Here is a 71,371-nt window from a genome sequence, read left to right as displayed (position 1 = left end):
AAATCGTGGAGAATTAAATGCACAAGAAGCTCATGAATTCTTTGAAAGATGTGGAATTAAACTATCATTGACTACTGCTTATAATCTTGAAGGAAATGTAAAAAGTGAGCATGATCACCCATTGATTGTAAAGGCATTAGTTAAAGCTTGTAATGGGAGGGTTAGAGAATGGCCACGACTTTTGTCATTTGTATTATGGGATGATCGAACAACTCATAGCTCAGTAATAGGATATATGCCTATTGAGCTTATGACAGGTCAAAAACCAATTATGCCAATTGAAAGAAAATTATCTACTTGAAGTGTGCTACCATGGGAAGATGGATTGACAAGAGAAGAACTTCTAGCTATTAGAATTCAACAATTAGAGCATAGATCGAAAGATTTGCAAATAGCATTAGAAAGGTTAAAAAGATCAAGGTTACAAAACAAGACACAATTTGATAAGCAGCATCGATTGAGGCCTAAAGCAATTGAAGAAGGTGATTGGGTTTTGGTCTATGATAGTAGCTTGGATAATAATCAGAGTATTTTATGGAAGTTTTCTAAGCGATGATTTGGACCGTATGTGGTAACAACTATTCATGATAATGCAACTTACTCATTACAAGAGTTAGATGGAACAAGGTTAAAAATACCAATTACAAGGAAGCGAGTAAAAATGTTTAAACAAAGATACACAGAAATAAATATAAAAGACCTTGATAAAGACATAGATATTCTTCAACAAGAAGATGAAATTGACTTGGATAGCAAAAGTGATAAAGAGAATTTGAACGAAGACTTGGAGAACATATTTTAATCAAACAACAACTAGGTTTTTTGTGCATACTAGAGTCTGTACAAGTTCAGAGAGGGAGGATGTCATATTGTAACACAACTATATGATGAAAATATAAATGGGAAAGTTTTATTAATATTTAGTCATCTTGGATGTTAGAAACAGTGGCCAATTCCAATGCCAATATTCAGAGGCTAGTTAATGTCACTCCATTGCAAGCTGTACTACCAAATGTGACAACAACGTATGCTCCATCGGGGTCATTGAACCAAGTATCCTGTGTACCAATGGGACAACGAGGATCATTTTCTAACCTTATATGGAACAAACCTAGTAAATATATATCGATGGAGACACCAATTATGCTTGATGGAGGTGCAAGAAGACCACTTCGTTGTTTCTGTTGCAGACAGATTGGTCATTATGCTAGTGAATGTCCCAATGCCAAAGCCAATGACAATTACGTACAAGTGTGTGAAATTAGCAAGCAATCAAAGCATACTTATCAGCAATGTAATGCTCCATTTAATTTCAATAATTGAGATCAGCAGACCTAAAGCCAAGAAAAAAATTGAGGGGATAAATCGAGGTCCCCAAGATTCTTTGGTAAATTAGATAGAATGAATCCGAGATATTCTTATCAAGAGTTGGTAAAAGAGGAAAGGATCAATTTAATATTGGAGTGAGTCTGATCTGAAGGACCAATTTGATTCAATTATGGGAACATCCAATCCAAGTCCTCGTATTGGCCTCTTATCCAATATGAGACCTAACTCGATTAGGTAATCTAATGAGGTCGTGAATATAGAGGCTTTGGTTCTATTTCAAGCTGCTCTGTTCTCTATGCTATTTTGGAGAAACTTTCTTTTCGTAGAAAGATCCTTTTAGAGGCGAGAATTCCATGGTGGCGGGTCGATTGTTTCAATTCGAAGTCTAGGGTAGAAGAATAAGGGACCTCACGGAGTTAAAGGAAAGGAGAGGAAAAAAAAAGGGGCATTCAAGAAATCGGGATTTTGGAGTCAGAAAGCTAGCTTCAAGCTCCTTCGAAAGGTATAGAATTATATTTCATAGGGTTTATGAGGACTTTGTAATCATTGCTCAAAGTCAATGTTTGTATTAGTGAATTGGGTTTTTGCAATAAAGTACATGCTAGTACTCTTGATTGTTTTGTAAAATTAGAAAGACATCTGTGGTTGAAATTTTAGAGGTGTCTAGATGGTTGAATATACTAAGTGCATGCAAAAATTTGTGTTAATCTTACAGTATGGATAGAAGATATTTGATCATGAGTAAATAGAGGTATCAGAAGTTGGCATATTGGAGTTGTTTAGGATTTTTATAATATCTGAGATCTATTAGCTAGAATAAGGTAAATTTTGACACGGTAAGTTGAGGACTCAAAGACGGAGTTGCATACAAAGTTTGAATGAGAATTAACGGTCAGAGAAGGAGAAATTATAAGTTAAAGTTTATCATCAACCTTCTAGGCAGCGGTTAAGAGACTTCAGCATGGATTTACGGTGTTTTCTTGCAATCTGTAAGTTAGATTGGATTGAACTTCTTGAGCATTTAGAAGACTTGTAAAGACTCTAATGCTAGAAGTCTCACAACAATTGGATGGTCAGATTGAGAATTACAGCTTGTCGAGGCTCGTTGTCTAGGATTAGGATTTTAAAAAATAAATGAAATAGAAATAAAAATAATAAATAAAAAAGAATCTATGCTTATAATATCCAAAAGCTATTAAAAATAGTATTCTAAGTACATTGTATTGGGATTAAGCTTTTATATTTAAATCCGAAATAGTTTGTGTTTAAATAGTTGAAACCTACTAGACTACTTGGATACTTACAAAACATCATTTTATCTTCCATAGCCAGACGCTCAGTGCGTTCTCAAGCTAGATAGCACATAATATGACAGCGGTTGGTTTTATTTACCTGGTATCGAATTATGAGTGGATTTCTCCAATCATGATGGTGTCGAAAAAGAACGAGAAAATCTGATTTTGTAAGGATTTCTGGAAATTTAATGTGGCCGCACAGAAAGATTACTTTCCATTACCTTTCACGGATAGTATGAGTAATATGTTGTCACCATCACGAAGTAGTAAAAGAATAGAAGTGAGGCACCAATTAAAGTCATTTTGTTGTGTTGTTTTGGGTTGGTTGGAGTGCCATTTTCTTGTGTTCTTTGCGTGTTTGAGAGTAGTAGTTCTAGTTACGCATTTGACAGAGGGAGCGTCATGGCAATTGAAAGTGCAAAGCGAGCTATAGACAAAGATGACAATGGCCAAAATGTAAAAGCTAAACATGCATCAAAACCACTTTTTGTGATAATCGTTACCAATATGGATTCGATGAAGTTAGATATCTACTGGACGCTGAGAAAAATAAGAGACTTTCGAAATGTACAGTTGGGTCAGACGAAATAGTAATTTTGTAGAGTTTGATTAAATAGTTTTTAGGAAGGTAATAATTGTGTGTTTGTGAGGATGCTGCACATATAGGAGTGAGGCTATGTAGAATAGATATTAATTTGTTTTTATAAGATATTGATAAAATAGACTAATAGTCCATAGAATAATTAATTCATGAGGATGGATGATTATTTTAGTTATTAGAAGCGGTTAATTACAAGATTATAGTTAGAATCTGGAAATCAAGAGTAATTATATAGGAGTTTTAGAAGTTTGTTGGAGTGTAAGACTATGATAGTTATGAGCTGGGATAAGCTTGGTGTTACCTCTTTGTTTGTTTGTTTTCTTTGTTGTTGAAGAGTAATGGATAGTTTTTCAATACTGAAAAGTAAATCTGTGGAATAAAACAAAGATTGATTTATGAATTATTGATTATGTAATTGAAGTACTATGTAATTGAATTATATGAGGAATTATTGGAAGTTTATGATTGTTGTTTATTGAGAGCTGTGTGTGTTTGGACAGAGAAAGTTTGTGATTACAAAAATTATGTGAATTCAGATTGTTGGATGGAAATTATTGTATTTTAAGCAATTTTTTGAAAGTACAGGATTGCACACTGTTATTATCAATTGATGAAGGAGTATTGTTATTGGAAGAAAAAATCGTAGTGTTTCTTAGTATTTTAGTGGTTTGGAATACAGTTAATTGTGTGACTCTAATAAATAAAACTCATGTACTTAGTCTTTCCCTGTATTTGAATTCTCCTATATAGATTTATTCTGAAAAGAATTGTAGAATGAGTAAAACGACAATCACATGTGTCTATAAAGCTTTTAAAAAGCTTTTCTATAAGACTTTATGAAATTAATTTATATTTATTTACTTCTACTTATATATATAAGTAACTATTGGAATAAATATATATATCCATGACATTATCGCCTCTGCTAAGGACGAGTTCCACGAGGAGAGGTCATCATCTTTTATAGATCTTTATAATTCTTCAATTGTGTTTTCATTGTTGCATGTAGCTCTGACAATTCTTATTTTTGATGGATGTTACTAATGAAAGGCTTCAACCTTCTTTATTACATTTGCAAGGTTCTTTGCTAGCTCCCATATACGTTTGCTAATATCATATCTATGTGAATGAACAAGATATTCCAACCTATTTTGGCATCGCTTTGAATCTAAGACTTCTTCTAGCTTGAACTCTTGATTATATTCTAATTTTATAGAAAAAAGTGACATTTGTCTTTTTTTTAAGATATTCACTATCTTATACACTTCAAAAAGAGACACATAAAATATATGGTGGATCTTTATAGACTTTGATAGATGTAATCAATAAGCAATAATATTGATTTGTTCATAAATAGGAAATGGTCCCAGCCTACAATAGTCGAACTTATCACAAAGACGAGTAGTTTTGATATTGCAATGAAGTAACCATACCTTCTCACCTATGTTGAATTATAGTTGTTCCTTGTAACAGACATCCGCATTGATTTTTTATTATTCTTTAGCATTCTTTAATTGTGTCTTCATTGTTGTATGTAGCTCTAATAAATGATTTCTTAAATCTTCCACAGTAGGATTATCAACTTTTGAAAAGTCAAAAGTATCAAGTCATAGATGATAACCATAATTAGTAAAGAAAGATATTTATTAACTAGAAAAATATACCAAATTATTATATATAAATTTTATCAATGGCAAAAGAGTTGTCCAATCATCTTGATAATAGTTGATGGTACACTCAAATACTGCTCCAAAACTTAATTCATCCATTTCATTTGTCTTGTAATTTGAGGATGAAAAGTTGGAGAGACCTTTATATCCACTTTTAAAATCTTGAATAGGATTTTCTAAAATCTTGATACAAATTGAGTCTCCCTATTTGATATAATATCCTTTGGCAATCCATGACAGCGATAGATATTGACAATGAAAAGTTTGGTTGTTTCTTCACTTGAAATAGATTTTGTACATATTACAAAATATATTATTTTGGTGAAACGGTCTACAATTATAAATATAGAATCATATAAACTTGAGATTGAAAGATCTATAATAGAATCCATAGAAACGGAAGACCATGGTTGTTTCAGAATTGGTAATGATTGAAAAAGTCTATAAAGATGATGATAAGGAGTTTTTAATCTTGAACAAACGTAATATAATTAGACAATCTTTTATCACCTTTTACATTTGCAGCCACCAAAAATCTCTAGATATAAGATTTAAAGTCTTGTTGTATCCAAAATGTCATATTGCTAGAAAGTCATGATGTATTTCTTCTGTTGAAACATATATGCGTCTTTTAAAATAGAAAAGGCTGTTCTTGAACTCAAAATTTGAAATATCATGAGACTCCGAAGAAAGATTCTTGATATCATGAATAAGAGGATCAAAAGACATACTTAATTGAATTTGCTTGACAAAGGTTGAATCAACAGTTAATGTTGATTTTATTGCTCAAAGATGAAAATTCTTTAGCTTCAATAGAATTGTTCTTTGTTGATCAAAAGATGTATCTCTTTCTTTTGGTACAAGATAAGAACGTCTGATAGATCTTGTTATTTTTTGGATTGATAATTAATCTTAAAATTGAATCTGGATAAAGACGTGCTTGAATGGACTTGATGACGATTCAAAACATGTGCTGATATGAAGTACTCAAGATTCTTATGATTTGTATATACGATGACTAAACCTTAGGTGCCTTCTAGATAATGATGTCATTCTTAAAATGAAGCTATGATTGCAAGGAGCTCTTAATTATGGATCTCATAATTAATCTTGGTTGCTGAAAATTTCTTGAAATGAAAAGCTATTGGGTGGAGTTTGTCATTTATTCCGATTTGTGACAATACGGCACTCATTAAAAAGTCTAATGCGTCTATTTTCATAAAAAATATCTTAGAGAAGTTGGTGCAATATAAGATTGGTGCAGAAGTAAACTCTTTCTTTAAAGTATCAAATGATGCTTCTTCATCTTTATTCCACTCAAGTTTGTCTTTACGAATCAAACATATAAGTAGAGTTGCAACTTGAAAAAAGTTCTTAATGAAGATTCGGTAGTAATTAGCAAAGTTGAAAAAGCATTGTACATCTCATACAATTCTTGGAATCTTCCAATCTATGATAGTTTGGACCTTCTTGGGATCCATCATAAGATCTTCATTGGAGATGATGTATCCTAAAAAGTCAACTTGAGTAGTAAGGAATATACACTTTTTTATCTTGGCATATAATCCTATATCTTTAGGTTTCTATAACATGCAATGAACATGTAGTTCATGTTCTTTTGTATTCTTAGAGTAGATTAGAATGTCATTTGAATAGGAATTCATAAAATCATCCAAAAACTCACAAAAAATATCATTCATAACATGTTGAAAAGTAACCAATGCATTCAAAAGGCATGACACTATACTCAAAATGTCCATACCTAGTTCAAAAAATAATCTTCTATTCATCTCTTTCTTTGATATGAACTAAGTTGTATGCTCCTCGTTGATCTATTTTGGTATAGATCTTTGCTTGATTGACTTGGTCAAGAAGTCATGAAATCAAAGGTAAAAGATATCTATTTTTAATGGAGATCTTATTGAATCTTCAATAATCCACATATATCCTTTAGAGATTTATCTTTCTTCTTTACAAATAAGATAGGAGCCCTAGCTAGAGATTGAGAATAGCATATGAAGTTCTTTGCCAAGCTCTCATCAATGTACTCCTTTAATGCAGTCAATTCATTCTGCGATAAGCTATAAATTGGTTCAATTGGTAGTTGAGCTTCTTCTTGCAGATCAATTGAACAATCATAAGGTCAATACTCTAGAAGAATATCTATATTTTTCTTTAAAAAAAAAACTTAGAATTCTTGATATTGGCTAGGAATACCACTTGACATTTTTCCATCATTAGAAATGAGCATAGCATATATAGCAAAAGATGATCCTTTTTTTGTAGCATGCATGAAAGTTCTTTCACCTACCATTAAAGATTTGGATGTACTAGACTTTTGTACTCCTACTTCACAAACTCGATCTTAGATTATACTATGAAAAAAGTTAAGATTAGGAGAAATCCAATCTATTTGAGAGTTATATTTTTCTAGCCATGATAATCCTAAAATAATTGGATTAGAGGAAGATCTTATTACATTAAATACTACTACATATTTATGATCTTTAATTGCTACATCTAAAGGAACACTCTCATGGATAACATTTCTAGAAGACAACGAACGACCATCTATGACTTCAATATGTACAGGTTTAATTTTCTTAACTAAAGATATTTTTTAATTTTTGACAAAATCTTCGTCCATAAAATAGGTTGAGGCTCTTGAATCTAATAAGACAAAGACTTTGTGATTTTTAGGTCCTAAATATATATCTATTATAAAATAAGGTGAAGAATCTGAGAAAAAAATATGACCTTTACTAGGTATTGCACATGATTTGTATTTATATTGTAGTTGAAGAAACATGTTTTTTGATACATTATCTTCTTTGGTAATTGTGCTCTTCATTTTGTAATTACATTGCTTTTTTGGACAATGTTGAGTAGTGTGCTTAGCTTCTCTGCAATATAAATCCAAATCCTCTTGCTGACGCCAAGTTTTTTTTAGTTCCATGAGAGATTTAAAATGTATCGTATCAATTTGCATTAGTTTCGGCCTTGATGAATACATTTCAAAAAACTTAGAAGCTACCGCCATTATTTGACTTATTACTCTTCAACCAAGTCTTTATTCTTAATATCCTTTAAATAATTGATTCTTGCATGTAATGGCTTAAGCAATAAATTATTTCAAAGATTGTGCTTTTGGGATAATTAATAATAAATCTTTAATATTATCCTTCAATCCATATTGAAATTGATTGATAAGTGCTTTGTCATTCTAGTCAACATCGCAAGAAAGATTTTGGAATTTAGCAACATATATAGTGGCCGATTATGATCCTTATCATAAAGATAAGAGTTTGGTCTCTACTACTTGTTCTTGATCACTTTCTCCGAATGTGGCCATAAATACTTCTAGGAATAAATTCAAATCATAAAAGAATCCAAAATCTTTTTTCATTAAAAGTGCAAACAAGAAAGAATACTTTTTGATAGAAGTGCGTCAATGAATCCAACTTGAGTAAATCCATTAAAGTATTAGAAAAGATGCAACCTTAAATAGAGCTTGACTTATTACAAAAATCTTTAAAATTTTGACCTTGTTCCATCAAACTTCTCAAGCATATTAATCCTTATCCATGTCATACTTGTAGAAGCAAAACTTCTACAAACACATCTAAAATCAAAATTGAGTCTATAAAGCTTTCAAAAAGCTTCTCTAGAAGACTTCATGAAATTAAACCATATTTACTTACTTCTACCTAATCATATAAGTAACTATTGAGATAAATGTATATATCCATGATACAAAGGTCGAATCTACAATCAATATTGATTTTATTGCTCAAAGATGAAAATACTTTGACTTCAAGTGAATTATTCTTTATTCATCAAAAGATACATCTCTTTCATTTGGTGCAAGATAAGAATATACAGAAAGAGCATATGAAAAATATTGTTATTTTTTAGTTTGATATGTGATCTTGAAATCAAAACTTGATAATGACATGCTCCAATTAGCTTAGCGACAATTTAAAACAAGTGCCAAAATGAAATACTCAAGGTTCTTGTGATTTGTATATACTATGATTAGACTTAAAGCGCCTTCTAGATAATGATGCCATTCTTGAAATGAATCCACAATTGCAAGAAGTTCTTTGTCAAAGATTTCATAGTTAATTTTAATTACTAAAAATTTCTTAGAATAGAAAGCTATTGGATGGAATTTGTGATTTATTTCTATTTGTAACAATATTACATCATAAGCAAAGTTTGATATATCTATTTTCACAAAGAATGCTTTAAAAAAGTCAACGTGATACAAAGTTGGTGTAGAAGTAAATTCCTTCTTCAATGCAATAAACAATACTTCAACTTCTTTATTCTATTTGAATTTGTCTTTACAAGTCAAACATGTAAGTAAAGCTACAACTTAAAAAAAGTTATTGATGAATATTTAATAATAATTGACAAAGTCCAAAAACTATTGCTCATCTCTTACTGTTTTTAAAATCTTCCAATCTATGATAGTTTAGACCTTCTTTGGATCTATTATAAGGCCTTCATTGGAAATGATATATCCCAAAAAGTCAACTTGTATAGTGTGGAATGCACACTTTTCTATCTTTGCATATAATCTTTCATCTTTTAATTTTTGTAACACATGATAAACATGAACTTCATGTTCATTTATGTTCTTAGAATAGATTAAAATATCATCCAAATAATAGACAATAAAATCATCAAGAAACTCCCAAAAGATATTATTCATTAGATATTAGAAAGCAGCTGGTGCATTTGTGAGTCCAAAAGGCATGACATTATATTCAAAATGTCCATACCTAGTTTCGAAAGCAGTCTTCTATTCATCTCCCTTTTTTATGCAGATTAAGTTATATGCTCTTTGTAGATCTATTTTTGTATAGATCTTTGCTTGATTTAGTTGATCAAGAAGTCTTGAAATCAAAGGTAGAGGATACATATTTTTGATGGTGATCTTGTTAAGTCTTCAATAATCTACACACATCCATAGATATCTATCTTTTTTTTCACAAATAAGATAGGAGCTTTGATTGGTGATTTAGAATGGCGAATAAAGTTCTTAGCCAAATTCTCATCAATATACTTTTTGAGTACAACCAACTTATTTTGTGATAGGCTATAGATTGGTTCAAATGGTGGTTGAGTTCTTTCTTGAAGATCGATGGTGCAATCATAAAGACAATGCTCCGAGAGAATATCTGCAATCTTCTTTTCAAAAATGACTCAGAAATCTTGATACTGGCTAAGAAAAATACTTACTATCTTCTCACCATCAGCAATAGACGTGGCATATATAGCAATAGATGGCCTTTCATTTGCAGCATGCATGAAAGCTTTTGCACCTATCAATAAGGATTTGGATATATTAGACTTCTGGATTTCTACTTTCCAAGGAGGACTTTGGTGTGAACTATGATTCCAACCACATGATCCCTATTGTAATTGGAGCAACTTGTTTTTCAAGACATTATCTTTTTTGGCAATCATGCTTTTCATTTTGTAATTGCATTATTTCTTTGGACAATGTTAAATAATATGTTGAGCTTTTTGATAATATAAGCATAAACCTTCTTGCATCATCGATTCTTTTCTTACTTTGTGAAGGATTTAAAATGTATTATATCAATTTACATTGGTTTTGGCTTTGATAAATAAGGTTCTAAAAACTTAGGAGCTACTATCATTATTTGATTTGTTCTTCTCTAGCAATATCTTTGCTCTTGACATCTTTCAAATAATTGATTATTACATGCAATGGCTTGAGCAATAATAATTCCAAAGATTTTATTTTAGACATTGTTAATAATAAGTCTTTGACATTATTCTTCAACCTATATCAAAATTGATTGATAAGGGCTTTGTCATTCTAGTCCACGTCGCAAGCAAGGTTTTGGAATTCAGCAGCATATATGGTGGCTGATTGTGATCCTTGCCGTAAAGATAAAAACTTGGTCTTTCCTATTTTTTTTCAATTATTTTCTTTGAATGTGGTTGTAAATAATTCTAAGAATGAATTCAAATCATAAAGGAATTTTGAATCTTTTTCCATTAAAGGTACAAATCAAGAGAGAGCACTTCCTAATAAAAATGTTCCTATGAATCTGACTTGAATAAATCCATCGAGGTATTGGAAAAGGTACAATCTTAGATAGAGCTTGACTTCTTGTAAAAATCCTCAAATTTTTGATCTTATTCAATCAAACTTCTCAAGCATACTAATCCTTGTCCTCGTTATACTTATAGAAGCAAAACTTCCTAGATTTGGTTTTGAAGTTGATTTATTTGCTTTCTTCAACTACTTAATTTTTTGCCATAGACTTTGAACTTTTTCCATAGGCGTAGGCATAATACCTCTTTGATTTTTATTAAAAATACGTGAGATTTTTACTCTTAGAGTGCTGACAAGACTATAAAGATCCGTAATAGTTACAAATCTATTCTCTTTTTTGATAAGGATAGGATCTATAATCTTTCTTTCTATAGATAACTCAAAAAAATTCAAAAAGTTAAATTAGATGAGAATAATCTACACTTCTAATAAAAATTTCTACAAAGAAAGAAAATCTACTCTCTTTAAGAAAAAGATCAATATTAAAAAAATAAGATTTTTTGTTTAAAGATAGGTTGTCTCCAACCTTCAAAATACAACAACAGAAGTGGAGTAATTCACTCATTTCTAAAACAAAAAAGAAGTAGTACGTTAGTATTCTTGTCAAATTGTCACACATGAATCTCAAAAAAAGAAAATCTTCAATATAGTCTTGTGTCACTAAAAAGAAGTAGAAAATTACTTAAAAAATGATGTAATATTAAAATAAAATGGCTATTGCCAAAAATAAGAAGACTAAAAAGTCTTGGTGTAAGACTAAAGACTAGAAAGGCATTGATAAGAATGAAGAAGGCTTCACTCTTGCCTCTATATATACTCTCTAATTAATAGTTACGTCGCAATATTCTATAGGACCTCCAACATGTGTTGACTTTGCTGCTATATGTCTTAATTTGTAAAGCAAGTTATATATATATGTACTTAATAGTTTACTTGTTCCACAAGCTACTAAATAGAATTAACTTATTCTACAAGCTACCAACACGTGGTTAACTTGTTGGCAAAGTTTTCAACTTACAACTACATCTAAAGTCATAATCAATATTGTATTACATGAAATCTTACTTAAAAATTTCCTAGGCACCTAGTTGTGGAAGATAAAAGGAATTTATAACAAGTCCTAATCACTCTAATAAAATCATATATAAATTGCTATAAAAGCTTAACAACCATAATCAAGCATCAATTAAGTCAAATTATTATTATTATTATTTTATTTTATTTTTGAAATAAATTATAAAAGTTGTACAAAGAAATCCTAAAGAAGCCCTAAAGAAATTCAAACCAAATCCTAAACCAAACCAAATCCCAATCCTAATCAAATCCTAATCAAATCCTAAGTAAACCTTAAATCAATCCTAAATAAATCTTAGTCAAATCCTAGACAAACCCTAAATAAGCCCTAACCAAATCTTAGACAAATCATAATCAAATCCTAATCAGATCCTAAACAAATCCTATGCAAATCCTAAATCAAATCTAAATTAATTCTAAGTAATTCCTAGAGCAGATTTAAACCTCAGTAACTAATGAACAAATCCTTGATTTTAACTCAAATTTTTCACACCTCTTAAAAATTATATTGACAACAAGCATAAAGAAAAAAAATTTAAATGATCAGAATTACTAAATAGAAGATAACTTCAAAAATGTGCTCGATTGTCAGTAGGCCTCTTTCTCTGACCTTGATGCTAATCTCTTAGAGCAAATTACTCCTGATTGAATTATTATTAGATTGAAACAAAATAATAGATTGAGCAAAATAATAGTTAGTGACTGATATTTGTGAAAATCTCATAAGTCCTCAAAACTCTGATTTCTGAGACCATAACCCACAAAAACCTTCATGTCTTTCAATCTAACTATTTGATCAAATCTAAATTCACAACACACATGAAGCACAATTATATCTACAAACCTAGAAATTTTTATTTGAAGATCTATTGCAAAATTTACAAAATACTCCAAAATATATCACCCATTTTATTTCATAAATCCATAGTCACCCAAAACAAACTCTAACTTTGCAAAGCTCTTATTAAGTCAATACATACTTAAATCACTCCAAATAAATACTCAAAAAAGTTTCATTAAGTCAATTCCTAAATCCTACTTTCTAATCAACAAAAAAATCCCAAAATTATCATCGAGGCTTGATTTTGTCCTTTAAGGTCTGATTTCAATCTTGGTTCATAATTGGCCCTCTTTGGGTATCAATATCTAGTTTTTTTAGATAATTTTTACTAGAATTTACTCTTAACTTCCTCTTAAAGATGTCCATATCATTTATTTTTCCAATCTACTTTCTTTTGCATTATTTATGGCCCTACAAAGTAAGTAGAAGCCACTTTTTTAAAAAATATAACATTACTACTAAAAATTTTATTACCTTCCTATCTTTTATCAATATTTTTTTACTTTATCTTTTAACTTGGCTCTTCTATAACAAGATCCATATTATCATCTTTTATGATATAGTTGTGTTATAACATGACATCGCATCTATGAAGCTTCTAAGAAGCTTTTTTAAAAGACTTTATGAAATTAATCTATATTTATTTATTTCTACCTAATCATATAACTATTGGAATAAATATATATGTCCATGAAAACTTGTGGTAGGTTTTTTTAACTTAAAAATTAACTTTGATTTCCTATCATGTATTGAAAAGCACCAGAATTGATGTAATATTTTTTATCACTCATAGTGACAGATAAAGCAGCTACAAAGATAAATTCATCATCCTATTGATCTTTCTTATCTACCATATTATCTTATTCTTTTTGAAAAGCCTTTTTTAACTTTCTTGGCTTCTTCTTCTTCTCCTTGGTTAGATACTTTCTCTCATAGTAACCTTTTTTACAACAATATTTGCATTTGATATCTTTCTTATGATCATGTGAAGATCTTGCATGAGTATGAGTATGAGAATGTGACTTGGATTTTCTTTCTATAGCTAATGTCACTTTGGAGATTGATCTCATATTCTTACCATGAAATTCTAGTTATAATAGTTAAATTGTGACCATTTGTAATGTTAGTTCTGCTAAAAGTCTCGTTCTAAGTAATACTATCAATATCCGGTATAATTCCATGGAACTTCCTAATAATGCCATTACAAAGTGTGTATCAAAAATCTATTCATCAATAAGAGAATGTTGCTAAGTCATTTCTCATAGCTTGCATATATGCGTGAAAATATTGTCACCTTCACTCATTTGTATGGTCTAGAACCTGCAAATCAAATATAATAGGCTTGAAGCATTTTTTTACCTTGTATGCTCCTTCCTAATCTTATCATGCTACATGTTGTCAAGGATAAGAACTCGATGAAAAAACAATTTAGACAAGTGAGCCTTCACTCAAAGAGAGGTAATAAAATATATGTAAACAAGTATATATATTGAAAGAGAAACTAGAATAGCTATTGCCAAAAGATAAGAAAACTAGAGACCCTTGAAACTAGAGTGAAAGCAAGAAAGGAGTTCACAAGAGTGAAGAAGGCTTCACTCTTGTCTCTATATATACTATCTAACTAGGGGCTATGTGGTGACGTTCTATAGGACCTCCAATATGTGTTGACTTTGTAGGACGCATGCCTTGACTTACAAGGCAAGTTTTTCTACGTATGGGCCACATAGATAGCTTGATCTTCAAGCTAACAACATGTGTGGCACATGGCCAACTTGTTGATCACGTTTATAATCCAAAAAAATCAATTAAAGATACCTATGAAGTCAAAGCAACGTCTATGAAGCTTCTAGGAAGCTTCCATATTAAATAGTATAGAATTAACTTACTTTTACCCACTATTATTTGTAATTACTAGCTTACATGAGTATGTCCATGATATTATCTCCCCTTCTAGGGACGAGTTCCATGAGGAGCGGTCATCATATGTTGAGGAAATCTATGATGTGACGAAATATATTTGCCACATACTCTGATCTTTGTTCTCTTCAAAGATGATTGATAGGGCCTCTCAACCATCGATAGTGTCCCATACCAGGGCGGAAAGACCACCCAGTTATTTGATCATTGTTGAGGCCTTCATAACTTCCTTCGAATAGAACATTTGAAACACCATCAGGAGTTGTTCCTACCTCTAGCAAAATCACCAAACATCGGGAGTCCCTTCCCAAATAGTGATACCAAACGCATTGTATCTTGCCATCTATTCAAAGAAGAACATGTCATTCTTGAAGATCTTCATCTCGATTGCGTTGTCTTGAAGGTTGTGATAATCGTAATGTCTCATCTGGCGGGTCAGCAAATAAAGGCTCTTAAGTCGAATCCGTTGGTTTTTGGTTCTCTATCTCCTGAACGTCACAACTACAAAGAAGCTACGAATAAGGATTGAAAGTAGAATGTTATCTTGCCTAGATGTTGTTTTCTTCATAAAGAAGGTTTTCATCTTGATTTTGATGGATGCCATCGATGAAAAGCCTCCATCGCCTTTGCTGTATTTGTAAGATTCTTTATTGGCTCTCATGTGCGTTCACTAATATCATATCCGTGCCAATGGACAAGATATTCCAATTTATTTTGGCACCGCCTTGAATCTAAGACTTCTTCTACTTCAAATTCTTCATTATTGTCCACTTCTATAGAAGGAGGTGGAGCTTGTTCTCTTCTTGATATGTCCACTATCTTGTATGGTTCAAGAAGGGACACGTGGAATACTAGATGGATTTTTATTGACTTCGGTAGATATAAACGATATGCAACTGGATTGATTTGTACAAAAATAGAAAATAGTCTAAGCCTTCGATAGTCCAACTTGTCACAAGGACGAGTGGTCTTGATATTACGACGAAGTAGCCATACCTTATCACTCAAGAAGAATGGTGGTTGTTCCTTTCGATAGACATCCGTATTGACCTTTTGTTGTTCTTGAGCCTCTTTTAACTGCGCCTTCATCGTTGCATGTAGCTCTGATAAATGAATCGCCAAATCTTTCGCAGCATGATTATCAACTTTTGAATACTCAAAAGTATCAAGTCATGGATGATAACCATAATTAACAAAGAAAGGTGTTTGTTTTGTAGAAGATTGTACCGTGTTATTGTAAGCAAACTCTGCCAATGACAAAAGAGTAGTCCAATCATCTTGTTTGTAGTTAATGGTACATCTTAAATATTGCTCCAAAACTTGATTAACATACTCCGTTTGTCCATCAGTTTGAGGATGGAATGCCGAAGATAGTTTTATATCCACTTTTAGAATCTTAAAAAGAGTCCGCCAAAATCTTGATATAAATTGAGTTTCCCTATCTGATATAATATCCTTGGATAATCCATGATAGCGATAGATATTGTCAAGAAAGAGCTTAGTTGTTTCTTCACCTGTGATAGATTTTGTACATGGTATAAAATGTGTCTTCTTAATAAAACGATCTACTATCACGAATATAGAATCATAAGAACCTGAGATTGGAAGATCCATGATGAAGTCCATAGAAACAGAAGACCATGGTTGTTCTGGAATGGATAATGGCTGAAGAAGTCCAAAAGGTCGATGACGAAAAGTTTTCGATCTTGAGCAAACATCACATGATTGTACAAAATCTTTAACTGCCTTCTACATTTGAGGCCACCAAAAATCTCTAGATATCAGCTCTAAAGTCTTATTATATCCAAAATGTCCTGCTGTTGGGAAGTCATGACGAGCTTGAAGAACACGTAAACATGCTTCTCCTTCTGGAATATATAGGCATCTTTCGAAATAGAGTAGGTTGTTCTTGAATTCAAATTTAGAGAGATCATGAGATTTAAAAGAATTATTCTTGATATCATGAACAAGAGGGTCTGAAGATATACTTAACTGGACTTGTCTAAGAAAAGTTAAATCAATAGTCAGTGTTGATTTTATTGCTCGAAGATGAAATTGCTCCAACTTCAAGAGAACCATTCTTTGTTGCTCAAAAGCTGCATCTCCTTCTTTTGGTGCAAGATAAGAACGTCTAGACAAGGCATCGGATAAACCTTGTTGTTTTTCTGGCCGATAAGTGATGATGAACTCGAATCTTGATAAAGACATGCTCCAACGAGCTTGGCGACGATTTAATACGCGTGCTGACATAAAATATTCGAGGTTCTTGTGATCTGTATACACAGTGATTGGACTAGAAGTGCCTTCTAGATAATGATGCCATTCTTGAAAAGAATCTATAATTACAAGAAGTTCTTTGTCGTGGATCTCATAATTGATTTTTGCTACTCAGAATTTTCTTGAATGAAAGGCTATTGGATGAAATTTGTCATCTGTTCTCATTTGTGATAAAACTGCACCCAAAGCAAAGTCCGATGTATTTGTTTCCATAAAGAATGCTTTGAAAAAATCAACACGATATAAGATTAGTGCAGAAATAAACGTTGTCTTCAAAGATTCAAAAGTAACTTTTGTTTCTTGATTCCATTGGAATTTATCTTTACAAGTCAAACGTGTAAGTGGAGCTGCAACTCGAGAGAAGTCTTTGATGAAGATCCGATAGTAGTTGGTAAATCCCAAAAAATATTGGACATCTCTTACCATTTTTGGGATCTTCCAGTCTATAATAGTTTGAACTTTCTTAAGATCCATCATAAGTCCATCATTTGAAATGATGTAACCTAAGAAATCGACTTGAGTGGTGTGGAATACACAATTTTCTATCTTGGCATAGAGTCCTGCATCTCTTAATTTTTGTAACACATGACAAACATGAAGTTCATGTTCTTCTGGATTCTTAGAATAGATCAAGATGTTGTCTAGATAACAGACCACAAAATCGTCCAAAAACTCTCAAAAAACATCATTCATTAGATGTTGAAAAGCTGTTGGTGCATTTGTAAGTCCAAAAGGCATGATGTTGTATTCAAAATATCCATATCTAGTTCAAAATGCAGTCTTCCATTCATCTCCTTCTTTGATGCATATTAGATTGTAAGCTCTCCGAAGATCTATTTTTGTATAGATCTTAGCTTGATTCAGCTGATCAAGAAGTCCGGATATTAAAGGTAGTAGATACTTGTTCTTGATGGTAATCTTGTTGAGTCCTCGATAATCAATACACATCTGTAATGATCCATCTTTTTTCTTCACAAATAGAATTGGAGCTCCTGTCAGAGATTTAGAATGGCGTATGAAATTCTTGCCTAGATTTTCTTCAATATACTCCTTGAGTTCAGCCAACTCATTTTGTGATAAACTGTAGATTGGTCCGAATGGTGGTTGTGCTCCTTCTTGAAGGTCAATTGAACAATCATAGGGACGATGTTCCGGGAGTGTATCCGCATTTTTTTTTTTTGAATACATCTTGAAATTCTTGATATTGGCTTGGAATGCCACTTGAAGTCTTTTCACCAGTAGAAACAGGTGTGGCATAAATAATATATGGTGATTCTTTCATAGCAGCATGCAAGAAAGCTTTTGCACCTATAAATACGGGTTTAATTGAACTGGACTTATGACTCTCTACTTGATTAACTACACTGTTAGTTATACTTTTAGAAAAAATAAGAGTTCGAGAAATCCAATCTATTTGAGGGTTGTATTTTTTTAACCACGATAAACCTAAAATGACTTGATTAGAGGGAGATCTAATGATATTAAATACTATAAAACTATTATGACTATTGATCATTACTTCTATAGGAAGGGTTTCATGAGTAATATCTCCAGAAGACAATGGACGACCATCTATGACTTCTACATGAACAGGTTTAGTTTTCTTTACTAAAGATATGCTATGTTTTTTAGTAAATTCTTCATCTAAAAAACACGCTGAGGCTCCTGAATCTAACAAGGTAGAGACTTTGTAATATTTAGGTCCTAAAATAATATTTAATGTAAAACAAGGAGAGGGCTCTGAAGAAAGGATAGGACCTTTACTAGATGTTGTGTAAGGTTCCAACTACACAGTCCCTATTGTAGCTGGACAAACTCGTTTTCCGACATATTGTCTTCTTTCATAGCCATACTCCTCATTTTGTGATTGCGTCATTTCTTTGGACAATGTTGAGCAGTGTGCTTTGGTTCTCCACAATATAAACATAATCCTTCTTGACAACGACGAGTCTTTTCTTGCTTAGTAAGAGGTTTGAAATGTACTTCATCAATTTGCATATCCTCTACTTCCAAATGTATGTGTTGAAGAGGTGTTGGTGTTGCCATTGAATTATAATAACGTTGAGATCCACTTGTACGGTTCTCAGATCGGAATTCAAAAAGGCGATTGTCGCACTTCACAATAAAGTCAATTGCTTGACTCAATGTTTGAGGATCAGGTAAGTTGAGCATTAATTTTTTTACCTCATATTGTAATTCGTAGAGAAATTGGCTAATAAGTGCAGCATCATCCCACTTGATATCAGTTGCAAGTTGTCAAAATTATAAAGCGTATAACGTTACTGATCGATTGCCTTGTCGTAAAATACGGATCTTATTCGTTGCAACACGAATTGCATCATGTTCTCCATACATGGATCGAAACTCTGCCAAAAAAGCCTCTAGATTATCCAATATTGGATCTCGTCGTTCAAAAAAAGATGAAAACCATGATAGTGCTGAACGTGAAAGAAGCGTACCAATGAATCTAACTTGCGATTCTGGAGTTGGATAGCTTTGGGATTGAAGTTCAATCAGAAGTTGCACTTGATTGATAAATCCTCGAAACTTAGATTTGGTGCCATCAAACTTCTTGGATAAGGCAATTCTTGGTTCTCTAACATTTGAAGGGCGTTCCATGATAGGAGAAAGGACATGGTTTGGTGTAGATGTTGAAGCAGCTCCAACCATTTCTATATCTTCACTTCTTGCTAATCTTGTTACTCCTTGTGGTAGTAAATTGAGTTGATGCATTGTAAGTATTAATTCCCTCAATTGCTCTTGTATTTGTGCCATTGCACTCTTCATTTCAAGAAGTTCTGCCATGATAACATGTAGAAGAGAGAAGATGTCTAATATCGCTCAAGACAAATAGAAGAGAGGACTTGAGAACAAAAAAAATACTAAGGACTATATCAGTTTAGAAGAGGGTAATCCGCAACTTCTAACATGCTTATATCTTATCAAGAAAAAGGGGTAATCCACTCTTAATCAAGATTAGACAAAGCTCTGATATTATAGGTGTACTCTTGTCAATCTGTCAAGGACAAGAACTCGATGAAAAAATAATTCAGACAAGTAAGCCTTCACTCAAAGAGAGGTATATATATTAAAAGAGAAACTAGAATGGCTATTGCCAAAAGACAAGAAAACTAGAGACCCTTGAAACTAGACTAGAAGCAAGAAAAGAGTTGACAAGAGTGAAGAAGGCTTCACTCTTGTCTCTATATATACTATCTAACTAGGGGCTATGTGGCGATGTTCTATAGGACCTCCAATATGTGTTGACTTTGTAGGACGCATGCCTTGACTTACAATGCAAGTTTTTCTATATGTGGGCCACATAGTTAGCTTAATCTTCAAGCTAACAACATGTGTGGCACATGGCCAACTTGTTGATCACGTTTCTAATCCAAAAAAGTCAATTAAAGACACCTATGAAGTCAAAGCAGCATCTATGAAGCTTCTAGGAAGCTACCACATTAAATAGTATAGAATTAACTTACTTTTACCTACTTTTATATGTAATTATTAGCTTACATGAGTATGTCCGTGACACATGTGCGCTTTCTACCTTATTCATAGTCCAAAATTCTGGACTTATAAGATGTAGGCAAATTACAAATAATGTTCTTTGGTTTATATCTTCCTATTTTTTTAACTCTTTTGGATCTATGGATAATCTAGTAGATTTCTTGTATTTTCTACAAACAACCTTCTATAAATCCTTGTTGATAACCACAAATTGATTTTTTTTTCATTTTACAAATGCCAATTATTTCCATTAAAGTTTTCTATAATATAGTACTCCATTGTCATCTTACAAGAAATATTTCTTAAATAGAAGAAATTAAAAAAATAGAAGAAGAAATAGAAAGTAAATAGAAATGAAATTTAGATAAAATTTCATACTTACTTATAGACTTTTTGAATATTAAAAAATCTTAAAGAATTCCTAAAAGTTTTTAAAATATTTTTAAAATATATGAAATTGTATCACTAGCATTCTCAAAAAAATTTAATTCAAAACTTCAAAAATTGTGATTACTTGAACTTTCTACGTAAAACTTTGTCCAAAAACTTGAAAAAAATCAAATTTAGAGCTCTTTAGTCTTGTTGGAGTTCTTTGGACTGTGTTGGCTCTGCTCCCATTGCCAAGTCTTACAACTAATGCCACTAGGTCTAGCTATTGCTACCAAGTCTCGCTTCTACTATCGAGTTCTGCTACTATTGGTGGATCCCACTATTGGTCAAACTAATATTTTTAAGCTTTAACATTTATTGCTTGTAGCATTGAAATTTGAAATTTTTCTTTCTCCTTTAAAATTAATGCCTTATTGTTTCAATTAAGAGGTATCAAAAATACTAATCGCTTGAGTTTTAGGCTCATTAGAAGTTCAACTTCTCTCAAGCTAATGCAAAAAATAAAAGCTCCTCAAAGTTGATTGAAAGATTAAGTCCTAAAAAACAACCTCAATTGATTCACTCAAATCTATCAAAGGATAAATCCAAAGTACTAAGGCTCTAATACCATCTGAGAAAATAAAGAAGAAACGTATTATTAAGATAGAAGTTTTATGAAGCAAATATAAAAGATTTTTCTACCTTATTATTAAAGATTTAAGAGAACAAATGGTTAAATTGAACCTCTATTTCTACTCCTTATATAGCTTAAGTCCATGGTCGAACGACATGGACTTTCTAATATGAACACACAAACAACTAGGCTAATGTCCAATTAAGATGTAGAGACTCGTCTTGTTATGACATATAACAGCTTGATAGGCTATGGCAATTAAATGATATTACTACCAATAAATGGTGGCTACAACTTATCAACCAACAAAGCAAAGTCAATTGCCCATTCTACTTTATATCTAATAGGAGTTGTATATTCTATTAACAACTATGTTTTGAAGAATCAATAAAAATGTATTTGTTTTTATTTAACTAGAGTATAGTGTGGAGAAATTGCTACTCAATTTGAATTTTTATATTTTTTAAAGTGAATAAAAATATTAAAAATAAAAATATTTCAAATAAAACCAAATGATCACATATCAATACTTATGTGATTTATATTATAGTTTCTATTTATTTATAAAATTAACAACTTTGATAAAAATATATGTATGTATGTATGTATGTATGTATGTATGTATGTATGTATGTATGTATGTATGTATGTATATTTATGTATAAATATATATATATATATGCTAAAAATATTCAAATATATCAAGATAATAATACTTTTTATATAATAATTTATTCTTAAAATCTTAAGAATCAAAAAATATTGCTTAATATTGTGCATAGAAGTTACAAAATTCCTAAAGAAGTTACATAACACAATTGTAAAAGAAACAATTGATTTTTTTGTAATAGTGTAGATTTTGCAACTGAGTACTTGGATGTAATAAATCCGTAAAATTTATGTATAATATTTTAAATAATTCATTTACTTTGAAAAAAAAAACAAAAAAAAAAAAAAAAAAAAAAAAAAAAAAAAAAAACTCATAACATTAATAATATTTTTTTTTCATTTTCCTATTGACATTTTAGAATCCTTTTTTATTTTCATTTAATGAAGACATATAAAACAATCTGTTATTTTTATTAGTGAATATAATAATGATCTCTTATAGTTTTCTTGAAAGTATAGCTTATATAGTTATAGCTTGGCAAGTTAATTTGAATAATTTTTTTGATACATTCTTAAAAGAATATAATAAAAAAAAATTAAATATACCTGTTGACAAATGCAGGCATTCTTATTATATAAAAATCATAATTTTTTTCTTGAATAGAAAAATATCTATTCTATTTGATAAATAAACAAACAAACTAGAATTTTAAAAAATTAACATAAGATGTGTTCTCTTAGTAATTGAATGTTGTACTTATATGGGCAATAGTAATTATGAATAGTAATAATATCAAAAAAAAAGGTGAATTCTAAGAATTGGATACATTCTAGTAATTGACATGGTCTAGAATATTATAATTAATATTATAATATTTACAAGTGTCTTAAAAACATCCAAAAAAAAATTTAAATAATTATGCTGTTATAAATAAGTGAATAATACTATAAGAAACATGCATTAACCATTGATATGTATTTTATCAAAAGACTCAATTGGTCTAAATTCATAGATCTATTGGAAGATAACATGATTATCATGCATCTTCAACATATTTATTTGATGTATTCTAGCATTTTGTTATTGTTAACTAGTAATTCTGAAGTTATTTGTGTGATTTTAAAGATTTGTTTTGGTTATTATTCAAAAAAACAGACATTATACAAAGTCTCAGTATAAGACCGAATTCGTAAGATTTGAACATAATCATATATTTCAAAGTTACATATAAAATGATTGCTATCAATTGCAACATAATAAAACAACACTTAAAACATTTATAATCTTAGAGTATAGTGTTTATGCTTGAAATGATTTAAAGAAATTCCGTGCTTGATATAAAAAAATAAAATGTACAATTATAATTTAAAATAAATTCATATTTTAGAAACATCATATTCATTATTAATAGGTTCTAGAAAATATCATTCAGAACTGTTTAATAAAAAATAAAAAAATAAATAAAAAAAAATAAAACCTAATTTTGTGTTTAAACTAGAGGATTTCTTTATCTTCTTATGGTGATTTAAGCATAGCAGAAACGTGTTAATATTATTGTCTTAGGTTAGGTGAATTATTAATTTTCTCAACATAATAATTTTTAAATTTAAAATTCATCTATTTAGATTTCCATATAATCGACTTTTGTTCACAATAATTCCAGTAATGAATATTTGATATCAGAGTTCTATCATTTTTATAGATGCTTGTGTAAATTATACATGAATGAAGTAAACACACACACACACACACACACACATATATATATATATATATATATAATATTAGCTTCTATACTCAATAATAGTCACCAAAAGAACTATTGGTCAGTTTATACATTGTTTTAAGTGTTTGACCACAATCAATTTTGATCTGCAAGTATAAAGTTGTTTCTACAGAAAATCCTAAAAAGCAACGGTATTTATGACTTTAATCAAAATAAACTTACGAAGTTTAAATTTGTGACCTCTAATTTGGATTAAGGAAAAAGGTTTTCATCTTAGAATTGAAAATTAATGGTCATGCTTACATTCATAATTTTTATGCTAATTTTTTTGTAATACATTAATGAGTATAGAAGCTAATATTCTACCGCAAAATTTGGATACAATCTAAATTCTGATGAGTACATATCATTTGATTCAAAGTATGCTCATATTCATCAATACTTCTTATACAGATGTTCCAAGTAAAAGCTGAATCTAATTTTATTGAATTTAATTATGATCAAATTTAGGGCTTAAATGTAAATCTATTTATGCTTATGTAATATACTAAAAATAACTTTGATATCAAAAGAAATTCATTTCTTATTCTTCTTGTTTATACAAATAAAAATTTAAAACAAAGAAAGAAAAAGAAGAAGAAAAAACAAGAAAAATTCTAATATATATATAACTTTATAGAAAGTGTAAAAAAATTGATCTATTCATTAATATATAAATAAATAAATAAAATTATATATATAATCTTTTGAAGTTGTTCAACCCACATGATTTGAAAAAAGGATTGGTCAGAATGAAAGGATTTAAATTCCAGAATCGTTTGTAATCAGAGAACAAAATGGCATTCATAAAAGTATGTTAAATTAGCTATTTTTTAGTATATGAAGGCAGTTTTTTGATAAAGAAAAACGTCACTTTGGATAATCTTCACATCATGTTGAAAAGTTATTTGAAGACAACTTGAAACGTTTGAAAAAGTGGATAGATTTAAAATTTAAGAGAGTTGTTGGCATTCCTTGAGAGTGGAAACAAAACAACTTGCAAGTTTTTTTTTATGATAGTCTTTTGGGATGAATTCAATTTTTGTTTATTTGTAATTCAATGAACAAGATTGTTTTAAAAAATTTATTCCAAATTCTACCATTTATTGAAAACATACACCTAATAAAACTCCATATATTTTTCATTTGTTCAAATTAAGATTATAATTAACATATTTTTGAGGAAATGATATATATATATATATATATATATATAGATTCTTGTGAGTGCAAGTCATGAAGACCTTGAAAGATCGAAATTACAAATTTTACAATCACCACTTAAGAAATAGTATATTTTTACTCCATTCATGAAATAGTATAACCATCATACACCAACTGTTTATAAAAGTTTGTCTCATCAGTTTTTTTTTTAAATGAATAATAAACTTCATTAAAGCAGTCTTTTGCTTTTTTTTCCTTTTTTTTTTTTTTTTTACTAATAAAGTAGACAAAATTAACCAAGGAAGAGACATGGTGTCAGATTTGAATCACAAAAACTCATCACAAATTATTTTGTTGATTTAGTTTGAGTGCATGAGGATGGCCGTGTGAAATGTATTGTTTTACATCACATACTTTCATGTGTTTTCAAGTTATGTTTAATTTTTATAGATATTTATTTATTTTCTTAATTTCTTGATGTGGTTATGCTCTATGAATCATATTGTATCTATTGGATTTGTTGTGATATTATTACAAATAATTCTTTAATAATGAGTCTTTTGTTAGTTTCAGAATGCAATTGACTTGAAGAACAATTTTTTCATGTTGTTAAATGTACTTAGTTTTCTTTGGTTTTTAAACACATACATATTGGTATTTCCATTATCCGCTTTGGGAACGTTTTTAAGAAGTTTATGGACAGTCATTGCAAGGTATTTGCATCCATTATCAAAACAATTACTTGTTATTAATTTCACCTTCTAAAACTCTACATCATGGATATTTTTGTTGTATGGTTAGTTTAGTTTTAGTTTTTAATAATTTTGGCATTGTGACCTTGGTATGTTTTTAAATTTTGATCTTTAAAATTATTTCATTTTATTTTCAATGCATAATTTCTTTGATGCACATAATTTGAATTTTTTCTATACCAATTTAATAAAAATAAAATGGTGTCATTTCGGGATATTGATGTGTTTCAAGGTAGATTCAAAATTTTAAAATCATGTATAAGAAATGAAACTCATTTTAAAATACAATTACTTATTATAGTGTAGTTCACATGTAGATTTTTAATTGCAATTATTAATTTTTAGAATGTAAAATGAGTACAATATTTCAAACTTTTAACAAATAAATCTAATCGGTGAGTTTACTCAACCCATTAAACCATTTCTTTCAAATTCACAATGCACAAGGCATTCAGTGTTGTTCAATAGTCTTCAACTTAATCATACAATCAATAACTAACTAACAAGTTCATGCCCCTTCTTCACAACCCAACCCCTCATCCACAGCGGACGACATTCATCAAATACACGTGGATGGATGGATGGACGCAATGGTCGGGCCGGGCCGGGCCGGGCTTGGCACGGGTGGCAGTGGGAGAGAGGGAGGTAGGGATGAATGAGTGAGTTGATGGATGGATGGGCGGGGGATGGATAGACTTTTGAAGGCAGGCTGGCAGAGAGAGTGAGGGAGTGTGTTTGTGTGAGTGAGGAAGAATCTGATTCTCTGGGATGTGTTGTTATTGCTGTTGGTGTTGTTCCCATCGCGACGTAGTAGAAGTAGTAGTATAGGAGGATTATATAGTAATGTAATGTGTATGTATTGTGCGAATAGATAGATAGTATGAATGTGCAGGCAACACAACAAAAGAGGAGGGAGGGGGACCGACAGCGACGCCTCAACCAGATGGAATGGGGCAACCTGCTCTCTATTTCACCTTTACTTCACTTCACTCTTCTTACTTACTACCACTGCCACTGCTCCCTCCTGTCTTCTTCTTCCCCTTTTTATTAGTATTATTATTATTATTGTTATTATTCCCCTGCCCTCCCTGTACCTCTGCTTGAACCCCCGGAGGTCTCCGTCCTTGCGGGATCAGTCCCACTCCCGAAAGCACACCACTACTACCTCTCACTCTCACTCTCATTCTCTGCCTCTCTCTGTGTGAGGGGTTGGTTGCAGTCTCGCCTTCCATCGCCAGCGCCACGCTGCCTGTCATGCCATGCCATGCCATGCCCCCCCTGGGCAGGACTGGTTTGTTGACCAGAGAAGAGAAAGGGGCGTTGAATCCTCCTCCTCTTCCTTCTCCTCCTATTGTCTTGCTTGCGGCAAGTTCACACAGTGAGGGGGAAAGAAAAAAAAGCACGACATGGAGTGGATGAATTGAAGAGAGAAAAGGAAAGCAGAAAGGGAAAGGGAAAGAGAGACAGATACAGAGAGAGAGGCGGAGAGAGGGCCTAGAGAGGGAGGGAGGGAGGGAGGAGCTGGTATCAGAGTCTGGCTGGAGGGAAACAAACCCACCTCAGCAACTAGACAAGCGGGGATGGATAGATGGATGGATGGGTGGGTGGTGTTTGTAGGGGAGGGGAGGGGAGGGGGAAGGGAGTGTTTTGATGAGCTTTGACACATTCTTGCTGTTGCCAAGAATCACAGCAGTCAAGTTAATGTGAGCCCCACACATTCCTGTGGAGTTTTCCTGCATCCAGACAAAGGCGATGTGACCGTGGTCCCGAAAAGGCCACCAGGGTACAAAGCCAGTGGTAACTTCACACTGTAGCTGAGCCTGTGCGTGCCTGGTCTACAGGTTGTCGCATCATCCCACAGCTCAAGGAGAATGTCTTCTGCGCACATGTTCTCGGTTCTAAATCAAACCTATCCTGCTTACAGAAGCAGAAAAAAATAGAGCCAGGACAAAGTGAAACGATCTCAGATTGACAGAGATTATATTCACGAACCTGCTCCTGTCAATGTTCCAGTTTCGTTTTTTCTCCCTTTTTTTTTTTTTTTTTTTTTTTTTCTTTTTCAATTTCTCATTCGGACAAAAATAAAAACATTTTTCCGATTAAAAGCTTTGACAGAAGATTGTTTGGTTCCGACATGCTTAGAGAATGTGGCTGATTGAGTGTTCGCGGGCTTCCAGTAGCGTAGGTTCTGTGAAAATGCTTCGCAGTTCCGTGCACTGACGGCAGGAGGGTCTGCTGTGTCCAAGATATTTTTCAAGCGCTGTGATGTGTGTACCTAATGACAATGTGAATCTAGACGACTTGCTCAAACCTCATGTTTATTGCAGAACACGATGAGATCGAATTGACAGCTTTGCTGAGCTAAGTTTTGTGATACGTCGTCACTTACGAGCCTAAACTAGTTTCGCAGACTTCTTCCCGTCTCTTTACAGTATTCTCAAGCAAGAACTTGTATGATTTGCAAGGTTCATAAGATTAAAAATAAATATAAATAACACAAATTGGGTTGTTGGTACAAACTCATACGCGCACTCAAATACATAAGTGATCTAAGCTCACACTAACCCACTTCATCACTCAGGTTAATCTCATGAGTGCTTCCGCGACGAAGCTGCATGACTAGTTACAGAATGTAAACTGGCTCTTTTGCTTGCCCACATGACGCCAGATCCTTATGGTGTGAAGAATGTGGATTCTCGTCACATGGGCACCTCGATCTGAACGTGAGACACTATCCAAATCGGTACTGGACAACCATATCTTGATTGAATTTGCGATCATCACCAATACCACAATAAACACCCTGGAAGACGATGTAGATTTGAGAGTTTCAAGTCAATGCCTTCCTTCAACATATTTTATTCAATGCAGTTTGACTGTGGTTGAAAAGACTTTCTGTAAGAATTTTGGAAAATTCTTCCACTTCTTTCGCTTTACGGAGGAGCTTGCCTCGATGCAGGTTCACAATCTGTTAAAAATGAATTCAAGTTTGATATTGTGCGACTCGGACAAGATTGCAGGTCTTGACTTGAGGGCAGTGGATAGAAACAGAAGAAATCATCCATCTTAATAATCCTTTGTTCTTGTGATGAGAATAAGTTAAATTGGTCTACTATACAGGTAGAAGCATTCTGCTTCCAGATCATTCAGTGCTATGAGCGATTATTGCAAAGAGTACACTCCGTGCAACTTCTGAATTGCCATGGAAGCATCTCATGTTACTGAATGTAAGGTAAGGTTTCCACTGGAATAGTTGTGAAGTAATGAGAAAATTAGAGGATGTTGTAGTCAATGGATGCGTTTCAAATACAATTCCCTGCAGCTACCAAAAAAAAAAAAAAACAACGTGTTTATTTTTTCTGGAAAGAATCCCCAACATGGTGACCTTTGGCAAGGAAGTCATGAAAAAAAGAGACATAGTGCCAGTTCCTCTTGCTAGGCCCTCGTACATGAGTTCACATTTACCAGAGCCGGAAAAGCAGTGCTCTATGAGATTATATTTGCTTGATTATCAAGTTCATTCATGTATCTGAAAGGAAATGTTGGTACATTATTGGGTTGAAACTCTAAACCGCCTCCGACCAACTGGCAAACTTAAAGATTTACACACTGAATGAACTCACAAGTAAATCGTTACTCCGATTTGCATCGATTCATGTTAAACGAGAGATTAGCTTAGTACCAGTACTGCTGTCACTTCGAACTCTCTCATCCAAGGTGTCGACGTGAACCGACAGCCTTTAAAGCACCAATGTTTTCTTAGAAAACATCAATATTGAAAGCTGTTGGGTATTTTTTGGAGGTGATTGTACCATAGAATCCACAAGCTCTACTTTCTTGCGTGCAAAGGAACTTGGACTGAAAGTTGATGTGCAATAACAATTTGCCAAAAGAAGATCCGTATTGGATACTACGCATCTCGCACAGTGTATCAACCAAACGATTCCCAATGTCAGGAGTAGATCCAAGTACAACTGAAAATCGGCCTGCTGCACTCTGTCTTATTTCTGTCATTGCATGTCATGACCAGTTAATCTGAACAGGCCATGAACGAACTTGATGCTCATTGAATCTACATTTCCAGCCCCTGATCTCCATCCCCGCGGCGTGTCGGCCCAAGCGCTTAGATACGGAGGTTGCCTGCATGGAGATACGGATACTGGCTAGACTTGAATTCTACAACGGCAAGGCTTGTTGAAACTTACTAACATGCAGACAGGTTATCATCAGGGGGAGTTTGTCGCAAGTTCGTTGATTTTAGCCAGTCTTGAAGTTGGTTCACCGTTTAAAGGTTTACGGAAACCGCTATGAACAGGGTTCTTGTCATGAATCGCCTTGGACGTTGAAACCGATTGACTTTGAGGCGTCTTGGCTGCCATTGTTTAACTGCAATTTTCGGCATTCATCAGCATTCACGTTGAGACTACTCCATGTAGGCAACCTTTCTCTCTTAATCCACAAATAGCAGTTAGCAGACTTCTAGTATGCACACTTCAATTCTGGGTGCGAGGTGCAGGTGTCTTTCCATTGCATATGCTTAGCGATGAAAAATCCTCCACGGTTCGAAACAAGAGCTGCGGCATTAAAGCTGACGTGTGATGTTGCGATGTGAACACACCAATCATAGCCATAGCTGGAGAGTTGTGCCCAGATGAGACGCTCACGGAGAGATCCTCACAGCAGTTACTAAACTTGACTCCGAGAGTGGAGCTGGCAGAGCGAAATGGATCGGATGCATTAAATTGGGAATGTTTCGGATGCTAAATGAATAGATCAGAGATCGCGGACAAGATGCGCGGCGACGCACCCAACGTACAGAGGGCCACAGATTGGAACAAGCAAGCAGGGAAAGGTGCTGACCATCGTTCTAACACCGAGGAAACCCCTCATCAACAATAACGATGCTGTCGATGCGCGATTTTCGCTCAGACAAGCTCCGAAGTCCCCAACTCTAGCAACGAAGGGCAGAAACTGACAGCAAAATGAGGGACATTCGAAGTGGGACCCTGACGCATGTTTGACATGATGAGAAATCCATGGAGCCTCGATTGGCAGGAATTTGCGGCAGTCGGCGCAATTCCGAGGTGGGTACAAGGACAGTCTCGGAATGGGATCTGAACACCTGGAGCCGCCGATCGTTCGTTGCTAGGGGCACTGTTTGATGTTGTTTGTTGTTGTAATCTTCCAGTTGTGCTCGTCGACTCCTCCATGCGCTCCTCGTCATCACTATCGGCAACGATCGATCATCGGCTCACGGAGAAGATCCCGCAAGCTTGCTTCCAGATCGGGCTCATCAACGGCGACACCATATCCGAATCCACGACGCGGAAGAAGAGCACGTTCTCGGTATTAAGGTCCACGGTTCAAAGTTTCACGGTTTAAGAGTCGCGGTTTTGGGGATCGTGGAATGAGGGACTGACGGGTTTGGGGTTCATTGGTTTGGGGCTGGCGGTTATAAGGAATCGACATTTTAGTGGATCTATTCCTGTTGTGGTGGGAAGGGTTAGGTTACACAACCTTTCAAAAACAATAATAATAATAATAATAAAATCCATGATATTGTATTACTTCTCATGGAGATTTGCGCTATTGTACATGAGATTTGATAAAGTATTTTTTTCAAACACAAGTGTACATGTGGGTGTGATACATTAACTGGATGAAAAGAAGTTCTCACAAAATCCATGTGTGAATAGGTGAATCATTTCAAAAAGTTAAGAAGATGCTTTGAAAACGAGATTTTGTTTTGATTCATTAGGAATTTTGAACAGTGATTCTTTTTGTGGAAAGAAATAATTTTAGTTTTGGCATTGTGGTTGCAATTGGGTGCAAGATTATCTTTGTAGTGATTTTTTCAAAAATAAAATAAAATAAAATAAAATGTTGCATCACATTTTTGCTATGCATTCAACAAACGTTTTCACAAAGCACCAGAACCTCATTCATTCATTAATATGAATATTTATTTCTTGTACTTCTTATGTTACAAATCATCCTATAGTTTGTTAGAGCATGTTACTGTATTATTTTGATTATTGCATCTCATACAAAAAATTTAAAAAACATTGAGGATTATCAAATGTATGTTGAGACAAAAAGACCTTTGTGGTGCCTAAAAAAGATGCAGGCTTCAAAACTAAAAATAAATTCAAGTTTAACACACTTAAAAATTGAATGATAATATGGAAAACTTGGATGTTATATATATATATATATATATATATATACATACACATACATATAAATCGTCATTTATAGGAAAGCTTTATTGATCAACTATTAGTAAGATAATCTGATATCTTATTTGTTTATACCTAGTTTTTTTGTACAAAAATTCCATGAATGATTCAAGAAAGAAATAGATTAAATTTTCAAATTACTTTCAATATCCTGAAATAAATTACAGTTCAAAAATATTAAATAAAAGAAAACAAGACAAATCTTTTAATCATAAGCAAGAAAATGTCAAACATTATCATTTAAAATTTTCCATATTTATAGAAAAACATTAGTAATATTTTTTTTGACATTATAAAGAAATGTTTTGAGATTAAAACTGTTGTTTCTTTGTGATAAATTTCTCCATGATATATTTTTTTAATATTTTTTAATGACTTGCAATTTTACTTTTTAATCAAGAAAATAAAATAAAAGATTATATATATATATATATATATAAATACATCATTTTTATCTAAAATAATTATAAATTAATTTACTAATATTAACCATGAATAATATATATATATATATATATATATATTGACTTAAAAACAAAGTATATCCAATTCATTGATAAGATGAAACAAGGTATAAAAAGACAACATAACTTTTGGTATGCATGTGGGCAGAGTTAAGGCTATTGCTATCTACTCAACTATGCTTTCATGTATTATAAAGCCACATTGTGGTGCTCTAAAGTTCTAGTTCGTCACCTAATATATTCTAGAACAAGTTGAGTTGTTGTCATTCAAAATTTGTTTCATTTAAAAATAAAAAATAAAGATTTCTCATGTGTTGGGATGTTTGTCAAACTTTTTTTTAAGGCTTTCCAACTAATTTGTTCATATCTTATTAAATTCCTTGAGACCAAATTTCTTGTATGAAGGTTGCTCTATACTTTTTGTTTAAAGATAAATTTATTTCATTGAATCTATATAGTCAACAAGCAAAGCCATCTTGACAATGACCAAATCTTATGGAAGCATTTCAATTGACAAAGAATAGTTTTTGCAAAAATAGATTGCTTCTATATATATCTGTATATATTTATTTTACAATAAATATATTTTCTGACAAAGAATTTTCAACGAACATATGTAGGAACTGGCATTTCTTGTACATTAATAGAAAACAAATCATACAATTTGTTGCTTACATAGAATATATAATGTAATTTTTAATTTTTTTACAAGCATATTCGAAATTATCAATGTAAATTTAGCCTTAAGCATTAATGTTGTAAGAGTGTTTTTAAGGAATGTTTTTTTCAGATTTCATATATATATGTGTGTGTGTGTGTATATATACGGTTTCATTGAAAAAATTCCAAATTTCATTTGTTTTTTGCAATTCCTTAGCAAACTTTAGCACAAAAAAAAACTTTTTTAAAAGTAAAATTTAAGAATATAAATTTTACAATTTTTTCATGCTTTTTGATTTTTATAAAATATAGAATAGAAAGAAAAAGGAAAAATATTTGAATTATAAATATCCTCAAATTTTATTATTTTATTATTTTTAATGATTCAGGAAAGGTGCTTCAAAAATAAAAATGTATTCATCTTTAACTCTTCCATATATATGATGATTTAAAATGTAATAATATATCTTCTGGGATTTCATGGATATAAACAGAACAAACATAGCAAACAAGGTAAGCTCCAGCACGCATGGTGCACCGCAGTGTGAACGCACGTGATAAACAAGCCCAAAATTAGCAAGAATGTTTTGTCGGGAAGTGGGAAAAGGAACAAGGGACGTCAAGTTCAGTTGCCCTTATCTGCCACTGAGGTGGCCGACGCACCTTCTTATCCGTGTCATTTCGCTGTTTCTCGTCCAAACGCCCACGTTTCGTTCTCATGGACGAGACGGTGCACAACGATCGTCCAAAATTGGGACGAACGTTTTTGGAGACCGACGGGCACGGCGGCGTCCCTTGAAGAAAGAGCTCACACACAGCACGATCCATGCTTGGTGCATTTTGTAACGCAAATTTTGTGAAGCTGAATCCCGAGGGGATCGCCTTCTTTACTTGGCATCATTCAGGTACTGTTGTTGTTGTTGACCGGAATTTTTCGTAATTATTTTGGTTCTGTATAGATAATCTTTGCATTTGCGCACTTTGAATCTTCTTGCGTCGTGTTTGGTGCAATGGTTGCAAATGAGTGAGTGAGTGAGTGCGTGCGTGCTTTTGGACATGGTTGCATTACAACCGCAGCTCACGCCTGATCGGAGCGCGATCCTGGCCTTGAAAAAGCACTTCTGGCTCAATTTCTTGCATGTTTTTGTTGTAGACATTGAAGTTTAATGAGGTTTGAGCTTTCGATGGTTTGTGATCCCGTGTTGTGCAGCTTTCTGTCGTGTTTGTTAAGTCGAGCTGAGTATGTTTTAGATCCTCTACAACTGTTTTTTGCGCCATCGGAGCGTGAGCCAGTACAGGAGCGTAGCGAATTCAAGGTAGAGATAGTGAGGAGCAGGACTGCTGGTAACAAGGAGTTGTTTGATCAGTTATGTCGTCCTTGGTTTAGTTTATGTTGTTATCATCTCTGGCAACGGATTGCTCGAAATTTGGCGTCCACGTGCAGTGTTCGTGCGGAGACGTACCCAGAGGAAAACGTGGAGAATGGGAGTGGTTGCAATGGGTAGCGTTTGATTTGGCACTTGCACGTTTTGTGGCTATGGCGGCCGTCACGTATACTGCAAAATTTTGAGGTTTCGGAATAGGATCCTTATGCCCGATCGCTTAGAATGTTGTTATGAACACAAATTTTTCATGTTATCGAACTGCATTGAGTTGCTTCTTTGCAAGCAGATAGGGAAAGGAACTCGTACTGTAAATGAAATTTCTTCCTCCGATGTTATTCTTGGTTGCGGAACGGGCTCACTGTAAGGTCATGTATTACCAGGATATCTGACAGTCTCCGTCTGGTACAACGGCGATTACTAATCTGTCAACCTTTGTGCTCACAGCACAAAGTAAAACATAAATTCGTTGCTTTTTGAACATGAGTGTTGACTCTGTAGGTTGCTCTGAATTTCAGGGCGTGAGTAATGTAAGTTGACTCCTGGTCTGGCGGATTACAATCGCGAGCGGATTCAGATGAAGAACGACTTCATCAATGCACTTTTCTTAAGACATTGAGATTGTCATCTGGGTGGCAATTGCGCCAGAATTAGTCCTATCAGGTGGAACTCTTCCAAGAGAATATCCAATTTCATTGATCATCATATTGAATGTAGCGATCTCTATTTGGAAACATCGGACATCATGGGTAAGGAAGAATCAGCTCAATTCGTGACTTCAAGCGATCTCTCAGGATGCCAACTGTTCGTAGCTCTGAAAATGAATCAACTGGATTACCAACCCTTACCACTAAATCTTGTTCCTCATATTGTTGGCTCACTGCCAATGATAGGCTGTTGGGACGAGACAAAAGCTGTAAGTCTGCCCTGTATTGACACACTTGTTTTGGGGTGCTATCTACATGAAGTAGATATCTCAAGGTCGGGTGCAACTTTAGAGAAAATCGACCTGGTATAGCAAGTACTTGATATTCTTGCTTTTAATGATCAGGTGTTTTACGTATCCATCTTGATAGTGAATGACGAATGTGTGAGTTTATTCTAACTATGCTTTCGTATTAAGATGCGTATTCGTCGTTGCGAAGAAAACGAAACTTTAAAACGCAAAATTTTCAGTTTTGTCCACAAGCTGAGCTATGTGCTTTTGGTCCAGATTGCACTGGAGCGTGAATCAACGACTGTTTGGGAGCTTAGTTTCGTTGCACCTGCTAATCATGGTGTTTTTCAGCACATTTCAATTTAATTTGCTGGTGGTATCTAATTTGTTTCCTGTGGATGCGTTTCAGATATACTACACGATTTGTATGCTTTATGTTCGGCTCATGATGTGGTTGTATGCGTCTCTTGTCTACTTTGGATTATGTTACCTAGACTTGCAGATGTCAGCAGCTCTGTTTCTTCCATGCAGTGTCGTGATTTTGAACAGTGGGGCATGTAATCCGGGTAAAATTAATGAACCCTCTCTTACAATTCCTGCACCATATTTTGCAGGTTTGCTGGATTTTAAATTTCTTCTTAAAGGGGAGGGTGATAGAGATCTGTGCATACTTGAAGAGGGAGCAAATAGGATGCTTCAGGCTGGCACGATGGAAGGAGAGGCTGGGCCTACAGCGCAATTTAAAGTCCCCACGAAGGGTGGAATACAATTACTGCAACTGCCTGTTAGTATTCAAGCCGACCCCGTGTCTCCATTTGCTCTGGCTGCTAGTTGGAGTTCTCTTAAAAAGAACTTACAATCTCACGGTAGCACGATCGCGGGTGTTCTGGACGTTATACAGGACGGTGTACATCCTGTAGTTGCAACAGAACTAAAAAATGAAACACAGGCACTTGAGCTAGATTTAGAACATTATGAGGTGCCTACGCCAGACGCGATAGCAAGTTCTGCATTGCAGAACCCTCCAAACCCAGCATCGGATTCCAGTGAGTTGCACCAGAAGAGTTGTCCTGTTCCTGCCCCATTTTATGGAGAAAGTCGACTTTACAGAATCCGGGGTGGCGATACGAGCGTTCCATGTGACCTAAATATTGCAGAAATAAAAAGTACAAATATTTGCAAAGATGGAAGTATTCCTGTTAAGGTGCGTGCTTATTCAATGTGTTGTGCCTTTGTTTGCTGCATGTTCTTCTGTTCTTGTTTCACTATTTTCTGATCATCATCATTCTGGGTAATCTAGTTAGCTTTTCTCCTGGAAATCTTCCCAATATTCTAAATCTTTTGTACGTGCCCTTCAAATCTTAAAACCTGCTGAATCATCTGTGGCATGTGCCGTCGAGGAAGTGACCAAGTATATGGTGCACATGTACCAATTCTATACAGGACCTGGATGTGCAGGAGACCACATCTCACGAAACTGATGTTGAAGCTTTCAAACAATCAACCCAAACTCCATCAAACGGAATTCTTTGTGCTGAGAACACTGTGCGCCTACCTTCGAATCCTGCTGGTCATGATAGTGTGAGGAATGTCGATGTACATTTGGACAATGTGATTAAGGTACACATTTTACTTCGACGCTTCTTATGTAATGAAAATAAATTATGTGATTGAGAATTCGAGTAGAAACATCAATCTCGTTATTTGGCATTTGTTGAATATTTAAAGCTAATTAATGTTGTGGATATTGCTCCTGGTAAATGTCTATTCGAAATGTGAGTAATTGTTAAAACCTATCTTTCGTAGTGCATCTTGCGTAACCTCTTTTTCTTTGCAAACGGAAACTATACTGGACGGTATGTCTTATGAATTGTAGATGCTTTTTCTTATAAAGTAAACAGTAGCGTGTCCTAGGTATTTACTGGTTCCACCGCGTGAAAGTTAGGTAAAGTCGTTTCTGACTTTGACAAAATTTTTGATTCTTACATCTGTTATTGTTTGAATAATACACACTGTGATTGTTCATATTCACATGCTGTGATAAATCTTTAACATAGTGACTATTGTACATGCATCCATTGGACTGGATGATGATGGTAAAAGATGACGTGTGCAGACAATGCCTGAAGCTGCCGGTGCTGTTGCCGCTGCAGCTGTTGCTGATCGTCTGATGGCGAAAGAACGTCGTCAATTAGCAATCATTCTGGTATATCCTCAGTTTTTCTGGCCTTCCCAGTTCCCTCTTGCAATTTTGAAGGATCAGATCGGTAGTAAAATGACTCAGCTTTTATAATTTCTTATTTATTGAAATTCACTGGTATGTAACTTATCTTTAGAAAACTTCCAGACATCAGCTTTCCGTGTTATTGCTCATGCTCCGAACCATGTAAAGGATTTTTTGTTTGTTTTGTTTTTTTTGTTTTGTTTTGTTTTGTTTTGTTTTGTTTTTTCTGTTTTTTTTTTTTTTTTTTGTTGGTTCAGAAAGGAAGTCGACATTAATGAGTACAATTTGAAAGTTATGAAGCATAGTTTGGCATTATCACTTGTACGTTTCAGCGCGATTAAACGAATTGAAGCAGAAGCGTCGATTTTTCATGTGAAAATATTGGAATTTCTTTCAAATAACTCATCCTACTGGTTGCTTTGGGTTCAGGTTGGGTTACCTGCACGAGGCAAGACGTTTACGGCAGCAAAATTGACGAGATATCTTAGGTGGCTAGGCCATGATACTAAACACTTCAATGTTGGAAAAGTAAGCTTATTCTAGCATTTAGCCACGGGCTTTTCCTATAGGATTCGCAATGTTGGATCTTATGAAGGGTGTTGTTTCCGGTCCTCTAAATGTTACGCAGGGCTATTTGACTGACTTCTTTGTTGTGATGAACTAGTATCGACGTTTGAAGCTTGGGCGTAACCAGGTGGGAACCACTTTAAGGGACAGAGCAAACTTAGCCTTCTATTGACTACACCATTCTCCAACTCGACCTCGTCCATTAAATATTGTTCCTTCATCATTCAAAAATTTCAAAAGTTAATTTGTGGTCAAATTAGTAATTTCATAATTAATCTATTAATGGCTTGGGACATGCCAGACTGCCGACTTTTTTCGCGGTGATAACCAGGAGGGTATAGAAGCAAGAAACGAGGTATAATCATTGCTGTATACTCGAAGTTCTTTGATATTCGAATGTTATCATTGAGAATTTCGTTGATATGACTGCAGTTTATGTGTTGATAATATCTATGCTAGGATATGAATTTTTATTGATCACGATTGAGGGGTGCATGGTTAAATAGCATTTTTTGTGATAGGGTCTACGAATGTCACTTAGGAAGATAACGTTGACTGAACCTCACTTTTGTGAGAGGATAAAGCAGTAGCTTCTTGTCTTGGAATTCTTGTTGCTAAGCTAAAATAATTTGATATGTAAAGGTTGCAGTGCTCGCCATGGAGGATATGCTTGCCTGGATGGATGAAGGAGGACAGGTAATTTCGGCATTTTATTCTCGAAAGCTTGTACCAGTTAGTTGATATCTAAATCTTGCATCTCTTGTCTTCTAAGTGTTGGTGTCTTTGGATATGATGTTTTTACTTTTAATTTGGGTCGTTTGATCTTTTTTTTTTTTTTTTTTTTTTTTTTTACAATTTTAGGTTATCCTAGATTCGTATGGTTTTTATGTTATTTCACAATCAATCTCAAAAAGCTCTTTTGATCAACTCCTATTGAAAATCAGTTGGCTCCAGTTTGATGTGCGCATTTTTCTGAGAGAATTTATTTTCTTTGCGGATTAATGCAGATTGGTGTCTTTGATGCTACTAACAGCACGAAAGCTCGTCGGGATTTGCTGACGAAGTTGGCTGAGGGCAAATGCAAGGTGGAGACTATAATTCGTTCCCTCTTAGATGTATATCTGGTTTGATTGAGTCTCTACTGCATGAAGTGAGCTTCATTCTATTTACCAGCATATGCATTTGTTATCATCTTGTCTCCACATCTTCATAGAAAGAAAGTATTTGGACAACGGTCTTGCTTCATCTATCAACTCGATTCGTGAAACCTGTTGTCGCTGAATCGATACTTATAATGAAAAAGGGAACTAATGTTGCGTATAACTTGCTATTCACGGTATCCACCGCTCCTACGCCTTCACCATCTAATCATATAGGATCAGAAGCATATGCTGTTGTTCCTCTTTCACGAAATTGTGTGGGCATATTGTGTAGATTATCTTCTTGGAGATATTATGTAATGATCGATCTGTGATTGAGACCAACATTCAATTGAAGACGACTCGAAGCCCTGATTACGCTGATGTGTGAGTTACTGCAACTGTTTTGCTGTTGCATTGGATAGTATTCACTGGTGTAGGAATGACTTTCTGGAATAATATTTTCTTGAAACTGCACCTGTTATTCTTAACCTGCACGACCAACTTGATTGATAGTTGTTGATTGTGATCAATGATTGTTACGGATGATTGTCACAATAGGCCCGATTACGAAACTGCCCTTGAGGACTTCAGGACTCGACTTGACCACTATGAAAAAGTAAGTTTCTTGACATCTATTATCTCTTGTCGGTCCTAAGAAGTTTTTCCAGGAGATGCTTCTAAGGATGTGTTTCAGACCTCCGCACCAGTTAATTGATTCTAATCTTCGATCTGTTGCAGATGTATGAACCAGTGACTGAGGGATCCTATATTAAGTTGATTGACATGGTCAGTGGGCAGGGCGGTCATATGCAAGTAAGCATAAGTTTTCCATGTACCTTTCGCTTTCTTTGTACATTTCCAGAGAATCATTGATTATCAGTATGCTCTGAAATTGAGAAAATTATTCATTATTGATGTGTGTTTTTGATACCCTGTGTGGAATTTGTGGACATCGATCTGATTGTAATGTGGGTCTGTAGGTGAGTAATATTAGTGGATACCTTCCGGGCCGTATCGTGTTTTTCTTGGTAAGAGATCTCCTTGGCTAGGTCATTTCAATAATCATAACATCGTTGTAGTCCAAGCCATACGGAGCCGCAGAAGCTATGTCTTTGAGATTATTAACAAGTGTATGTGTGTAGGTCAACACCCACATCACACCACGGCCGATATTACTCACTCGGCATGGTGAAAGCCAGGATAATGTGAAGGGCCGTATTGGTGGAGACCCCGTACTTAGGTAATGTTTTTACTTAGCGCGTCTCTTTCCTAGAATAGTATTAATTGCGCACCGATGTCGTGATTGCCCTCAAATTGTGGATCTGCTTCTCGATCACATCGTGGGCTAAATTATAAGCAATCTGAATCAACAAGGAAATCAACCACTCTTAATACGAGGGTAACTCTATTTAATGTTCATGTACATGTGTATATATATATATATAGATAATCTTCATAAGGCTAATGATCTAGCCTATTATTTATAGCCTCTTTGAGGACGAAATTGAAACTTGCGAGGTGGTATTGGGAGAGCTGTTGTCGTTCGCAAAATTTCAAGATAACTCACTTCGTAATCATACAATAATGCTTCCTATGTGCAGTGAAGCTGGAGAAAAGTATGCACTCAAGCTGGCTGAATTTGTGAAGAGGCGGCTGAAGAACGAGACGACAGCTTCTGTAATAAACTTAACTTTCAACTAGTTTAACAGGTTCCACTATTTTTGTATGAGTATTTGGTAGCAACTTGTCTGATAAACACTGCTTTTACGCTATCTTGCAGATCTGGACAAGTACTTTGAGAAGGACAGGTATCACTGCAAGGCACATCGATTGGTTTTCAAAAGTAAGTTTTTATGGACAAATCAGTGTAACTCAATGAGCCCCAAAAGACGCAATTAAGCTATGACACTTAGAAACAAATGAAAGACACCTCATGAATTGTTATCCATAGATGCTGCATAATAATCATTGACAAGGTCGTATAAATTATGCAATTCAATTTTAATCTCTAGTGAGGGAACCAGCTCTTATTGGAATATCATAAGGCTGCAGGTTGAATGGAAGGCGCTAGACGAAATCAATGCAGGAGTCTGCGATGGAATGACGTACGAAGAGATCAAAGAATCTATGCCTGAAGAATATGCGTAAGTATCATTTTTTGGACAATTGTACAGTTGCTGAACACTACAATGATCTGAGTTGTGGATCTAGCAGCACCTAAACAGTACCCATTCGCTACTTCTTCAAGAAGTGGAGAATGTATTTTTGTGTTTGGCGATAGGTTGATGTTTTTGAAATTATCTTTGTTTCAGAGCACGTAAGGCAGATAAACTCCGCTATCGCTATCCTCGTGGTGAATCTTACTTGGACGTCATCCAAAGGTATACCTCACATCTGCAACTGAATTTAGTTCTTAAACGTTAACGATGATTTCACTCTGAGCTGGTTCATGCAAAGCTTTGAAGTGTTTGATGATTATTATTCGATTCTTGTAGGGTGGAGCCTGTCATTGTAGAGCTTGAGAGGCAGCGCTCACCAGTGGTGGTAATTGCACATCAAGTAAGTACTATATGCCTCGTGTTGGATTTTGTACTTTTCTATGTTGCATATCATGGTGAGTCTCGCCACATAATTGATTTGGCACAAGAAAAGGCAGCTTGTCGGATATCTCAAACAGATATAACAGATGTGTCTGAAGGTCACATCAACATAAATAGTCCTTTTGTACAAACACCCATGTAGTTTCAGTCGTCCAAATCCACTTCGATTGATTGGAGTTTTGTAATGCTCCATTTCCACCGAGAAGTTCTGCAGCGAGTAAATAACCCAAACTATTTTCTGTTAAAATCTTGTGCTATTTGAGTAGGGCCCCTTGGTGGAATTCAGGATTCCATGTTAACCGTCTATATGTTTGAGTTACAAGAGTCTGTAGATCCTGTTGATGAACTGTCGTGGAAACTTGATGAATTTTGGTTTGGAATAGTCGACCTGCAATGACCATGTTTTCGTATCGTGTGATACTTTTCCATCAGGCAATTCTCCGCTCATTGTATGCATACTTTATGGACAAACCACTCAAAGAGGTTCCCCATATTCAGGTCTGTGCCCCCTGAATTTATTATTACAATTATGATTATTATTATTATTATTATTATTGTTGTTGTTGTATTCTTAATATATGTATAATTGCCAACACCGACAAGGAGCATCTGGTTAGCGAAGGCAATATTGCTCAATCGCTGTCAGTGTTAGGTTTTGGTACTAAGGACGAATTTCCAATTAATTGGATGCAGGTGCCATTACATACCATTATCGAGATTAAAATGGGAATGACAGGCATGCAAGAAAAACGATACAAGCTTATGGAGTAGTATATTTTTAGCAATTTCCTAGGAAATTTTCCCTTGTCCTTGTGTTAGTGCTACACATTCAAAGTTTCTGAAGCAACAGACTCGCTCAAGTTGTATTCACTTCGGCACTTGCGTATGCTATTTCGATACATAAAAAAGCCTCTAGATTTTTTGGCAGGATTTATTTTGCTCCAGTGACAATTTTACAAACTTTCAACTTATAATGTAACTACAGATGCTAATATGAAAGCTGTAGATACGCAGTGAGTTGCTGAAGCAGTTATTGGTCTATTTGTACATTTTTAAATATAGTTCCTGCGATCAACAGATTCCTACAATAGCCATTACCCGTAATGAACCTGTATCCAAGAATGCTCAATAAATATGATAATGTATTGTGGTTCCCATAGCTCATCTATTTTCTGCTGCCCACGTCTCTCTTAAACTTCCAATTCATTTCATATTCCACCTGACACCAGTCTTGATAATCCTACAAACCGATAGAAAGGTCAATATTGTAGCTGACATGGGATTCCCCATCGAGAATCGATTGGCAGCTGGATCGTCTTCCAGGGACCGCAGTAGAAACAGGCAACGTCAAGACAGGTGGATAGGCTGGTTGAAGAGCTGGTTCGTTGTCTGACTTATTCCAAACATATGCTTTGTCATTTGTCCTCATTCGATCCACAAGAGTCTCGCTACATTCCAGCAGGGCGTGGAAATTATATTTCTAAATAGCTCAGCGAGATACATGCGCTCATCCTGAAATTGGAATTCGTGTTTGCTTCTTTAATCTGCCAGACGAGTTATTGTGCTGAATCGCGTGGAGGGGCACGCGGCACCTTGTGCTCAAGTATTTGAATTCAACTAGTTGGTCGTTCCATCACATTCGCAGAGATCTAAGAGTTTCCACACGTGAAGATAGTTTGTCACAGTCTCCATCATTATGCATTCTCACCTCCTACTGCCGAAGGACCTCGCAATTTCTGTGTATCAAGATTAGCACACAGGATCAGCTTTGTGTTGACAGAGATCTGATTCGACTGGCTCAACTTGGGAAACAGGTGAGGTAATCAGTACAATTGCAGTCCAGATTGTGTCCGTAGATTGTTGTGCAATTCTTTCAGATCTTTCGATTCTGTTCTGCTCGTATCTGTCATGCAGGTTGTTATTTGTAGTTGAGCCTGGATCTCATTAGTACTGAACAGCAGTGCGGATAGACGTGTGTATCATCAAGCACCTAATTCAGTGTCACGGGATCACGGAGCCCGCTGAGATGGACGTGGGAGCGCTAGCAAGACAACAAACGGAGTTTGTGCTAGACCTGTACAGGAAAATAGCTAATCGAGCTCCAGAGGAGAATACCGTGCTTTCGCCAATCAGTATCAGCCTCGCGCTGTCAATGGTGGCAGCTGGAGCGAAAGGACCCACCCTAGAACAAATTGCAAACTCCATCAAGATCCCGCATGGAGACTTGATGCACAAGTTCTCGACGCATTTGGCAAACATACTGCAATCTGATGGAGAACAGGGTCTAGAATTGTCTTGTGCGAATCGCATCTGGGTCGATCAAACCATCCAGCTAAAGCCCACCTTCCAGAAATTGCTCAAGGACTCTTATGGTGCCGAGGCTGCATCAGTGGATTTCCGCCATAAGGTGACACCCATTGCTCTTTCAAGTCTTTCACTTCTATGGATGTGTCGAATGCCCCTATATACATTGAGGAAAACCTCTAATCGCTGTAGAATTTCTGGAATTTTCGAGAGATATGCTACAAAAGCTTCGTAACACTCCATTTGTGTAGTCAACCGAAGCCCGGGAGACAATAAACAAATGGGCTGAGAACAAGACACATGGCAAGATTGCCAACGTCCTCCCTCCAGATGCCGTGTCGGCACACACAAAAGCGATCCTTGCCAACGCGATATACTTCAATGGCAGCTGGGAGAACCGCTTCGACAGTTCCATGACCAAAGACGACGACTTCCATCTAGCAGACGGAACCACCATTCAAGTCCCCATGATGAGATCTCACAAAAACCAGTTCTTCAAATCCTTCCCCACACACAAGGTCGTCCGCCTCCCTTACGCCCTCAAGGAAACAACCCAACGCAGCTTCGCCATGTTCATCCTCCTCCCACAGGAAAACATCACCCTCCTCGACCTGGAATCGAGCCTCACCCCACAGTCTCTCACCTCCGACCTCACCAACTTCGGCAACAAAGTACCGCTCAAACGATTCCTACTCCCCAAGTTCAAAGTCACATACGGGCTGGAGGTATCGGAACCCTTAAAGGCCATGGGAATGGAGCTGCCCTTCACACCGGAAGGCGATTTCAGCGACATGACTAGCGATGATGGGCCTCTGGGCATCTCCAGTGTTCGTCACAAGGCCTTCGTGGACGTGAATGAGGTGGGGACGGAGGCAGCGGCGGTGACCACCGTGGAGATCTCGCTCATGTCCATGATAATGTACACAAGAGAGCCCGATACCTTCGTCGCAGACAGGCCCTTCATGTTCCTCATCATGGAAGAGGTCAGCAACGCCATCGTCTTTTCCGGGCGGGTCACCAACCCCTCCAAGCAAGCGTGACCGAACCCTAGCACTAACCCTAATTGTTTTAGCGGGGTTTGCTCGCACTGGTGACCGTGTCGGTGTTGCTGGAGATTAGGGTTTTCATTAGCGGATTTGAATGCAATCATTCAATTCTAAAGTTTGAAAGGAAAAAAAGCAAAGCATATTATAAAGAGTTTTTTCATGTAAGTTTGATAAATTATTAATTTGTAATATTCCAAGTAAAGATGGCTGTAGGATTATAAAAATATAATTAATCCATCTTCATTTTTATAACCAAGTACTTATGCATTAATGACATTGTTTATAACCTTTAAGTATTATCACTTTGTAATTAGTGTCACCCACAACAAGTTTATTATATTACGAATATCTGTTAAATATATTAACATAGAAGATTCTTGCTTTGTTTTAGAAAGAGCATATTGAAACCAACCATTATGTGTTTTTTGTAATTAAACATATCAAACATAATGACATTGGTATATTGCTTAGTTACATATTTTAGAAAAAGTCTCCCACAATGGTGAAATCAACCATCATTAGCCTCAACTTCTTTAAACAATGATAAGTTATAGAATTATCTACACTTTCCTTCTTTTCTTCATCCACAACAATTGGCAAAGTATCAGTCAAGAGGAAAAATATGAAATTATGACATTGCCTTGTAGAAAGATTAAAATCAATAAAAGTCTCTACAAAATAAATGATCATAATCTTCTTTAAAGTTGGCATGGTGGTTAAAAGTAGGGCAAGTCAGCCTCTAATTTTGTCTAATTGTCTATTTAAGAGATTTGTTTTGTATGTCTAGTTTTGCTTTTTATCCCATTTCTACAACACATCTTTTATCCCCTATTCTCTCTCCAGTCTTGTACCATCTCAACCCAAATTACTTCAAAAAATTGGAAATCTGTTATCAAGAGAGTCAATAATAGTGATGTATCAAATATAACTTCATTGTGCTATTAGAGCAATGTATAAAATCCCTTTTGTAATAAAAATTGAACTCCAAAAGCGACAATCAATATACAAGGTTTAGCTTTTCCTGTGATAGAGTGCAAGAATTGTACTTTGCTTTGGAATTAAGTCCTACACTACATATTAAGTCAGACAACATGTTTGCATTATACTACAGTTCTTATTTGGTATAAAAACAAGTATGATTCAATTAGAAATAGAATCTTTAATTGAATCTAGTACTTTGCTTTAATTGAATACAGTACTTTGCTTTGAAATTTACATTTAGTATTAAAAAACAACAAAACATTTCACATTTATTCAAAGTATATTGTATCATCCATATTGACATTTTCTAAGAGTGGAATATTTATATTGTTGGACAAAAGAAACCACAAATGCATAATGGAGATGTAAAAATGAACAATGTGAAGAATACATATAATTTACTCAGGAAAGAATTTTATACTATGTATGTATCATATTTCCAATACGTAAAAATATAATTTTTATGAAGCTCTTTCACAAAATCATAAAATAAAATCCACATTATTATTTTAATAACAATATTAGCATAGTGATTATTTTTCAAGAGTTATGTTATTATATTTCTTAAGTCCAATCATTCATAAAATAAGTATTTTAAAATAAATAATCAATTTAAATAAAATTAATAATTGTGACTATGAATTTAATTACTGACCTCTGAAATGAACTAAACAACAATTAGAACATGGTCAAGCAAAGAATGTCGAGAAGCCTCCAACAGATTTGAGAGCTCAAGCCCCAACCAGCGCCACATTCCAACACCTGGTTTGAGGACGTGAGGAGGAGCACGGCCCAAAAGAGAGAGAGAGAGAGAGAGAGAGAGAGAGAGGATGTGGATCGAGGTACCGGGACGTGGAAGAGGCACGTCGAATGGGCTTAACAGACAACGCAGCGTAGGGGTATGCACTATCAATGAGGCCATCCATCGCCAAAGCCCCTCACCTCCCAACGCCATAGCCTAAGCCATCTCGCAGCGCATCGCAGCGAGGCGAAGCGGAGGGAACGGAACGGAAGGGCAGGGCAGAGCAGAGCAGGAAGAAGGGATCCGATAGTCGCATGCAGCAGCTCCCACACAACATCGAAAGCAGGGGAGGGAGGGAGGAATTGAAGTTGGGCAGCTACTTCGATTGAGGCAACCTTAGTTGGGTTTGATCGGGAGTTCCATTCCTTCACATGGCGCCAGATCCCATGGAAAACCGTGGAGCTCAAGGGGAGCGCATGGACCACGACGATGTGCCGCCGACGAGCAAGAAGGACGCTGCCATGGGCGCCTCAAAGAAGAAAAAGGACGAGAAGAAGAAGGACGATGACTTGGTGAGTGGGGCTGGCTGGTTAATTCCTGGTCGGTTCTTCGATTTGTGGGTTTTTGTAGTTTTCGTGTTTTTGTGACGTGGGTCGCATGGGGATTGTGGTCTGTTTGCTTTCGATGGCGGTGCGTTTGTTGAGCGGAGAGGAGGCTGGCTGTGAGCGAGTTTAGGTGGTGCATACTTTTGACCACGAACTGTGCTGAAACCCTACATTTGATCGGGAGTGATGAGATGCGGTAGGAACTGGAATTGGGTAGAGTTTTGAATGATTGTTCAGCTCGAGGTGATGAAATTGTAGCAGTTCTTGGAGGTCCTGTAGTTAATGAGGCATTTTTGGCGGGGAGGACATGGTAGTGAGACATTTTCAGCTTTTTTATTACCTATTTAGGTTTCGAGGGAGTGTGTGTATATTGATTAGGTCAATAGTTTTTTGTGTTTGGAAAACCCTAGAGTGGTTTAATACTTGTTTGGTATTCTGACTTAAGGCAGATATAAGTTAAGAACGGATTTTCAATTGAGTATTGTGCATTATGTTATGTGGTGATGACGGCGGCTTTTGACATTGTTTCAGCAGTTAACGTGCATTGGATTATAACTCTTCTTCGATGTGGGCGACGCTGAATGCCGTTAATTCAAGCTTGTTACAGCTCAAAACTAATTTCAATTCTCGTTACGAATGAATTTTTTTTGCAGTCTGAGGAAGATCTTGCTCTTAAGCAGCAGTTGGAACTATATGTGGAAAGAGCTCAGGATGCTGAGGAGGGGATCCAAAGAGCAGCTTTGGAAGCTATGAGGTACTAGCTACAGGAATCAGAATATGTCGAGTTTGTTCTTTTCTGTGTTTTATATTATCCTTATTTTGTAATGAAAATGTGTGAACGTCTTTTCTTTTTCCTTTAACGCAGTATCCAGTTACCGCGTTCTTTCTTCAACAAGAGGTAGCATTGTAGCCACGAATGGAGCTTGCTCGTGAATGCTATTTGGTTGTGTGAGTTAGACAGAGTCTTACAGTGTAGGATTCTTTTTTTCAGGAAAGAAATCAGGACAGCTACAAGCTCCATGACTTCCGTTCCCAAGCCACTTAAATTCCTCAGACCTCACTACAAGACCTTGAAGACACACTATGAAGTAATGCCAGAATCTGAACTTAAGGTAAGTTTCTACACCTTGTACAAGTGACAAACGTGCAATTGGTTGACTTGCATGCACCTTCGCATCACTTTCTTTGCTTTCTTTCATTCAGAGTTTTCTACATGGAGTTGTCCAACCGACATGTTTTTGCTGAATGTACTTTTTTGTTCGCAGAGGTTCATGGCGGATATTATATCCGTTCTTGCCCTTACTATGTCTGAGGAGGGCGACAGAGTAAGTGCTTCGCTTGACACGAGTTGCATTTAAGTTCACCCTATATTTTAATTTGTGTTCAAGTAAACTTTGTCAAATGGTTGGTGTGACCTGATTGTTTGATCTTCACGATTATACGTGCAGGAAAGCTTGCGCTACAGATTGCAGGGTACGGTTGGAGACATTGGTTCTTGGGGCCACGAGTATGTCAGGTATGTTCAAATCAGCTCGTCACACCGAACTCATTATTGGCATATATAGTGAATGTCAACTACTGTGCCGATTCATCAACTTTAGGTTCGGCTGTGTAGGGTTTAGTCCTTATTTTTATAAAACTTTCTGTTTTGGAAAGAGACTAGTTCATTTTTGGGTGATTCACACTTTTCTGTTCTGCAGAAACTTAGCTGGAGAAATAGGTAATGAGTTTCAACAACGTCAGGTATTTATCGTGGCGCAACATGTCTTATTATTCATGTCAAACTACGCTAGTGCTTAGGTTGAAATCGTTTGTTCATATAGGAATTCTTGAGATTCTCTTTTCGTATCGTCGTCGGTTCTTCTTCTTCTTTCTTCCTACAGTTCACAACTTTATTTTTTGTTGCGCTGAAAGCCTTGTTTGGGAATCTTGCAGGCTGCTGACCAACCTGTGGATGATCTCATGGATTTGGTTAAGCAGATTGTCCCTTTCCACGTGAAGGTAAATTATGGGATTAGCAGTTGCACTTCGGTGTTTGAAATAGTTGATTTTTCCAGCCTCTGATTTGCAGGAGCAGTGCATGCCCCGCTGTTTTAGTTTGTTTGGATAAGTTACGTTAATGTTTGACAAGGTGTTGGTGATTTTCTCTGCAGCATAATGCAGAACCTGAAGCAGTGGATCTTCTAATGGAGGTGTGTAGTAAAAACTTTGACAATTTGACCAATTTAAACCTGTAATAGGCAGCATTTTTTAAAGCCTAGGTTGGTTCAAGTTCATCGTAAGAGTTGGAAATTCTGCTTGTTCTCGGTGCAAGTAATGCTTTTTGTGTAATTTCATTGCGCATGGTGATTGAGGGGTGTCTTAAATGGTCATGGGCTATTGTGCACAGGTGGAAATGCTTGATATGCTCATGGAACACATTGATAAAGCAAACCATAAGCGTACGTGTTCTTATTTAACCAGTTTTGCCAGGTACAAGCTTTTTCATATCGAACACTTCATGTATTTACTTTATTTACGTTTTCATTGTCTTGTTCCCTTAATAGATGAATTATTATACCAAGAGTATGATCTAGTCTTCGATGAAATGTAAGCTGCAGAAATTGTGTCTTCTCAGTTACCACTCATGTGGATAGAATGTGTTCTTTGGATACACGTTTTGGATATCTCTTTATGGGATTTTAATAAACCAATACGTATATGGTGGTGCAGTTATGTACCAGAACCAGATGACATGGCCGTTTTAAAAATCGCTTATAAGTTATATTGCAAGTTCAGCAAATATCCAGAGGCGTTGCGAGTTGCTTTAAGAATGGGAAATACACAGGTATGTCGTTAAAAGATGATTATGTGCTTTTGGACTTTCGTGGAGTGAAGGTTTTTGAATTATAGCTACTCACATCGTGGCTCATTAAGTTGCTACAAGCCTGAGTAAGCATATCTTTTTCTATTTGTTGGATGTGGCAATTGCTGATGTTTGTGTTGGTGGTTCGCTTCAGTACGTAAAGCAAACGCTTGCTGAATGCAAAGATCCATTGGAAAAACAGCAGCTGTGCTACATTTTGGGCAGACAGGTGAGCGTCTGATTGTACTCATGTCGCAATCTTTTCCATTTTTTTGTTTTTGACATTTAGTTTAAGAATGTTTTTCTAACGTGATTTTTACATTAATTGAATTCTCTTCTCTGTGCTGAAGAGTATTGTGTTCATTCTCAGTGGAGAGCTTTCAATTTCCTGGTTTTTATCGTATCTCATTTTGTGCTGATTTGATTCAGGGCGTCTCCATGGAGCTTGACGATGAAATGATAGATAATGACGAGCAGCGGGAACTACTTCAAGAGCTAATCAGCAACAGCAAATTGAGCGAGGGCTATCTTACTCTAGCTCGCGATCTTGACGTCATGGAACCTAAAACCCCGGATGACCTATATAAGGTTCGCAGACATCCTGTGATAATTATGTTTACCTTAGTTTATTATGCTTGAGTTTGACTACCTAACGTTTGAGTATAGCTATAAATTAGTCTAAACATAAGCTGTTACGTGCTCACTATGACTCAAGTTTTGCAAATAAATCTTTAAGGTCGTCTATTTTAGGTTTGAGGCTAAACGTGTCGTGAATTAATTGTTACTTCTAGAATTTGGTTAGCATACAGTTGTTGCGGTCTAATTATTTCTTTATGCAGACTATTGTTGATAGAACATGATCTTATACTTTCTGTTTGTACTTATATCATGTTTTGGTGCTTGTCTCAGGCTCATTTAGTGGATGGTCGTGCCAGTGCAGGAGCTAGCGTAGACTCTGCTCGTCAAAACCTGGCTGCCACTTTTGTCAATGGATTTGTGAATGCTGGCTTTGGCGTGGTATGCTGTTGAATATTTTCTTTGTCTTGTGCTACTTTTCGTGCAAGCATGGTTTATGCAGTACTGCTTTTATTTAAAGACTACCAAGTGTTACACTTCATGCATGGACATCGCTGTCATGTACGTTTTTTGTGAATTAATCTTCTTATGTCGTGATGTAGGATAAGTTAATGACTGCTCCAGCTACAGACTCATCAGGAGGTAATGCTGGTGGATGGCTATTCAAGAACAAGGAGCATGGAAAAGCCAGTGCTGCAGCAAGTTTGGTAACGCTCTAGATTCCACTCTGCTTATTTTGAGTTTTTGATAATCAAGCTACTCATCGTATACGTCGATACATTTTTATTTTATAACATTTATATCTGCTTGGATGTGTCTTATCAGGGGCTTATAATGTTATGGGATGTTGATGGAGGTCTTCCATTAGTTGACAAGTATCTGTACAGCCAAGACAATCATGTTGTAGCCGGAGCTCTTCTTGCTGTGGGCATTATCAATTGTGGTGTTCGCAATGAGTGTGACCCGGTAGACCTCACACTCGCTAACTTATTTTTTACATATGTTATGGATAATTTAAGAATTTGCTGGTGTTGAGAATCGCGACAATGGTTTTCATAACCAAGCCGAATATAGAAATTAACTTCTTTTATTTTGTTTTATTTTATTTTTTGCCTCTTGGTGAGCATGTCTGATTCCACGTTAAGAGGACCATGATTTTTTTATCCAACCGCATTTGCATACCTTTCTAATTGGGACACTTGGTGGTGACAGGCTTATGCTCTTTTGTATGACTCTGCCAACAAGGATGATGTTACAGTTCGCATTGGAGCAATCATGGGTCTTGGGTTGGCGTATGCTGGATCGCAAAAGGAGGAGGTTAGAAAGTTTGTTTACTTTATGTTTTTTCGTGCCTGGCTTTTCGTTAGTTTCGTATGTTTTTCCTAATCTAGAATGTGCAATACTTAATGCATTGTGTTGGTACCGTTCTTATTCAGGTGTTGGAACTACTTACTCCAATAGTGCAAGACTCGAAGGTTGGAATTGATCTAGCAGGGTTCGCTGCTGTCGCTTTAGGCCTTGTCTATGTTGGCTCTTGTAATGAGGATGTTGCACAATCTATTGTACTTGCCTTGATGGACCGTAGCGAGGCTGAACTTGGAGAACCTTTAGCCCGCTTTCTATGTCTTGGTCTTGGTCTTCTCTACCTTGGGAAGCAGGTACTTCTTTTGCTACCTCTCTAATTTGTTCTTGAAACACACGTAGCTCAGCTCCATTGTAGATTTAAGATGGATACTGTAGATTTTAATTTTGTTCTGAACTTTTGAAGACCACAATTTCTGTCCATTAAAGAAAACTTGAAATTGGAGTTCTCTCATTATTGCTATGACTGATGTTTGTGTTGCTAAAGTTAACGTTTTATTTGATTGAATGTGTGCTATGTTTGGAATTCTTCAAATATAGACCGAGTCTCTAATGAAATATTCTTTTGGTGCTCAGGAAGCTGCGGATGCAACCATGGAGGTGGCCAAGACTTTGAATGAGAAAATTTCCAAGTATTGTCTTGTTACCATAGAAACTTGTGCGTACGCAGGCACTGGCAATGTTCTTAAGGTAGCAATATCTCCACTTTCCGTGTTTGCTATTTCCACATGCTTTCGTGCGAATTTCTGTACAATTTGGTGTAAATATTATAAAAAGAAAAAGAAAAGAAGTAGTTAGTTCCTACAAATGTGATCTGTTCTGAAGAGTTTTGTTTTGAATGCAGGTACAAGCTCTGCTTAGCATGTGCGGCGATCATTTAGAGAAGGGTGACAATCATCAGGCCCCTGCTGTTTTGGGTATTGCTTTGGTAGCAATGGCTGAAGAGTTGGGTTGTGAAATGGCCATTCGATCCTTGGAACATCTTCTCCAGTATGGTGAACAGAACATTCGACGAGCAGTACCGCTTGCACTTGGGATCCTATCCATCTCTAACCCTAAGGTAAATATATCTGAAAATTCTATGCTTGTAATCAAGCAGTTTTAAGGTGGTACTTACTATTGTTTTCACATTCGGTTTGCAAAAGGATTTCATATGTTTCCTTGTGTTTTAGTTTCCTTTTCTCAGTAAATTCTTTAACTGCAACTTCAGTGGGGGGGGGGGGGGGGTGGGCATATTGATATGTTGATCTTTTAATTTTTGGTTGCAGATAAGTGTGATGGATACACTGAGCCGTCTCACCCACGACAGTGATTCTGAAGTAGCTATGGTATTTTTCTTTGTGGTTCCTCCATCATATTCTTTGTTGGCATTGTTGCACAAGTTCAGACTCATTCTTTACTGTAATTGATACCTGTAAATCTATTGTAGTCAATAACACCATATACTGTGGACTGACGTAACAATTTATTTATGTTACAGTCGGCAACGGTTTCTTTGGGACTTATTGGAGCTGGGACTAATAATGCCCGAATTGCTGGCATGCTTCGCAACCTTTCTAGCTACTATTACAAGGACCCAAGCCTTCTATTCTGTGTACGCCTCTACCCTTTCTGCATTCTGCTCTTAATTTTTTCATTCCTGCAGAATAACTTTCTTTTTGAGACTACTATTCCTTACATATTAATGTCGTTGCAGGTCAGGATTGCTCAAGGACTTGTCCACATGGGGAAGGGACTGTTGACGCTTAACCCTTACCATTCAGATCGCTTTCTACTGTCAAAGTAAGCGTACCAAGCTTCTTGGCCCAGGGTATTCTGTTTCAAGCAATGTCCTAAAGCATAGGGGGTCAATATTGATGTTTTGTAATGTCTACAAGAATTGGCTCTTTAGATTGTGGTAAGCGTATTTATAAATTGATCCTTGTAGCGAGAGATTGTGCTATTTCTTTTCGACAAGTTGACCACGAGTCTGATAGCATGTGTTCTGGAGTACAGTGTGGCATTGGCAGGACTGATCACATTCTTGCATGCAAGCTTCGACATGAAAACTTTTGTTCTTGGCAAATTCCATTACGTTCTCTATTTCCTTGTTCTGGCCATGCAGGTAAAACCTCAATTTAATTTTTTGCACAGTGACTATTTCAAACGTAAACGTTGCAGATAGCTGCTTGTGTAATTTCAATATTTTTCTATTAGATTGCTCCAGAGATTCTTGCTTATGCTGGTCTTTGCATCATGTGTGGGTTTCACTAAAATTGTTCATTTTTGCGATGATAGCCTCGGATGCTGATAACTCTAGATGAGAATCTCAAACCTCTACCTGTACCTGTACGAGTCGGCCAAGCTGTTGATGTAGTTGGTCAAGCGGGTCGTCCTAAGACCATCACTGGCTTCCAGACACACACTACTCCTGTTATTTTGGCTACTGGTGACCGTGCAGAGCTGGCCACTGACAAGTACGTTCCCTCAGTACTGCATCTGATTAATTTCATTGCATGGTTGTGTCTGGAATGAATTTCTGACCTGCATCTTTGATGGACATTTTGCAGGTACCTTCCTTTGTCATCGGTGTTAGAAGGATTTGTTATTTTGAAGCTCAACCCGGATTATGAGGATGATCATTTGAGTTAAATTTGTAGAAATTGACGTTCTTGATTCCATGCTTATAACCTCATATTTTCAAACCAATCCACTACTCAACGGTCTTTGAAATTTTTTCTCCTCATTGGTTCATAATTCTTTTGTTCGATTTAGTGTACGTTAATTATAATTTTTCTTTGAGTCTGTTGTGGCTGCCTTGGGGTTCTGCTTTGCTATAATGTTAAAACATGCCCTGAGCTTGAGCATGTGGTATTCACTCATTCAGGCCTTTTGCGTGCTAGTTGGGGTTGACTTAAAGCTTGAAAATCCAATAACTCAGTTCAAGTCATGTATATTTTTGGGAAATGGAAGGTTGATGGGTCACATAGAGTCTCAGCAATCAATGCTTGTCCCATAAACAACTTTGTTTGTTATGGGGAGGTCGGTCCTCGGGAAGAGAGGGGATGAGGAAATCATCACGGTGTGAAAGGAAGTTCTAGGAACATTCAACTAAAGAAAAATAAACAAGCTAGAGGTTAATGAAGTGCCGCCTCAATTGTAATAATTTGTGTGAAGGATATAAGCGGAAGTAGGGGTCTGTGGTGAAAATGGAGTGAGCGGATTGTGTGGCATTGGTCTCCTCATCTTGTAGAATTAGATATGAATGAGGTATATGTGTACACATGTACCTAGTTTTCTTGGAGATACAAATACCTTTCAAAAAACTGCGATAATTTTGTCAACTTTGATACTTCTGTATCACCAAGTTCATTCAAATAGGTATCAATATAATTGTTGAGATCCTCAAAGAATTGGCAATAACATTGCACTTGCAACTTCTATAAACTTTGGTGGTGAAAGCATTACAAAACTTGCATTAAGAACACATGTTACACATGTAGTAGATAGTTCTTTTTGATTTGGCCATTGTAATGCATTTTTCTGTGGTTGGAGAAAAAAATGTAGCTAATGCAAAAACCATAAAATATTAGATTTAGAGATTTTTGGCATTTTGCATAATTTATGTAAGGTGTTTATATTGTTTTATATTATGTTGCTAATGCAATTGATATTTGAGCAACCATTGTAGAATATTCTATGACATTATATATTATTGGAAGAAAAGAGGAGGATCTTATCAATAGATATTATCTAAAAAATATTTATAAGATATAAGAATTTGATAGATTGTTTAGTTTTAGTTTTAGACTTGTGTGGTAAGTATTTTGTTAATAAAGAAATTTATAGCCTCCACAAATCTCAAGGACTAATTATTGTGTTTTAATATAAAGTATAAGATAAATCATAATATATGTTTTTAAAAACTTAGAAGTTCCATTGTAACTCAAAATGAGAGCTATTTAGTTCCATAATAATTAATTTAGGATATAAATTAATAACAATTGCATAGAAATCTTTGTCAATGTTGTCTCTAATTTGTCTCTATTCAATATGAGAATATTTTCTTTTTTTCTTTCTTTTTTTAGCTACTAATCTTCTAATTGATTAAAGGAGCCTTGAATATGTTTAAAATAAGTTTGTAGGATTAACATATAGAGCTTGATGGATTGCTTGTAATAGGCCTTGAAATTTTATATGTCTTTTAGTATGCAAAAGAGATTTTTCTTTGTAAAAATACTTAAAATTCTATAAAGATTCTTGTAGAATAGATGAAAGAACCCCTCTTATAAGTTTGAGAATATTTTTTACTAACTTTTTTTAATATTTGATAATTATTTTTAAAAAATATATCTATTTTTAACTTAGAAGATTTGAGTTTGGACTTTTAAAGATGAATAATAAATTTAGTTGAAAATTGATTCAAGACAGTAGTATCATCTAATATTTGGTACTTATAAACTTAATTTTTTTTTACAAAAGTCCACAAATAGCTTGTAATCTCAATTGCACATCTGCCACAAGAGCTCTTTCTAAGCTAGCTATTGACAACTTAACATGGCGGAAAGCTAGAAATGTTTTTAAGTAGATGCCTTCTATTTCTTGGAATTTTTTTAAAGCATCTTTGTTATGTATTTTTTTAATTCTTATAATGATACATGACTTCCATGACATTACTATTGGACCCACTTGTGGAATTTTTTGTATTGAGTATTCCCAAAGTCTAGCAAATAATACAATAGGAAGGCTCTAAGAGACATACATTCTACATTGTTTACAATCCATAGTAAGAATAATAAAGTTGGAGTTAAGAAGCCAATACATCTTATGTTTATCTTGGCCATTGGTCATATTTTCTTCAATTGTTATATATCTAAGATTTTTAAGTAAGATAAATAATTGGTTGCAATTACCTATTCTACCTCCTTAATAATTATTTATAGAATCAAAACTTGTTGTTTTTTGAACTTTGAATAAGACTATGAGTTTAAAGAAAGCATAGTAGTGTTTGAAAGAATGGTAGTTTTTTAATTTATTTAATAAAATATTAAATTCAATTAAATCTTTTTTCTTATTTTTTTTATGATGAATACATGCAAATACTTTTGAATTATTTTTATTAGAATTTTGAACTTTAATAGATGGGCTAGATGATATATTGTAGATGAATTTTAAATTATTCAATTGAAAACTCGTGATAGTAGAGTTAAAAATATTTCTAATTTTTTGCTTGTCATGGTCTCTTTGGATTTTGATTAAGCCTTAGAGAGAGAAATATATTTGCAAATTTAGTAATTTTTTTCCAAAATAAATTAGCATTGAATTAAAAAAATTTAAATAGTCGAGTTGATACAAATATATTTTTTAATATTTGTTACTAGATTTTAGACATAAAATTTTAATTCTTAGCTTGCAACTAAGTCTAATTCAATACAAATTTAGATTTTAAAGATTTTCTATTATTTCTTCCATGAACTAATACTTTAATAAGTCTTCTGAAAATTTGAGGAGCTATGGCAATATATTTATCTAAAATATTTTTAATAACATTCTACATAAGTATATTAAATGAGTCAAAATACAAGATGCCTTAAGGATTCTAAAGCGCTCTTGAATTGAATGTTAGATTCTATGATTGGAACGTGGAAATGCCAATCTTTAATTTATATAACAAGAAGATCAAAGTATGCTAAGATATCTCTTTAAATTTAATTTTCAATTAGAAACAACCTATATTGAGATTCTTTTAAATAGCAAATGTATTAACAATCTCAAATTCTAGATTTTCTTCTAAATTTTAAATTAAAAAACTTCTTATTTATTACCAACAAAGTATGTAATAATGTCTCAATTCATCTTAATTTTATAAGATTTATTGCAAATTAAAAGATCCAAATATTTTTTTAAGAAACTAAAAGGTAAAGTCTTGCTTGGGATCCATTAGATAGGATGCAACTAACTATCAAGCTGAGAAAGATCAAAGGTATTGACAATGGCACACTCTTTTGTGAGGTCCATAGGAAGCTTAAATCATATAACTTTTATACTCATATTTTTTCTAGTATATTCTACTCATGAGCTTTCTTAGTTTTTAAAAATATTTTTGGTATATAATACCATCTTTTCTTGTATTGGCAACAATTTTTTTTAAAAACCTCTAAAAAGATAAAAAGATAAAAATAAAAAATAATTCATAAGAAAATGTATCAATCTCTCCTAATGTAAAACAAATATTTTTGTTTGCATTGTGAGGTGTGGCCTATACCATGCCTACAACAATGCATGGGAAATTTTAACAATTTGAATCTAACTATGAGCTCCATAGCATGCAATTGTGTATAAATAAGTAAGCAATTTCAATTTAATTGCACAAAATTCCTAACTTATTTGATTTTAAAGACTTGCAAATGACTATTATAGTAAAAATCACTAAAATGATTGATACTAGAAGATTGAAAATGATTATTTTAAATCAATTTCTAATTATGTTTAAATATTTTTATTTTATAGATATATATTAAGAAGAAATAAAAAATTTGTAACAATATCTAAAGATAATAATTATCTTTTTTATTTTAAAAACTATATTTATAATATTTTATAAAAAACCTAAGATCTAAATATTTATAATTTTTTTCAGAAATAATTTAATTCTAAGTTATAAGTAAATTATAAGTAAAAATATTATAAGCAAATTATAAGTAAAAAACTTTACTTCAAACCAATTGCAAATCAACTCATTTTTATTTCATTGTATTTTCTTCTTCTAAAAGTTTTACATGCTTTTAAATACTATAGAAGATATGAAATTTGCAGCAATATTATTTATTGCATTGAATTGAACGTGTATGATTTGGTTGCACCATAGTTCTTTAATCTTATCTAATAGAAAATGACAAAAAACACATAATTGTAAACGAATTAGTTAGAGACAATTTAAGCTTTTTTTCTTTGTTTTTTTTTTTTCCACAACTATTCTTCTTAGCCTTTGTTAGAAGCTATTTTGCTCTTTTGATTTTGATTTATTTAAGGATTGTGTGATTCTATTACAACAACCAGAAGAAGAAGGAGAAATATATATATATATATATATATATATATATTTTATACAATCCTTAAATATAAAGCTCACTAAAAGTTCATTAATCATGTATAATACATAATATATTAAGAAATACATCAAATGTAACTCTAGATTTCCATCCTCTGACCTACTTAGCTTACTTTTGCAATGATGTAGCAACAAGTTTCTTGCTTGGAAAATTATCTTCTACCCTTTCCAAAATTATAGTTCTGGAGAAAAATACATATGCATATTTGTCTATATTGGGTTGATTTCCTAAGTTGTTTCCTTACCCCAATAGCTTGCTCTTACCTTTGGTGCACTTAAAATGTTAACAAGAAACAAGAGAAATAAAACAAAAAGTCTTATACAAAAAAACGAAGTAACCAATAGACATTATAACCAGTGTTTATTGCCAATTAGAGAGCACACCTCAATAACAGAAATCAAAACATATTTTCTGAACACTGAAAAGTACGAACCGAAATCCACATTTGCTGAACATCCCGATCATTGCATGGTAGCTCAAGGCATTATTAATTTGTCGTGAGTTATAGGACTCACAGAGTAGTCACACTGTAAGATATAAGCAAATCCTTCATTAAAATAACCGTAGTTATATAACTAAACCCTGAGGGCAAAACCTCCAAAGACAATCCTGAAGATACGTGACAGACAGTTACAAGACACGAGCAAAGAACATGGGGTATTCCCAAGACAACTTCGTCCCTTTTGAGCCCATGAGAAGCCCACCTTTGCATTGGCCAACCAATGAGTTTAATTATGAAAGTAAAGACAATACCAACACCGACATAACTCACTGGACCAGTGAGTTCAATCGGAAGGCATTGACACAGATGCTCCAAAAAAATTTACTACCGTATTTTCAGTTTTGTAAATTTACAAGGGTTCCCAATACTTCGAGTCGATTGATAACCTAGGGCTGTCTTGGAGAGGGGGAATTCATAGTTCTCCATGGAACGCAGGGTGGACATTGTCAAACACCGCCACAACTATTAAGAGGTTTCCAAAGGATTCTTGATGGACAGAACAAGGCCTGAAGTTGGCTGCAGGCTACGATGCAGTGTGCAGAACTCTTGATACAGGTGCTCCAGTTTGCTTGACAGCATTATCCGTCGCAGTCGTGGTTGATGTCCCAACTTTTATGTATTTAACACTCGCTCTGCACGCCGATATACCAGTATCAGAGTCCATCCCCTTCAATATGCTCCACACTTTCTTAGCTATCAGACTTAAAAGTAAATAAAGAGATTGATTCGTGATCTCTTTTTCAACCAAACAATGCAGCATCTAAAATGCAGCCACAGATGCTTCATCTCCCAATATTTCTGCAATCAAGGATCTTAAAAGCAATGCGGTTTTAGAATCTGTAAGATGTCAATGGACAAGGCGCTTGAGCATGGGTGTGGAAAAGGGGGAAAAGGGGGACAAGGCTCACTCGCTGAGCATTGGTGAAGCAGGATCATCTTCTGGGTCGATGTCCTCGGGATGAGTAGCAACTACCACCGTCCTTAGGCGGCTGGGTCGAGCAGCTCCAGTCCTCGAAATGCACCCTGCTTGTGGAACTTGGAGACCGTTGGCCCATGGAGCGATCACTCCAATATTTCCGGAATTTTCATTGGCAGGTAGACTTGTAGAGCTGGAAGCTTTGGTGGCGGACGTAGGAAACGTTCGGCGACCATCCCAATGTTTCTGGGTTGTCCTGTGAAGACGGCAGCGGAAGGAGCCAACATGTTTTGTCGGTGCACACAGGCAGGTAGTCTTTACCACCAAGGATGTTTCTTTAGATATTAAAGTGGCGGATGAAATAGCTTTGTCAGAATAAAATGATCGTTTCCCTCTCGATGGTACCGTGTTAGGATTAGAAGCAGAGCTAGATTCCTGGTCCGAGGAAGCGGAGTTCAATGTCCTGGACATTAGCACGCCCTTCAGTAACTTAGATGCATGGATTTTGGTGCTCCACTTTGGGGTCTTGGTGTACAAACTAGAACAAACCGTCACATCAGAGTGTGGTTCCAGGCTGTGAAGCTCGGATGCCGTCATTAGTGATGAAGCGATCAATCGTCAACGTTGTTGTGGTGGTGTAGCGTCTTCAAGTGACACCACTCCAGTATTCCGATGTGAGAGGTGATGTGTTTATTCGGCTGAGATGCCAAATACGGCCGCACTCCAGAAACAACGTGCGTTCAAGCTGCAAATCAAAACATTCCAGGGAGAAACAATCAGTACCATGCCTGAACACTTCCTCAACGCAAGGAAAACTATTGAAAAGCTTCAAAACAAGTAAATGCATAATACCCCACAGCGGCGAAACCTGGAAATAAAAAACGATTGCTAGGCAGGCATCAAGCGGGAACTTAAGTACCGCAAGAAACAACAATATGAAACTTGGAGGAGAACCAAATTTCTTCAGGAGTGAGATGTTGAGCACCAATCAGAAGCTCAAACTGACCATACTCAGAGACGTACTGCAAAATCAAACTTAAAAGAATCCCACAAAATGACTTAAAAATCCTGGGGATTGTACGCGGATTTTTTTATGAGTAAGGGTAACACGGGTTCACTTCAGGTGGTGGCAGAAACATCTCTGGAGATGGTGAGATATCCACATCGTCAGAGATAGACATCTTGAGTCGTCTTATGTGTGACATCGATGCTTGTATGAATCCACCCAAAGGTGGATGACTATCGTAAGAAACTGAAGAGAGTTGAAACGAAAAGGATCCTGTTCGCGGTTGATCATGGGCGTGCACATAAAGAGACACTAGGTCAATTCTTTAAGAACTTTAGGACACTGAAAGAGACTTGCGGCCATTTCTTTGATGAGGATAAGTCACATACACAATTAGGGAGTGCATAATTACGATTCTTAAGAAGTTAAAAGATCCTTGGTCTTTTAAACACGGAAGAACCCATTTCTCGTATCTCCAAGACAATTCCAATAAGAACTGGAAAAGAAAGATTCTACATGTAAATTACAAGCCGTACGAGTCCAATCCTCTGCATGGGCAGAAATTCTCTTCTCAACGTCACTAATTATCATGATTATCTACGAGCTGAACGAGCAGGCCTTTTGCATGATAATATTTTCAGTTACAATCGAACTGCACAACATTTAAGACCAACATCCTCCCTCGAAGAACATGACGAAGATACCACCAACACAAAACAAACGCATAGTCTCCAGCAACAGATCAACTCTAAAGATCAACTCTAAAGATCCTCAGTCACGCAGATACACACCCGATCACTATACACCTCAACCCAACATAACCAAGATCAACTCCCCAAAGAAAAAAACACATCATCTAACGGACCTTCAGAACCACATGACAACTACAAATTCAGCGAGACCGCCCAATGGTATGCGAAATACCAGAGCGGGTCAACTCCGCTGCATGCACTCTCCGGGCGAACGACGAACGCCCAACGACGGTGCTCGGTGGGCCGCAGGAGTGGATCCCAGCGTCAAGGAGGCAGGTGAGAGGAAAGCGGTTGGAGGAGAGGGGAGGCAGAAGGCTAACTGTCAAACGAGGCTGGAACGAGAAGGGAAGCAGAATGCATGCAGGTGGGGCGTGAGGGAGTAAGAGTGAGAGTACGAGTGAGAGTGAGAGTGGGAACCGGAGAGAAGCGGAGGATGTGAGGAGGAGTCACGGCACTTGTGGGCATGACATAACTCAAGCCTGGTGCCGCTTCGTGCACCCTTTCGCTCGCCCAGAAAACTGCCTTCCTGTCTTCCTACCTGCCCTGCTTCTTGTACGTGAGTCTTTTTGCTTGCTTGCTTGCTTGCTTCTTCGTCCTGGTGTTTCTCGCTGCTACACCCCATCATCTCCCATCTACTTCTTCATCCTCGTTAGTCCGCCTGGTTGATTCTGCCTCCCGGCTCAGCACACACACGCAGAGATTCGCAGAGGAGCGGCGTCGCGACGTCGGCAGTTAGTTATTGGGATGTCCGTCTTCTTGCTTCCTTCCTTCCTTTCTACTTCTGTCTTTTTCGCGGTTGCTTTTCAGCTTTCGGAGTTTTACTTTATGTGACTGTTCCCTTTTTCCTTTCGCTTTCAGCTTTCGTGGCTCTTCCTTTTTTGTTACCTTTCACTTTCGACATTTTCAAGGTTTGGTTTTTTTTGTTTTTACTATATTACAGTAGTTGTGAGGAAAATGGTTTGTTGTTTGTATTGAGAGCATTAAATGTAGCTAATGCTCTTCATAATATTTATTGTAGTTTACAGTGAATATTGTAGCTATAGTGTTTAGAATGTAGTAGAAAAAAACTGATTACCTCCTTCCCTTCTCTTTGTATATAAGACACAAATACATCAATATATAAGTAAAAAGATGCTTTCTCTCCTTCTATACACTCTTTTGTAAGTGTGTGTGTATACATTACTTCCAGCTATTCTTGTATCTTTTCAAACATTCTCAATATATTATCAAGACAACTACTCCTGTGCATTAATCTTGGTTCTTAAAAACTTGTGTACATCTTATCTTTTACTGTCTCCTTGCTTTTTTTTTTCTACTCTATTATCTATTTGCTATTGCTACATCCTACTTTGCTATAATTGCTACTGCTTGCTACTTCATGATTCTATCATTGACTACCATGTCTTGTTGCTTGCCATTGCTATCCGTCATTAGTGCCATTGTCTGCCATTGTTGCTGTAATCTATTGTAGATCCATATTTTTGAAGGAAAAAAAATATATTCTTAAATTCTAAATACTTTTTATTTTAAGTTTAATTATACCATTTTATATGACTTTACATTTCAAGGAACATTTTATTCAACTTTTTCTACTTGATCTTGTATTTTTTTATACATTTATTTATAATGAATGCTTCAGCATCTTCAATTGCATGTACTATGGTTCCAACTATCACCACTACATTCCAATATTTTCAAGTTGTTATATTTCTACCATTGGCTATTGATGGAAATAATTATTTATTATGGAAAAAAATTGCAAAAGAAAATTTATTTTTAGAATAAGTCTCAGATGTAATTCTAATTGAAGAATTTCCTATTATAAGTACTTTTATTTTTCTTGCTATCTGTTAGAAAGCACTTCTTCTCTTGTCATCATCTTATACTTGTATTACAACATTAATATTTAGAAATCAAAGATCAAGTTAAGTTTTGAGAGAATCTTAAATCTAAATTTAATCATCAAAAGACCATTTTTCTTTTATATATAAGTCATGATTAGACATTTATGTGTCTTAGATTTTTCAAATTTAAATGCTTTTAACAGTGAAATATATTGTATTATCTCACAACTATTGTTGTTTGGACAAAGCATCTTTAAAGAAAAAAATGATTGATAAAATTCTCTCTATATTTTCTCTTGTATCTACTATGCTTGCACAATAATATTGAAATATGAAATTTCAAAGTCATCTTGATCTCATGTCCTATCTACTTCTTGTATAGAAATAAAATAAATTATTCTTGCATAATACAAAAGCTTGTCTTATTAGAACTACAATTCCAAAATCTCATGTACTTAATATTTCAAAGTTTAAGAAAAAATTATACAAACACAAGAAAGGTACTCATAAGTATTAGAGCAGTCATGGTTGTGACCATTTTTTCATATATGGATAGAATAAATGTTCTATTATTAATTACAATGGAAAATAAAAATTGGAGATGCATTCTTATTATAAATGTAGGATGATTGGACATTTAGCATATGCATGTTGTACTTTAAAATACTTTATTAAAATATTTTAAAAAAATAAGAAACTTCAAGTTGAGGCTCGTAAAGTTCGTACTATAGATGCATCCATAGACTCAATTAATGTTGACGATTTAGATGCTTATATGAATGACAAAACCTCTAATGATGAATGAAATGATGCATTCATTGATTTTGTAAAAATACATATTATCTTGCGGAATAGATGGTTTTTTACCAAAAAAACTTCAATTTAGGAAACTAAAAATTTGATGAGTGTGACTAAAGCAAGTGTATTTTGTTTCTAAGACGGAACTTTGAGGTGCTAAGGGTAGAAACATTGTATGTTTAAAATTTATAATAGAGCCCATAGGCAATTTTACCATGAGGTTTTGATTCTTGCAAAAAACCATAAAGTTGTTAAAAAAGCCTTTATTGCAACAAATGGTTTATATTGGATTGCAATTTGGCCTCCCATTATATTTAATTTTACATCATCTATTACAAAAAGTTTTTTTTTTTTTTTTTTTTTTTTTTTTTTTCTAGCATAGACAATTACAATATCCAAGACCTATATTATTTTGGAAGATAATTCTATGTATAATTGGACATAATTTAAGACTTGTAGATATAGATTCTATAGAATTATGTCATACATGTATACAAGGCAAGATGATTGTTTGGCATTCAATTTGGAAACTCCTACAAGAATTACCACCAATCCTTGAAAGATTATATGGTGATATTTGTGGTCCTATTAATCCAATATCTAGACTATTTCATTATTTTTTAGTTCTTATTGATGCATCACGCAAACAATCATATATTTCATTATAATCAATCTAAAATATGGTGTTTGCGAATCTTATATCTATGCTTATTCATTTCTAAATACATTTTTTTAATTATCTTATCAAAATATTGCATATGAACAATATAAAAGAATTTGAATCAAAATCTTTTGAAGACTATTGTATTGCAACAAGGATTGAGTTGACATATTATATTCTATATAAACATGCTCAAAATAGACTTGTAAAGATATTTATAAATCATATACAACTTATTATCTAGCCACTCTTTCTTCAAGCAAATTTACTTTTATCTATGTGTAGTCATGTAGTTTTGCATGCTATAGTATTAATACGCCTCCATTCTTCTTTTCTTAGAATTATTACACCACAAGAACTCATTTCATGTCATATTCTTAATATATCTCACCTATAGATATTTAGCTGTTGTGTTTGGATTCTTGTACCAAAACCTCAAAGGCATACCATTGGACCTCATTGACAAAAGGGCATATATATTGGTTTGATTTATCAAGCATTATTCTTACTATTGATCCAACAATTGGCACATTATTACATGCATGTTTTTAAAATTGTAATTTTGAAGAGAATATATTTCTATTTTTTGAAGAGGAATATCTAATCAACAAAGAAATAAAATACTTGTATTTGAAGCACCAGAAACATTTACAATGAATTCTAATCCTAGATCATCTTTGGTTGAAATTGAAGTTGCTAAGATTTTGTATCTAAAATACATCATAAATGGAATACTTTATGGCTTCAATGATATGCTTAAAATTACAAGAATTCTCATTAATAAGGCTCAAAATGCACTTGCTCAAATTGCAATACTACTAACTAATATACCTCAAGTTATAACATCAAAAACTAAAAAGACTTGTGGACCAAATAAGCAATCATATAAGAAGAAAGCTATAATATTTCCTGATTTTAATATTTTTTTTATGAAAGTTCCTTCTAAATCTACAAGATCATCAATTAATAAAGATATATCCAAGTAAATTATATCTTCACTTCATGCAATAGAAAATCTTGAAATTAAAAAGAATAAAATCAAGTTGAGTACAAAATTATTTATTTTTTATTAAGTTACAAATGACACTTGAGATAAACCATCTATTACAATAGATGAATCATTTCTATGCATGATTGCAGAAGCTCTTTCTTGCAAAAAAGAGGATCCTAAACTTCAAACCATCAACAAAATAATGCATTGCTCTAATTGATTAAAATAAAAAATTACCATTGAAGAAGAATATGCATCTTTGCATAAGAGAAAAGTCTTTGGTCCAATTGTGGACACTCTTACATCTTGCCTTATGAGATATAAGATGGTATTAATACGCAAGCAAGATGCTAAGGATCAAATAATCTACTATAAAGCTCATCTTATTACTTAAGGATTTATCCAATGATTTGGCATTGAATATGAATCCACATATTTTCTAATCATGGATTCAATTATATTCCAATATATTATTAGAATGATAATTCATACCACTCTTAAGATGCATCTCATAGATGTGGTAACTACATATTTATATAGTTCTCTTGATGCAAATATTTATATGAAAGTTCTATGTGGTTTGAAAATAAGAACTCCAAATGGACCTACTTCAAGATGATATCGTGGTATTAAATTACATATGGACTTGTATGGTCTATAATAATTTGGATGCATGTAGTATCAATGTCTCTAAGATTATTTAATTATAAATAAGTTTGTAAGTGATCCATTAATTCTTTGTTTGTTTATCAAACAAGATAAAATTGGTTTTGTAATCATCATTGTATATGTTATTAATCTTAATCTAATGGATACTAGATTTGCATACATTGCAACTACTAACATACTTATCTATGAGTTTGAGATGAAAATGCTAGAAAAAACAACTTTTTCCATTGATCTTCAGATTATGCATCTCACAAATGGTAGCATTTTTCTCTACCAACTAATATATATTAGTCAAATCTTGCGAAGATTCAATATGATTGATGTTTATCCATTGTCAACACCAATGGTTGGACGTGGTCATGATAGTAATGACCCATACCATCTATATGAGAAGGAGAAAATATTGGGAGATAAGTATCTATACCTTGCAATGGTTGGAGCACTTTTATATTTAGCCACATCTACAAGATTAGATATTGCATTTACAACTAGTATTCTTGCAAGACACAATACACATCTAATATTATGACATCAAACATACTATGGCATCAAACATTTATTATGTTATTTAAAAAGTACTAAAGACTTAGAATTATACTACACATGATTTGCAAATCCAAAATTAATTAGATGTTACAGTGCAAGATATAAATCTGATATTGCAATAGCTAAATTTCAAACAAGCTATGTATTCATAAGACATAGAGCTGCAATATCATAGAAATTAGTGAAACAAACTATAATTGCAACTTCATTCAACCATACAAAAATTATTGCCTTACATGAAGTATCTCAAGAATGTATTAGGTTACGATCAATTGATTTACTCATTCAAACAACATGTGGACTTTCATATGATGATTCTCCAACTATCTTGTATGAAGACAATAGTGCTTGTGTTGCTTAGATGCAAGTTGGTTTCATGAAAGGCAACAAGACAAATCATATTGATTTAAAGTATTTTAATTATATCAATGACTTAATTACTGATCAAGCACTTAAGATCAAAAAAATTGAATCTGCAAATAACAACCTTGATGATTTCTTCACCAAAACTCATCCTTTGTGCAACCATCACCGACTTACTTATAACATTGGCATGTGATGACTTGCTTTTCTTGAGCAAGAAAGTTAATGAATTCTTTAAATAATTAAGAAAAATGATGTACTCTTTTTCCTTCATCAATGGTTTTGCCCTTGAATACAATAAGGTTTTTTTAGATAAGGTTTTAATGAGGCAACAACTGTTGATCTTGCAAGATTACAAAAAAGTATAGATTATAATTCTATGCAAATTATATGTTATATAAATATTATGACAAGCAAGGAGGAGTGTTGAGAGCATTAAATGTAGACTGTACTTTCCATATTATTTACTATAGTTTATAGGAAATACTGTAGCTATAGTGTTTAGAATGAAGTGGGGAGAAACTATTTATCTTCTCCGCTTCTCTTTGTATACAAGAGACAACCACATCAATACACAAATAAGAAAGAAGAAGCTCTCTCTCCTTCTATACACTCTTTTGAGTGTGTGTGTACACATTACTTCTAGCTACTCTTATGTCTTTCCAAACATTCTCAACAGTTTGAAAGCACAGCATAGGCATTTTGGTGGCCTTTTTGATTTTGAAAACTTTTTGCCAATGACATTCTATACAATGTGTATTATACAATTGATGATTTTTAAGTATTATTTGAATGAGTCTATTAGAAAAACTTTTTCAATAAAAATTTAAAATGATGATGTCTAATCTGTTTGACAGTTGGCTTACATGTAAAATTTATTGCCTCTACAACTTCCACATGTTTATAATTGCATCAATATTATAAATATGAACTTCTTTAATTGTTTGAATTTATTTTTATTTTATTCTTCCTTCATCTTCTAAGCAAATTACTAGCAAAATTATCATAATTTTGATTTTGACTACACTACTACACATAACTATACAGTTTACAACTTATATTGCACTATAAGGAAACAATTCCTTTCATAAAGTATTTTTTAAAATCATCAAATCATAAATTAGCTGTCAAAATTAGTTAAACAGTGATTTATAGTTAGGTTTGTCATTGGCTACTAAACATATGAGAATAATATTGAAGAAACAACAGTGCACGTAAAGTAAAAATTACAATATCTGATTGCATTAAAAAGTGTATTGAGCATCCATGTTTCCCTTTCTGTGTGATTAAAATAGACGTAATGCGTAATTCACACTTGCATTGGTGACTGAACATGGAAGATGACCACTCTTCCTTCTTCCACAACACATGGTTACAAAATAATAATGTAAATTAAAAGATAAAGATAACACTTTTGAGAAGTCATAATGCAAAATATGTCCATATTTACATTGCTGGAGTAAATACAAAATATTTGTTCCAGTTCTGTCCTGGGGAGCTATGGCTAAAAAGGATTTATGCAAATCATATACAACCCATGTCCAGTGGGATGGAGATTCTCAAACATTCTACTAATCCACAAATTTCTACAGGTTTAAATACAGCGACTTAACTTTCTGCATACTTAATGCACACCTTAAATTACAAAACATATCTTTGAATGTATGCAGCATCACCTTAAGTTGAGAACTCACCCTTACCAAACATGATGCCAGCAACACTAGAAGTAGCTGCGGCAACCTGTGAGGGCAGCCAAACGGAACCCAATGAGCCTGTCCCTTCCTTCTTCGTCTTACCTAGATCAGTTGGGTATTGGCCAGGTTTTATGCCAGCTTCATCGGTTACAGCCGCTTGTTTCTTTCCCCTGAAGGGTCGTGTCACCAAATTCACTACCACTACGCCAGTACGCACAGCTACCAGTAAACCGATCAATGATACAGCTGGACGTACGACCCAGTGCATCTTCTCGATGTGCTGGTATTTTTTCAAAAGCCCCTCGATCTCGCTTATCCGAATTACCTCAATCTCCTCAGAATCTGCCCACCAACCCTTACCATGGAAGAGACGGCCCGGAAAGTCAACAATCAAGCCACCATTAGGTAAGACATGCGCAATACGTCCTGTATCCCACTCGCCACACTCGGTCAGAGGCCACTTGAACCTAGGAGCTAACACTGCTTGTTTCAATCTCACATACTGGCCAACAGTAAGAGGTGAAACATTCTCAAAATCTGCTGCTTCTCCTGTCCAAAGAGTTTCAAGTCCGAAGAAAGAAACTTTTAAACTCCCTGAGGGACCAACGTGATGCACAATTCCAATACGGGACGGATTCTGTCCATTCGACTCTACCAGATTACGCGATCGAACCCAGTCATTAGCCACTATACCTCCTGCCACTCGCTCAAGTTCAAGAGGATCAGCTCTCCAAGTTTGCTGAGAGCCTGTGAATACAACAATGAAGACGGCATCGTCTATCCCAATCTCCGATACTGTTCCCTCAGTTGCGTTTTCACCTGGCCACCCAAATCGAGGACTGTTGACAGAAGCTTTCAGCCTCACAGAATCACCGACTTGAAATGAGTACTTCCACAATGAGAGATTACTGAGCTGGTTAACCCCGCTGAATTGCGTGAGCTCCCTAGGTTTGT

At 34.8% G+C, this 71,371-nt stretch overlaps 5 protein-coding genes and 1 long non-coding RNA gene across 27 annotated transcripts in view; 4 read left to right on the top strand and 2 right to left on the bottom strand.

Moving 5' to 3' along the window:
- Positions 1-29,998: 29,998 nt before the first annotated feature.
- LOC149987404 (uncharacterized) lies at positions 29,999-31,537 on the top strand. The gene is made up of 2 exons (XR_016498730.1): positions 29,999-30,992; positions 31,097-31,537. It is a non-coding gene; the product is annotated as an uncharacterized LOC149987404 (long non-coding RNA).
- A 2,531-nt stretch (positions 31,538-34,068) lies between these two features.
- LOC112295716 (6-phosphofructo-2-kinase/fructose-2,6-bisphosphatase-like) lies at positions 34,069-43,282 on the top strand. Of its 9 annotated transcripts, XM_090244864.1 has the most exons (25): positions 34,082-34,176; positions 34,482-34,587; positions 34,716-34,842; positions 35,172-35,569; positions 35,867-35,930; positions 36,205-36,794; positions 37,049-37,210; positions 37,707-37,796; positions 38,244-38,342; positions 38,479-38,508; positions 38,683-38,736; positions 39,024-39,077; positions 39,389-39,466; positions 39,816-39,907; positions 40,082-40,139; positions 40,262-40,336; positions 40,504-40,551; positions 40,666-40,763; positions 41,125-41,200; positions 41,304-41,366; positions 41,576-41,667; positions 41,836-41,904; positions 42,019-42,082; positions 42,556-42,621; positions 42,817-43,282. In XM_090244864.1, exons 4-25 carry the CDS (start codon positions 35,399-35,401, stop codon positions 42,892-42,894), a joined length of 2,271 nt encoding a protein of 756 aa, XP_090100990.1. In that variant the 5' UTR covers positions 34,082-34,176; positions 34,482-34,587; positions 34,716-34,842; positions 35,172-35,398; the 3' UTR covers positions 42,895-43,282. The 9 variants fall into 9 exon arrangements, with proteins under 9 accessions (XP_073385088.1, XP_024403347.1, XP_090100992.1 ...); XM_090244863.1 differs by lacking the exon at positions 34,716-34,842; XM_090244861.1 differs by lacking the exon at positions 34,716-34,842 and having other exon boundaries at positions 37,034-37,210.
- Positions 43,283-43,773: 491 nt separating this feature from the next.
- On the top strand, positions 43,774-45,729 carry LOC112295717 (serpin-ZXA-like). 2 transcript variants are annotated; one of them, XM_024547588.3, is made up of 3 exons: positions 43,774-43,937; positions 44,094-44,530; positions 44,679-45,729. In XM_024547588.3, exons 2-3 carry the CDS (start codon positions 44,150-44,152, stop codon positions 45,465-45,467), a joined length of 1,170 nt encoding a protein of 389 aa, XP_024403356.1. In that variant the 5' UTR covers positions 43,774-43,937; positions 44,094-44,149; the 3' UTR covers positions 45,468-45,729. The 2 variants fall into 2 exon arrangements, with proteins under 2 accessions (XP_024403356.1, XP_024403355.1); XM_024547587.3 differs by having other exon boundaries at positions 44,085-44,530.
- A 1,630-nt stretch (positions 45,730-47,359) lies between these two features.
- On the top strand, positions 47,360-55,296 carry LOC112272641 (26S proteasome non-ATPase regulatory subunit 2 homolog A). The gene is made up of 25 exons (XM_024500605.2): positions 47,360-47,768; positions 48,455-48,555; positions 48,793-48,913; positions 49,067-49,126; positions 49,250-49,317; positions 49,502-49,544; positions 49,737-49,802; positions 49,955-49,993; positions 50,191-50,273; positions 50,514-50,628; positions 50,801-50,875; positions 51,076-51,234; positions 51,556-51,663; positions 51,825-51,929; positions 52,048-52,188; positions 52,435-52,539; positions 52,659-52,880; positions 53,161-53,274; positions 53,429-53,644; positions 53,853-53,912; positions 54,065-54,178; positions 54,281-54,366; positions 54,580-54,688; positions 54,862-55,040; positions 55,134-55,296. Exons 1-25 carry the CDS (start codon positions 47,628-47,630, stop codon positions 55,213-55,215), a joined length of 2,712 nt encoding a protein of 903 aa, XP_024356373.1. The 5' UTR covers positions 47,360-47,627; the 3' UTR covers positions 55,216-55,296.
- A 5,084-nt stretch (positions 55,297-60,380) lies between these two features.
- LOC112295909 (uncharacterized) lies at positions 60,381-63,879 on the bottom strand. 4 transcript variants are annotated; one of them, XM_073528889.2, is made up of 4 exons: positions 63,024-63,262; positions 62,212-62,372; positions 61,086-61,838; positions 60,381-60,809 (listed from the first exon to the last, which is right to left on the bottom strand). In XM_073528889.2, exons 3-4 carry the CDS (start codon positions 61,688-61,690, stop codon positions 60,701-60,703), a joined length of 714 nt encoding a protein of 237 aa, XP_073384990.1. In that variant the 5' UTR covers positions 61,691-61,838; positions 62,212-62,372; positions 63,024-63,262; the 3' UTR covers positions 60,381-60,700. The 4 variants fall into 4 exon arrangements, with proteins under 4 accessions (XP_073384990.1, XP_024403711.1, XP_024403710.1 ...); XM_024547943.3 differs by lacking the exons at positions 62,212-62,372; positions 63,024-63,262 and adding an exon at positions 63,269-63,879; XM_024547942.3 differs by lacking the exon at positions 62,212-62,372.
- Positions 63,880-70,148: 6,269 nt separating this feature from the next.
- Positions 70,149-71,371, bottom strand: part of LOC112272735 (protein KINASE OF THE OUTER CHLOROPLAST MEMBRANE 1) — a 5,323-nt gene continuing 4,100 nt past the window's right edge. For all 10 annotated transcript variants that reach the window (XM_024500801.2, XM_024500802.2, XM_024500803.3 and 7 more), the window contains exon 5: positions 70,149-71,371. This exon is cut by the window's right edge and continues 125 nt beyond it. In XM_024500801.2, coding sequence (XP_024356569.1) covers positions 70,401-71,371 — 971 coding nt within the window. In that variant the 3' untranslated portion in view covers positions 70,149-70,400.

This window comes from Physcomitrium patens, chromosome 19, assembly GCF_059467195.1.
Source record: "Physcomitrium patens ecotype Gransden chromosome 19, ASM5946719v1, whole genome shotgun sequence".
Classification (NCBI taxonomy): domain Eukaryota; kingdom Viridiplantae; phylum Streptophyta; class Bryopsida; order Funariales; family Funariaceae; genus Physcomitrium; species Physcomitrium patens.
Note: the sequence above shows the minus strand (reverse complement) of the source record. Positions and strands in the feature narration are given on the sequence as shown.

Coding starts and splice junctions, on each gene's coding strand:
- LOC112295717 (XM_024547588.3), top strand. CDS start 44,150: ATGGACGTGGGAGCGCTAGCAAGACAACAAACGGAGTTTGTGCTAGAC. Junction 44,531..44,678: donor CAGTGGATTTCCGCCATAAG/GTGACACCCATT, acceptor CCATTTGTGTAG/TCAACCGAAGCCCGGGAGAC.
- LOC112295716 (XM_024547579.3), top strand. CDS start 35,399: ATGGGTAAGGAAGAATCAGCTCAATTCGTGACTTCAAGCGATCTCTCA. Junction 37,211..37,706: donor ATTTGGACAATGTGATTAAG/GTACACATTTTA, acceptor TGACGTGTGCAG/ACAATGCCTGAAGCTGCCGG. Junction 41,367..41,575: donor ACATCGATTGGTTTTCAAAA/GTAAGTTTTTAT, acceptor ATAAGGCTGCAG/GTTGAATGGAAGGCGCTAGA.
- LOC112295909 (XM_024547943.3), bottom strand. CDS start 61,690: ATGACGGCATCCGAGCTTCACAGCCTGGAACCACACTCTGATGTGACG. Junction 60,810..61,085: donor GCTTCACCAATGCTCAGCGA/GTGAGCCTTGTC, acceptor ATCGGCGTGCAG/AGCGAGTGTTAAATACATAA.
- LOC112272641 (XM_024500605.2), top strand. CDS start 47,628: ATGGCGCCAGATCCCATGGAAAACCGTGGAGCTCAAGGGGAGCGCATG. Junction 53,913..54,064: donor GTGATTCTGAAGTAGCTATG/GTATTTTTCTTT, acceptor TTTATGTTACAG/TCGGCAACGGTTTCTTTGGG. Junction 55,041..55,133: donor GCAGAGCTGGCCACTGACAA/GTACGTTCCCTC, acceptor GACATTTTGCAG/GTACCTTCCTTTGTCATCGG.